Source organism: Sorex araneus, chromosome 2 (genome assembly GCF_027595985.1).
Source record: "Sorex araneus isolate mSorAra2 chromosome 2, mSorAra2.pri, whole genome shotgun sequence".
Taxonomy (NCBI): Eukaryota; Metazoa; Chordata; class Mammalia; order Eulipotyphla; family Soricidae; genus Sorex; species Sorex araneus.
Genome location: NC_073303.1, coordinates 128,955,719 through 129,025,279, shown reverse-complemented (window position 1 = coordinate 129,025,279; position 69,561 = coordinate 128,955,719). Strand labels below are relative to the sequence as shown.

Here is a 69,561-nt window from a genome sequence, read left to right as displayed (position 1 = left end):
TCACACACTCTATTTGCAGCATCGCATAGGCCTGGCTGGGCACCAGAACCACTCACTCTGCTGAGACCAAGGGGGTCCCAAACAGCTGAGCTTCCAAACCATGTTCAGCACATGTGGACAGCAATGGGAATCGAACTCACAACCACATGCTTGCAAGACAGATGCTCTGAGCCACTGAGCCATCCACAGGCCCCCTACTCTTCACTTCCGAATTCATTTCGTTTGGACCGAAGTCTTGATTTTCCATTTACGCACTCTTTTGAGCAGCAGTCATTGGCAGGGGTTGGGCTAATGCGGCTGACAGATCGGAACAGATCTGGCCCAGAAGAGGGGATAAGGCCTGGTGTGACACGGGACCTGCCAGGGTGCACTTTGGACTTAGGAGGGGGTCTTGCAGCAGGACACTCAGGAGCCTGCAAGGTTGGGGTGATTGTAGTGTACCCCAGGATGGGCAAAGGGATGTGATTCAGGTGCAAAGCTTGGAGGGGGAGAAGGCTGACGCCTGGCACAGGGTACAGGCAGTGCAGGGATGGGGTGTGCCAGGGTCCTCCTGACACAGAGACTTGGCATCGGGTCCCCACTTCCAGGCTCCCTCCATTATTCCCTTACGCCCCTGACTCCTGGAGGGGTAGGTCTGACGCAGCCGGCAGAGGCGCAGGACACAGCATAGACCGGGGGTGAGGGGAGCAGAGCCGGGCTTCAATTTCAGTGGCGCATCCAGGCTCCCCAGCACGGACCGTGATGCTTTCCCAGGCATTGGCACTCATCAGGGGAACCACGCAGGGGCCATAGGGGCCGGGATTCTCTTATTAAGTTGCTTAAAGGCACATTTAACAGTGATTTCTGTTAAAACTTTTCACCCACACCTTAAGGTGTGCTTTAATTTTGTTATGATTCCCAGTGTTGAGCATGGCAGGGTTTCATGCATGAATATTCCAGCCCCACACCCCACCGGAGCGCCCACTGCCCTCCACCCCTGTCCCGGGTCTCCCGTCCTAAGACCCCAACGCCCACTGTGACATGCTTCCTACTGAAGGCAGTTCACAGTTTCTGTTGCCTTTGGACACTTGTTATTCCCTTGCTCTGTGTGTGTGTGTGTGTGTGTGTGTGTGTGTGTGTGTTTTAATATTCCGCATACAAGAGAGATCATTCTATGTTTGTCGTCTCTTTCTGGCTAACAGCACTCAGCATGATGCCTTCCAGACCCATCCACATAATATCAATTGCTCGAATTTTATTTCAGTCTATCTTCACAAAGTGGGGTCACATTGCCAGAGAAGAAAGCAAAGTAACCCTGGTTTGCAAATATGTTTCTGTTCTTAAAACAAACAACAACAAATATATATATATATGTAATTTATATATATAATATATATATATATTACTATCACTGTCATCCCGTTGTTCGTCGATATATATAGATATAGATAACTTTTTTTTTTTTTTTTGCTTTTTGGGTCACACCCGGCGATGCACAGGGGTCACTCCTGGCTCTGCACTCAGGAATCTCCCCTGGCGGTGCTCAGGGGACCATATGGGATGTTGGGATTCGAACCAGGGTTGGCCGCGTGCAAGGCAAACGCCCTACCCGCTGTGCTATCGCTCCAGCCCCTAGATAACTTTTAAATCCATTACAATTCAAGCACCTTTTTCAGAGCAGCCCTGAAAAGGCTGTCCAATAGTTCACTGGCTCGGTATCCAGCTTTAGCGGCATTCCGCATCCTTCTCGCATCTACTCCAAAAGCAAGCGGAGCGCTCCCAACTCTGCAGCACAGACGTGAAAGACATTGGGCCTCCGGAGCCCCCGTAGTTCCCTTCCCGCAGAAAAGGCGGGTCCGGAGATGAAGACGGGGCCAATAAGACAAAACTGACGCCGCGATTGGTTCACTGGTTGGCCAGCTTCCGATTGGCCCTGGCTGGTTGCACTTGCGCGCTAGCCAACGGAAGTGCGCTACGGAAACCGGGACGCTTCTTCTCCCTTGGTTCTGATTGGAGGGCGGCGGCGGAAGTGTCCGCCCCGCTCCCGGCCGCAGCCAGCATGGCGGCGTGCTCGGCGCGGGAACGGCGGCTTTTTGGACTTTGGGGTCTCCCGAGCTCTGAGATCAGGCCAGGACCTGGGCTCCGGCCCGGCGTCTCGGCGCGGGGACCTCTCCGGACTCAGGCGGCCCCGGGCACGCCTTCCGCTGTGCCCGCGCTGCCCGGGGACGCTGCGGCCGCGCCCGGGGAGGGGGTGTTTGCAGGTGACCCAGCCGCGCCCGCCGGAGCCGCCGGAACCGCCTCCTGGCACTTGGGGTGCCCGCTGGACACGTTCTGAGATGCTTCTGCAAAGGGCGGCGTTGCCCGGCTTGCAGAATGCAGCGCGAACGCAGCCCCGGCCAGTTGCATTTGCACGGGGCAACTGCGACCTGGGCTTCCTTAGGTCTCGCCTTAGTGGGCGCACACGCCCTTTAGTTTACTTTTCTTCGGTTTTCAAGGAGTTGTTCACAGTAATTGATTGCATTCGCTATTTCAACGCCAGTCCCACCACCATGACACCTTCCCACCACCACTCAAGTCTGCCCCAAAAAAGCAGAAGCTAAGTAATTTATTTTGTATTGCTTGTTATGAATAATTGACTAAACACGATCAAAAAGGTTTCCTGAGGGTGCACACGCACTTTAGTTCTGGATGAAACCCAGACACTTGACCTGCGGGATCAGAGGTTCCTGCTGGGAGGTGAAATTTTTGTTCTTTTATGGGGGGGGCCACACCCTGCCGTGCCCAAAACCGGGTTAGGAGACCACACCGAGCCTCCTGGATGCAAAGCATGCACTCCAGGCCTTTGAACTGTCTCCTGTCTGAATCTTTCCGCTGAACACCTGTCCAGTATTTGCAGAGCCCAGATCCTCTTGTATGTCATTTGTCCTTTAATAAACGTCTCAAATAAACTGAAGCATGTATGGCATCTTCGTGTAGACCCAGTTGCTTTTTCTGTTTGGGGCACTTAACCATTTCCATGGGAGCAGTTAGCCAGCCACTCAGTGGTCTCAGTTAAAAATGCTCTTGCTCCCTTCACAGTGGGGAAGATTTAGTGTTTCCTGGACCCATCAGTGACTAGGCCGCAACTCTTGGGTACTGTGGTTGTCGTGCTCATAGACCCAGCGTGGCGATGACCGGACTCAGACTTTTCAATGTAGAACAAGTAACAGCTCATGTATGTATCTGACATTTGTGTGCATGTACCCAGGTACTTCCTAGGACTGAGAAGGTTAGTATCCCCATCGGTGCTTAAGCCACTTCAGGCTGGACATGCGCAGTGGAGTCCAGGGTTGAATTGTGAAGCTCGAACGCTGGTGCTTGCTGGAAATGCCCCAGCGTGCATTAGGGAAGTTCTGTAGCGTTCCCCGCAGTGTGACTGCTCAGGGGTGCTGTGGCCGCCAGGGGAGCCATACGGGCCGTGGCGGAAGTCAGCAGCTTCCAGGAAACTGAGGACAGCCGCTGTACCCTTGCGTGCTGTGTGCTGAGCCCTTCTTGGGCCAGATTCCTGTTTCTCAGAGATTATCCCACGGTGCCTTGAATTCTCCTAACGCCGCCTCTTGCAGACCTGGAGATGTGATTCCCAGACGTGCAGTCTCAGAAGGCAGGTGGTGGCCTACTGCTTCCATGGCCAGACACACAGGCTCGCCCAACAGGAACTGTGCAGTGGGGGCTGGAGTGACAGCACAGCGGGGAGGGCGTTTGCCTTGCACACAGCTGACCCGGGTTTGATCCTCAGCATCCCATATGGTTCCCTGAGCACTGCCAGGAGTGATTCCTGAGTGCAGAGCCAGGAGTAACTCCTGTGCATCATGTGTGACCCACCGCCCCTCAAAAAAAAAGCCAATCAATCAAATCTTAAAAAAGAAGAAAAGTAAAGAAACTGCAGTGTGATCCCTTTCTGGGGGATTGAAGCCCTGGCCATGGCGGGGAAAAGGGGATACTGGGGATTTTGGTGGTGGATAATGTGCACTGGTGAAAGGATGGGTGTTGGATGACTGTATGATCGAAACTCAAACATGAAAGCTCTGTTACTGTACCTCACGGTGAAACAATTAAAAAATAAATTTAAGGGGCTGGAGCGATAGCACAGCGGGTAGGGCGTTTGCCTTGCACGCGGCACACCCGGGTTCTAATCCCAGCATCCCGTATGGTCCCCTGAGCACCGCCAGGGGTAATTCCTGAGTGAAGAGCCAGGAGTAACCCCTGTGCATCGCCAGGTGTGACCCAAAAAGGAAAAAAAAAAATTAAAAGATTGGGGCGGGGCTGAGCAGGAGACCTTTCCCCCTCGAGAAGTCCAGCACGACATGAGGGGTCCCGAGAAGCGCAGGACAGGACGTGAGGGGGACATAGCCAGTCCCCCAGAATGGCCTGTGATGGTGTCCGTGTGGAAGCACGTGCCCCTCAGGCCATGGTGACAGAAGGGGACACGTGAGATACAGTCCCTTGGGGAAAACATGGCTGGCTGCATCCTGGGCATGGACGCAGAGGAAGGATGGCCAGAAGCTGCCCTGACCCAGTGGCAAGTCCCTGGCCTCGCAGAGTTGCGTCAAGCATGCAGAGGTCCTTACCCAGAGGACACCCTGCGACACGGCCGGCTTACCTGCCTCCACGGGGAGGAACGCCCTCGCCTTCAGAGGATTATGAAACTCGGGCCGCGGGCCAGGGAGCTGGTTCCAGGGCTGGTGTGGAGGCCCAGATTCAGTCCCTGGCACCACACGGTCCCCTGGGTGCTGCCAGGTGGGACAAAAATAATAACCCAGGCCATGGATCAGGACAAACCTTGGCCTATGATTGCAAAACAGATGACCAAGAAGTGGGAGAAAGGGAAGGAAGGAAGAAAGAGGTGGACTGGGGGTGCAGTGAGGACAGAGGCGGCCTGGGGCATGGCACACATAAAAGCTAACATGAGAACAACAGACGGAGAGATGGTCCAGTGGGGAGGGCGTCTGCCTTGCCCGCGGCAGACCAGAGTTCAACCACCAGTCCCCCACATGGCCCCCGACTCCTCCAGGAATGATCCCCGAGCCAAAAGTAATCCCTGAGCACTGCCCAGTGCAGCCCAAAAACAAATACTTGAAGGCAGGCGGGCTCGGCTGGCACAGCTGCCCCCTGTTCCCTGCCCTCCGAGATGGGCCTGGAGGCCAGAGCCGAGCTACTGGGCCAGACATTACCTGAAAGACCGCAGGGCTGGAGAGTCCCCCGGGGAAGGTGCTGCCCGGCTCAAGGCTGACCCTGGTCGTACCACATACGGCCCCCATGTCCTGCCAGGAGTGGCCCCCGAGCAGCGCTGGGCGTGGCACAAAGCCAAGGCTAGAGGCTAGACTGTGAGCGAGTCTACACACGGCGCCTCCTGCCAGTTCTGAAGGGCTGAATGCCCCCCGCCCCCACCAGCCCTCTCCCGACAGGAGAAGGCCACTCTCGGTAAGGCATGGCTCTCGGGGCAGGGGAGGGGGGCCATCTGGTTTAAAGACGTGCACACGGGCGGGAGAGACTTGCCTTGCGTGTGGGTGGCCCCAGGTTTGAGCCCCAGGGCTGGGAAAGGAAACACAGCAAAGAACGGAACTTGACTTCCGCCACCTTCTATGCTGTCTGCCCCGTGCGTGCTGTCAGGCCCACCGCCCGCCTTCCTGGCTTCCGTGGAATCACCTTCCCTTTTTCTTTTTTTTTCTTTTTGGGTCACACCTGGTGATGCTCAGGGATTACTCCTGAATCTATCCTCAGGAATCACTCCTGGCGGTGCTCAGGGGACCATATGGGATGCTGGGGATCGAACCCAGGTCAGCCACGTGCAAGGCAAATGCCCTCCTGTCCAAGGTGCTGCCTCCTGCAAACCTGTTAAGTCGGCCAAGGTAATTTGGGAAATGGGATTCCCCCGCTCCGTCCCAGAGCCCTTAAGAGTTCCTCTGAACTTTCGAGGCACAGAGAACTTTCGAGACAAGTACCCCAAAATGCTGCCATTGTTTCAGGACTCAGCCTGAAACCAGTGGACTCAGTCACTGGTGGTGAGAGCATGACCCAAACATGCTTGTCACAACTTGGATTATTTCTAGATGCTTACAAAGGGCTCATGGCTCCAGCCTTGACAATTCTTTCTGCACCTTGAAAAGGAAAGTCTGACCAGAAAGGCCGGGTGCAACTGAAGGGAATGATGGAGTTGGCCGGAAAGCTTTTTTATTTTCTTTATTTTCATGGTGCCACCAGGGATCACCCAGGGACTCACACAGGCTGGGCGAGTGCTCTGCCACAGACCCACATCACCCTGAAACAGGAAGCTGGCACGCAGTACCCAGCCCTGGGTCTGGGGGGCCCCACATCCTGCTAGGACTTGAGGCCTGGACAGGAGCCAGTGGCGGGTCGGGTCTTGGGGCCTGGGGCCCGTGCCCACAGCACCTGTTAGCAGGCCGAACTGGGGGCCACTAACGGAGACACCCGCTGGCCAAGGCCAGAGCAGGCTCTGTGGCCCAGGGAACAGTCCAGAGGCAGCAAACGTCCCACAATTTCCAAACCTAAGGCCCAGGGCTGTCTCGCAGCGATGCGCTGAGGGGCTGTTTCATCACTTCAGGAGCTGCAGTCGGCCAAAGGTGGTGACGCCAAATTTGGGCACCCTATAGGGTCCCCCGGCCCACCAGGGGTGACCCCTGAGCCTACAGCCAGGAGGAAGCACTGAGCACAGTGCGGCCCCCAATGAACCAAGTGGTGGTCTTGGCAATAATACTTCCCAATGGGGGCTGGAGCAATAGCACAGCGGGGAGGGCATTTGCCTTGCACACGGCCAACCCAGGTTCAATCCCCGGCATCCCATACAGTCCCTCAAGCACCGCCAGGAGTAATTCCTGAGTGCAGAGCCAGGAGTAACCCCTGAGCACTGCTGGGTGTGACCCAAAAGCAAAAAAAAAAAAAAAAAAAAGAGGGGGCTGGAGCAATAGCACAGTGGGTAGGGCCTTTACCTTGCACACAGTCGACCCGGGTTCGATTCCCAGTATCCCATATGGTCCCCTGAACACCACCAGGGGTAATTCCTGAGTGCAGAGCCAGAAGTAACCCCTGTGTATCGCCAGGTGTGACCCAAAAAGAAAAAAAAAAAAAATACTTCCCGACAGAGAGGGGCAGGGCAGGGGCACAGTGACACTGGCCCTGCACGTGGCCGGCCCCCGCCTGGAGGAGGCCCTGAGTGCAGAGCCAGGAGGAAGCCCTGAACACCACAGAAAGGAAAGAGAAAGAGTGGCTGTGCCCAGCCTGGGGCGGGGTGGGGGGTTGGAGGGGAGGGGAGGAAGCTCAGGGGGTGGAGTCTGGTCCCAGCCCTGTGGGAGAGCCTCACCCCTGACCAGCTCAGCTCTGTGACCTGGGGTGGGGGGCGGGAGGAGGAGAAGGAGGAGGAGGAGGGGGGACACGGGGTGCCCGCCCCGTCAGGGCAATTCCTTCCGTTCCTGTCTGTCACACACAGCTGGGGAGCCGCAGCTGGGGGCACAGCCCCAGTGGGACAGGGGCTCCCTGTCGGAGTTCCCAAGGCCCCGAGCACTGCCCATGTGCTTCCAGCACTGCGGTTTGTATGGGAGGCCGGGGAGGGGCACACTGGGGCTCCAGCCTGGCACCACCTGCCCTGTGCGCCCATAAGGAAAGATTGGCCCTCGGCCCAGCTGTGAGAATGTGTTTTCTTTGTTCCCTTGCTGGGGGCGGGGGCGGGAGTCACAGCTGGCGATGCTCAGGGATTCCTCCTGGCGGGGCTCAGGGACAATACAGGGAGTCGCAGTTTCCCTAAGAGGCTCCTGGGCAGGGCCTGGCACGCAGCTGGCGCTTCTGCAGGTGCCTGCGCCCGCTGCTCTCAGCCACCAGGTGGAGCCCTAGCTCCGGGGCTCTGGTCTGTCAACCTGGTTGGTTTTTGTTCTTTGGGGGTCACCCCTAGGGGTACTGTAGGACCCTGTGCGGTGCCGGGAAGCAGACTGGGGTCAGCCAGGCGCTTTCCTTCAGTCCTTTGGCTATGCTGCAGAGGAGCCCCATGCCCCCTGGTGCCCCCTCGTACCCAGTCCTGCAGGCTGAGCAAGGGGGCAGTTCCTGGGGATCTCGTGCCGGTCACCTCAGAGGGCTGTCCACAGAGTGAGGGGCAGTGGGAGGCCAGCTGGGTTTAGGGGTGCTCTGCATCTATTTCAACCCCATCTCTGCAGATCCCACCTCCCAAACACTCACACACACATGCACAGGCACGCACACATGCACATGCATGCATACACACACATGCACACGCACAAACACATGTGCACGCAGACTTCAACAAGCCGGGTTGCTCCATGCCAGCCTTCCAAGGCAGAGAGAAAGACACTCACTTGCCTTGCACACGACCGACCTGGGTTTGATCCCCAGCAACCCCCAGCCCCGCCAAGAGTGACCCTTGGGCCTACCCTGTGGTCTCAGGGTTTACTCCTAATTCTGTGCTCAGGGGCCACACGTGGTACCAGGAATCGAACCCGGGTCAGCCGGGTGCAAAGCGAGCGCCCTCCCCACTGTCTGTCTCTCTGGTCTGGCCACACTGCGAAGAGGACCCAGCAGATGGCCAGCAGGGGGGCGAGGGCACGGCGGGCACCTTCCACCCAGAAGGGGAAGATGCCCTCGGCCACCAGCAGTCTGACGATGGGGATTTCTTTTCTATTTTGTAATTATTTGGGGCTTGGGGCCACCCCCAGTGGTGCTCAGGACTCACCCCTGGCTCGGCACTCAGGGATCACTCCTGGTGGGGCTCAGGGACCCTGGGGAATGCCGGGAATAGAACCCAGGTTGGCCCCTGGCAAGGCAAACGCCCTCCCCGAGTTATTTTCTCTCTGGCCCTGAAAGCAGACGGGTCTTCTGCTGGGAGTGGCTCGGAGGGAACGTGCCCCAGGGTCCAGCCCAGCATCACCTCCAAAAATAAATAAATAAAAGTTATTTTTTATCTTGGTGCTGAAGCGTTCACGAGTTTCCCGGCATTGCCTGTGCCAGGCGTCCACCCTGCCCCCTGTGGGCAGCGGCAGCTCCGTCTGGAGCAACCGCAGGGAGTCCAGCAGAGACGCGGCCACCGCCGGCGGCTGTGCACACATGTGGACAGTCCAGTTGATCAGCTGACTTACCTGCTGGGCTGACCCCGGGCCGGAGGGGGACCGGCCATCCCCGCTGGCTCCCGGGAGCGACTTCACCCGCAGCCTCTGACCACCCGAAGGAGACAGAAGGCGAGGGGGAGAGAGGGCAAAGCGGGGGAAGCGGTTGGGGCTGGGCTGGGGCTGGGTTTCTCGGGCCACACCTGGCACCGCTCAAGGCTGACTCCCGGCGAGCCTGGGGGACTCACTGTGGTGTCGGGGACGGGACCAGGGTCTGCTGGGTGCAAGGCGAGCACCTGCCCTGCACCAACCCTGCCCTGCGCCCGTCAGGGAGGGAGGCCGAGAGCGGCACCCAAGGCAGGGTGGGCGCAGTGCATCCCTCCTCGCTCGGGGTCTGCAGGCGCTGTGCTGTCCCCACACCCTCACCCACCCCCGACTCTGCCCCCCTGACTGTCGCACCCACCAGCCTCAGCCCGAAACCTCTCCCAGAGCCACTGCAGAAGCACCCGTGTTTGTGGGGCTCACAGAGTGCCTGCAGGGGAGAAGGACGGGTACCTCCCAGTGGATACACACACACACACACACACACACACAGAGAAACAGACACACATACACAGAGAGACACACACGGACACACAGAAACACACAGACACACAGGCACACACACATAGACACACACAGAGAGACACACAGAGACTCACCTATACAGGCAGACACATACACAGACACACACACACAGACACACAAAGACATACACAGACACACAGACATACACAGACACACAGAAACATACAGACATACACAGACACACAAACACACAGACACACAGACATACACAGACACAGAGACACACACACACATACACAGACACAGAGACACACACACAGAGCAGTACAGGACCCTAAGACGTGAGGGAGGTTCGTTTTCCCAGAACAGTTTTATGGGCACGTAATTCACACACCATAAAATTCCTCCTTCCCCAGTGTTCAGGCCTGTGGTTCTTTGGCCCATCACAGAGCTGTATAACTGACATCAAAAACAGTTGTCAGGGGCCCGGAGGGCTCAGGGGCCGGGGGTCAGGCGGTGGGTGGACATCAGCGCCGTCCTCATCCCACAGCTCTGGAGCAACCCGGCCACAGAGGTGGGGTAACCCCTGAGCACCCTGAGCGCTGCCCAAGAGCCCCGCAGATTAAAATACATCTGTTTCTTCGGGCCACACCTGGCGATGCTCAGCGCTTACTCCAGGCTCTGTGCTCAGGGGACTGACCCTCTGGGGAGCCGGGTCTGAGCCGGCCAGCCGCATGCAGGGCACTCTGCACCATCTTCCCACCTCAAATGAAACTACGTCTGGGAAGAGAGACAGGACCCGGGGAGGCTGCACGCCTTGCACACGGCCAACCCAGTTTCGATCCCCAGCACCCCAAGTGGTCCCCCGAGCCCTGCCAGGAATGAGCCCTGAGCACCGCAGGGTGTGGCCCCTAAAATAAAAATAACATCTGGCCCACCTGGCCGGGACACGCGTCTCCCGCTGGCCCGCGGCCTGCCTGTTCTCGGCATTTCCTTGTCAGGCCCTTCCGGCATCTTCCCAAGGCTTGCCCCGGCCGCGGCACGGATCAGTCTCTCTCTTTTCCTGTCCACTTTGGGGCCACACTGGGCTCCTTCTGACTCAGTGCTTGGGTCCCTCCGGGGATGCTCGGGGAACCACGTGAGGCGGGGACGGCACCCGTGGCGGCGAGCACAGCTGCGCTCAGCCTGCTCTGAGCCGGACAACAGTCAGCAGGAGAAATGCTTCTTCCATTACGGGTTCACTCCTGTGTGGACTGCAGGTGAGCATGCCTCCCCCCCACCCCCACCCTCACTGCTGTGCCCAGGGCTGGCCGGGGCCCAGTGCCTTTTCTTTTCTTTTTTTTTTTATTTTTTATTTTTGGGTCACACCCAGCGATGCACAGGGGCTACTCCTGGCTCTGCACTCAGGAATTACCCCTGGCAGTGCTCAGGGGACCATATGGGATGCTGAGATAGAACCCAGGTCGACCGCATGCAAGGCAAACACCCTCCCTGCTGTGCTATTGCTCCAGCCCCATGCCTTTTCTTCTCTCTTTTTTTTTTTTTTGCATTAAATCTCCAGGCTTTCTCGGGGTGGAGATAGGCTACCTTCCCCCATCTCCCTGTACTTCCAGAAGTCTCGGCAGTCACATCCACACCTCAAAGCTGCCACCTACTTAAAAAGCTACTCCAGCTTTACTGTCCCGATAAAAATACCAAATGACCTGAACAAACACCATGATCACTTAGTACCTGTATTGCAAACCATAATGCACAAAAGGGAAAGGAGAGAGAGAGAGAGCAAGAAGGAAAGTGCCTCCCAGAGAGGGAGGCTGGGGGTGGAGGCTGAGGGATGGTGGTAGGGAAACAGGAGACATTGGTGGTGCAAAATGTGCACTGGTGGAGGGACAGGTGCTGGATCATTGTATGACTGAATCCCAATTGTGAACATCTTTGTAATGGTCTATCACGGATATCCAATTTAAAATATGTTTTAAAAAATGTAATGTGGGGGCTGAAGTGATAGCACAGCAGGTAGGGCGTTTGTCTTGCACATGGCTAACCTGGGTTCAATTCCCAGCATCCCATATGGTCCCCTGAGCATGGCCAGGAGTAATTCCTGAGTGCAGAGCCAGGAGTAACCCCTGTGCATCACCAGGTGTGACCCAAAAATCAAACTGCCACTGTCACTGTCATCCCATTGCTCATCAATTTGCTCAAGCGGGCACCAGTAACGTCTCCATTGTGAGATTTGTTGTTACTGTGTTTGGCATATCGGATATGCCACAGGCTCTGCCATGTGGGCGAGATACTCTCAGTAGCTTGCCGGGCTCTCTGAGAGGGGCAGAAGAATCGAACCTGGGTCAGCTGCATGCAAGGCAAATGCCCTTCCACTGTGCTATCGCTTCAGCCCCAAAAACCAAAAAAAAAATTTTTTTTAAAGTAATGTGGAGTTCATGCCCAATGCAATCAGCTTAATCAATGGCTGAATAAATAGTATTCCTATATTTAAAAAAATGCAGGCTGTGTATTATTTGGGGGGGAGGGGCCACACCCAGCACTGCTCAGGGGTTACTCCTGGCTCTGCACTCAGGAATCACTCCTGGCAGTGCTTAGGGAACCATATGGGATGCTGGGGATCGAATCTGGGTTGGCCACGTGCAAGGCAAACACTCTTCCCACTGTGCTACTACCTCTCCACCCCCTTCCCTGCATTTTATGGCCAGCAGGGGGAGGGGGGAGGGAGCATAAGCTTCACAGGAGCACAGGAGCAAGGTGCTGGGTTACATTCTTGTTCTGTTTTGTTTGGAGGCCACACCTGACGGTGTTCAGGAGTTACTCCTGGCTCTGCCTTCAGGGATCACTCCTGGCAGTGGTGTTCGGGGGACCATATGGAATGCCGGGGATCAAACCCTAGTCGGCTTGTGTGCAAGGCAAGCGCCCTCCTTGCTCTCCTGTTGCTCTGGCCCTAGGCTTTATTTTTGGCTTTTTGGATCACACCCGGCGATGCACAGGGGTTACTCCTGGCTCTGCACTCAGGAATTACCCCTGGCAGTGCTCAGGGGACCACACAGGATGCTGGGAATCGAACCCAGGTCGGCCATGTGCAAGGCAAACGCCCTCCCCACTGTGCTATTGCTCCAGCCCCTGGACTCCATTCTTGGCAGTAAAACCCATGCCCAGGTGCTGAGGGGACACTAGTTTATTGCCCTGCCATGTCCGGGCGTGTGGGACCGCACTCGGACATCTGTCTATGCTTCGTGATCCGAACCAAAGAGCTGATTTCCACGTGCTTCCATAGGATGTCCCCCTTACCTATTTTGTGTGTGTGCGTTGGGGGGGGGGGGCTGTTTCTAACTCTGCTCTGCTTCCTGCCTGCAAAGCGCCTGTTCTACCCTAAGACTCATCATCCTGAAGCTCTCAAGTTACTTTGTTTTTGTTTTGGAGCCACACCTGGCAGCGCCTGGCTCTGTGTGGAGGAATCACTCTTGGTGGGGCTCAGGGGACACCGTGGAGCGGGGATGGAGCCAGGCCCTGCCTGCTGGACTATCCCGCCTCTCTCAAGCTCCTCTTAAGCTCCACGGAGAGTGACCAGGAGCACTTTTATTTTCTCATTAAGAGGTGCTCTCAAGGGCTGGGGAGGCTTGTGTGGCCCCATCTCCCGGCGGTGGTGGACATCCCGGGCCCATCCACCGCCCACTCACTCCCACCAGCCCCTCCTCAGGTGAGATGAGCACTCACTGACTGTCCGTGTGACCTTCCAAAACAAAAACAAGCCCAGCAGGAGGCCAGAGCCACAGGAAAGGAGCAAGCAGGGCACTTGCCTGCAGGTGGCCAGCCCAGCTTGGACCCACAGCACAGCGTAAGGCCCCCAGCCCTGCCACGGGAGCCCTGAGCTCAGAGCCACGTGGGGCTCCAACCCCCAAAACAATTGAAATAAAAATATCAGCAGGAGGGACTGGAGCGATCGCAGAGCGGGTAGGGCATTTGCCCTGTACGCGGCAGACCCGGGTTCTATCCCCAGCATCCCATATGGTTCCCCCGAGCACCGCCAGGGGTAATTCCTTAGTGCAGAGCCAGGAGTAAACCCTGAGCACTGCTGGGTGTGACCCAAAAAGAAAAAAAAAATCAGCAGGCTCGGACTTGGCTGAAAATCCCGGGCGGCGGCGGGGGCGTGGGGTGGCCCAGACAGGTCAGCTCAGGGACCGGAAGGGGGAGCTGCTGACCCTGTGGGAAGCTGTCTGTCCCTCAGCGCGGAGGGGTGGGGGCTGGCTGGCCGGTGGATGGGTGCCTCTGGCAGAGCCAGTCGGACGGGTTGTCAGAGCAGCTGTCAGGGAACCGAACAAAGGGAACCAGACGAAAGGGCAGGGGTCGCGGGGAGAGAAGGGCAGCCTCGGGCGGGCTGGGGGCCGCAGCACCCGGGAGTGCCTGACTTGCAACAGGAGGCGTCAGGGCTCTGTCCCCACTCAGGTCCCCACTCCGAGGGGATCCCCGGCTGACGGGGCTGAGCCCGGCTAAGGAGGGGGGCAAAAAGAGAAAAAAAAAATCTGGAGAGGTTATGGGGCTTGGGGGTAGGGGGGTTGCCTGGCACTGGGCCGGCCGGCGCAGGTCCCATAGGGTGCCCTGAGCTCACCAGGAGTTACCGCTGAGCACAGAGCCAGGAGTAAGCGCTGAGCACTGCCAGGTGTGGAATAAGAACAAACAAAAGGCATATCCATATACCCAGTTTGTTCAGGCGCCAATCTGAAGCACAGAAGCAGGAAACGAGGGTGAGGTGACTTTTTACAGAAAAATAAAAAGGCTTCAACAGTAGTTGACTTTTTTTTTTTTTTTTTTTTTTTTTTTTGCTTTTTAGGTCACACCTGGCGGAGCTCAGGGGTTAGTCCTGGCTCTGCGCTCAGGAATTACTCCTGGCAGTCCTCAGGGGACCCTAAGGGAATCCAGGGATTGAACCTGGGTTGGCCGAGTGCAAGGCAAATGCCCTCCCCGCTGTACTATCCCTCTGGCCCCAGTGGTTGATCTTTTTTCCCCCTTGGTTTTGGGGCCATACCCAACTGGGCCAAAGCTCCCGGGAACTCTGTTGGGTGCTGGAGGCAGGCTCGGGGTGTCTAGGCAAGTGCCTCCCTGCCGCTGTCCCAGCTCTGGGCCATTCCTTTGCAGAGCCAGGGACCTCGAGTGGCCGCATAGCTCAACACTGCTCTCCAGACACTAGCTAGGACGGGCCATTTCCAAAGGAGAGCCACCAGCAGCTGAGAGAAGGCGGGAAAGGAGCTCAGGGAGGAGCCAGGAGCGGGAAGCAGGGGCAGGGTGGGAGGGAGGTGCGGGAAGCAGGGACAGGGGGGAGGGTGTGCCCTCTTTTATGACAAACCACACAGAACTTTGACCTTGAGGAAGTGTCCCGGAAGAGACCGCTTTCTCTGTATTTTTTTTTTTTTTGGCTTTTTGAACTATACCCAGCGATGCTCAGGGGTTACTCCTGGCACTGAACTCAGGAATCGCTCCTGGAGGTGCTTGGGGGACCATATGGGATGCTGGGGATTGAACCCGGGTTGGCTGGGTGCAAGCAAATGCCCTCCTCGCTGTCCTATAGTTCCGGTTCAACACTGAGACACTTGTGTCTTAACACATACGTGAATTCTGGGAAAATCCACTACCATCTGTTTATGTTTCAAGACAGGATCAAGGCACTGGCCCTACCACAGACTTTTTTCCAAGGTAACAATGGTAATTTAAAATGATCATTTTTTGTTTGGTTGCTTTTGCTTTTTCATGTTTGGTTTTGGGCCACACCCAATAGTGCTTGGTGGTAAGTTACCCCTGGCTCTGCTCAGGGCTCACTCCTGGCGGTGTTTGGGGGACCCTGTGCGATGCCAGATGGAGCCTGGGTCAGGTGGAACCTGGGTCGGTCCTGCGCTAGGCCAGCGCCCTACCCTCTGTACTATCACGCCAGGAATTTTTTTCTTTTTCACTTCTGGCGATGGTGGTGCCCGGGGACTCACACTGCATGTGCTCAGTCTCCAGCCTGTTCCAGTCCCCAACTGGGGCAGGTGTTTGGCTATTTTTTTGTTTCTGAACCACACCCAGCGGTGCTCAGGGGTTACTCCTGGCTCTGCTTAGGGATCCCTCCTGGCCGGGCTCCATGGACCACAGGTGATGCCAGGAATCAGACACAGGTCAGCTGTGTGCCAGGCCAGTGCCCTGCCTGCTGAACCAGCTCTCTGGACCTGGGCCAATTTTGCATGAAGCGAGCTTGAGTGACTAATGGAAAACTGTCCTGGCACCCCCAGAAAATTAATCTTCTTTGGGTGGGGTGGGCCACACTTGGCGGGGCTCAGAGGTTACGCCTGGCTCTACACTCAGGAATCACTCCTGCTGAGCCTCTGGGGTGCTAGGGATTGAACTGGCTGAAGGAAGGCAAAGGCCCTACCCACTCCCCTATCTTTCTGGCCGGCCCCTCCCTCTTTTATTTGAATGGTTGCCTCCACTCCCTTTGTTTTCTCTCTCTCCCTTTCCTTCCCTTCCTACAGCCTTTTCCTTCTTTCTTCCCATGCTGTGAGTTCAAAAAGTGTGGGTGTTGGGGCTGGAGCAATAGCACAGCGGGTAGGGCGTTTGCCTTGCACGCGGCCGACTCAGGTTCGATTTCCAGCATCCCATAGGATCCCCCAGCACTGCCAGGAGTAATTCCTGAGTGCAGAGCCAGGAGTAACCCTGTGCATTGCAGGGTGTGACCCAAAAAAAAATAGTGTGGGTGCACGTGATGCGGGCGCTTGGTGGTGGAGAACCACTTCCCCAGGCCCACAAACAGTGACAGACAATGGATGGACAGAGGACAGCGGAGTGGGGGGTAGAGGAATGGGCCCCAGGGCTGGTTGGTAATCAGGGACCATTTATTTTCCCTTTCTCCCCTCCCCTTAGTCTCTCTTACAGCCTAGTTATTTCTCCTTCCTCCTCTTTTCTCTTAGTTACAGAGATATCCTGAAGGGGGCACACATAGGTGGGGTTGAACATTATCATGACAAACAGATGGAAAGCCCCTCCTCCAGGGGAAGTTCTTCTAGGAGATTCACTCAAGGACAAAAATCTCACCTGGGGGTTCAGCACTCTAGATCATTAGGAGATGTGCTCAAGGGCAAATCCCCTCTAAAGGCACATTGCTTTCTCCTTTCCTCAGCTAGTCATCCATGGAAACACTCGACTGAATACTAGTAATTCTAGTCGTTTTGTATGGACACAGTAAGAGATAAATTAAGCTTAAAGGGTGGCTCTTCCTGGGGACATCTCACTATAGATCCCAGACCACAGTCCTCAGGCCAGGTTAGTCTTTCCCAACTCTAGCTGGGTCCTTATTCGTTACTTTTTTTTTTTTTCTCTTTGGGTCACACCTGGCAATGCACAGGGGTCAATCCTGGCTCTGCACTCAGGAATTATCCCTGGCGGTGCTCAGGGGACCACATGGGATGCTGGGAATCGAACCCGGGTCGGCCACGTGCAAGGCAAACGCCCTATCCGCTGTGCTATTGCTCCAGCCCCCGATATTCGTTACTTCTTTTTGGGTCATGATAGTTTGTTCTACAACTGTACTCTTAACATTATTCTTAGCTTGTCCCTTTTCAATTCCAGGGAAGCTTACAGCTTGCCGTGGGTCCATCCTTGTCCCTCGCTGGACCCTCTTTTGGGGCGTGTTAGGAACTTAGGGTAACGGAGGCTTAAGTCAGGTAAATATGATGGATGCCCAGGAGTAAATATTATTTGGAGTCAACTAACCCCCATGTTACAAAAGCATAGCATCAACTGTCTTCCTGTGTCTATACGTGAAGGACATTGCTAAATCACACAGAGGACGTACAGGAAAGAGAAAAGCGATATGGGGTTGTTAGTGCCTGATGGAACTGGGTGTGCCCAGCTGGACCCCAGAGAAAAGCCAGGAGTGACCCTTGAGTGCAGAGCCAGAAGTAATCCCTGAGCATCACAGGTATGGCCCAAACCAAAAAAGAAACAAAACTTCTGGTTCTGCGCTCAGGGGTCACTCCTGGTGGGGTGGGTACCCACGAAGAAGGTACCCACGTTCTGATCAAACCCAGATCAATGCACGCAAGGCAAGTGTCCTACCCACTCTGTCGTCACTCAGACCCCCCGGTTTACTTTTTTCGGGGGGTCCATAGCAGTGCTTAGGGATCACTGCTGGTGGTGCTTGAAAGACAGGGTTGGCCACGTGCCAGGCAAACCCTTAGGAGCTGCACTGTTCTCTGCCCTACCCCCCCGTCACTCTTTTATCATTTTGTTTTTGGGTCCCACCGAGCGATGCTCAGGGGTTACTCCTGACTCTGCACTCAGGACCCTCTCCTGGTGGTGCTCGGGGAACCCTATGGGATGCTGGGGATTGAACCAGGGTCTGCTACATATATGACAGCTCTGGCCCTAAATCACGTAAAAATTGTGTATGGGGGTGGGGGAAGGGCTGGACAGAAGAGATAGTACAGCGGACAGGGTGTTTGCCTTGCACTCGGCCGACCTGGGTTCAATCCCCAGCATCCCATAGGGTCCCCTGAGCATCACCGGGAGTGATCCCCGAGCACAGAGCCAGGAGGAACCCCTGAGCACAGAGCGAGGAGGAACCGCTGAGCACTGCAAGGTGTTATGCAGCTACTTATTTTTTCACTCATTTGGGCTACGCCTGGCAATGTATCAGAGCTACTCCAAACTCTGTGCTCATTCCTCTCCATGTCAGGGGACCACATTGTTTCAGAAATCGAGCCTAGGCCTTCCGCCTACAACACACATCCACAGGGCCAGTGAGTTGCAGAAGCTGGGGGTATGTTTTGCATATGGGAGGTCTGGGTTCCACTGGGTTCCACCCCACCCCACCCTTTCTGGGTGTGGCCCCCAACCAAATTAAAAACAAATGTATGAAGGCATGTGTCCAGCCCCTGAGCACTCTCCTGTGCTCTCACTCCCGCTTCCAGGTAGACGCAGAGCATATATGTGGGACACACACACAAAATTTTTTACTTTTCCTCGATTGCGAACAAAACCGGGATTTTTGTTTTGTTTGGGTTTTCTGGGCCGTACCTGTCTATGCTCAGGGGTTACTCCTGGCTCTGCATTCAGGATCACTCCTGGTGGTGCTTGGGGAACAACATGGGATGCTGGGGATCCAACCTATGTCAGCTGCGTGCACTCAGCCCCTCAGAAATAAAACTGGAGTCAGTAAAACAAGCTGCTCCTGTAGTTTTGCCTGGAGGTTTGTTTTGGGCCTCACCTGGCTCACTCTTGGCTCACGACTCAGGGCTCACTCCTACTTCTGTGCTCACCACTCCTGGCTGTGCTCAGGGCTCACTCCTAGTTCTGTGCTCACCACTCCTGGCTGTGCTCAGGGCTCACTCCTGGCAGTGCTGCAGGGTCCCTGCGTGGTGCTGGGGAGCAAACCTAGGAGAACCCAAGCGCCTTCCCTGCTGGACTGTCCCTGCTCGCAGCATCTCGGGACCTCAAGGGCGATGATCAGAGCACAGCACACCCGGGGTCAAGACCAGGAGCTGCTCTGGGACAGGGAGAAGAGGTCAGGGAGGGGAATGAAGCAATTAAAGAGCAGAAGAGCAAGAAAGCAAGAGGCAGGCTGGAGGCGCCGGAGGGGCTTGGCCCAGGAGGGTACTTAAGAACCTGCAAGGACAGGAAGGGCTGGTGCTACCCAAGGGCAGCTGGCCCTGCCCTTCCCTCATGGGAACATCCAGGCTGCAGGGAGACACATTAGGTTAGCGCAGGGAAGCCTGAAAGTGCCAAGTGGAGGGCAGAGAAGGGCTCCAAGGGCAAGAGTGCGGGCACTCAGCAGGAGGGCGTGAGACCACGCAGTTCCCGCACTGCCAGATGTTGTCTCCAAACCAAACAAACAAGGATCTGATACTTGTTACTTTAAGCACTTGCAAGTGGCAAATGGGATGATGATGATGATTGGTCTCACTCCATTCCCCCCCCCCCCCCCCCCCCCCCCGCCCAGTGTTTGTTGGCCATACCCTGTGGCGCTCAGGGATCACTCCTGGTGGTGTTCAGGGACCCTGGGCAGTGCCAGGAGCTGAACTCAGGTTTGCCGTGTGCAAGGCAAGTGTCCTGGTCCCGCTGTATTCTCTCTCTGCCTGCGAGGTGCCCTATGCTAACTTTTGACACTTGTTTTCTCACACCTACAGAAGGAAATGTTGTAGGCGGTGTGCTTCTAAAGGATTCTGCCAGTCACACCTGTATGATAGAGCCCTAGGAAATTATCAGTACAATGTTGGATTCAACTGAACTGCGAGGCTCAGCCGGTCTCAAGAACACCCTGTCTCAATAACGTCCTTTCAGCGTGCCTCCTTGTGGGGTGCTGGGCCCTGAACCCAGGGCTTCCCCCAGAAGCATGAAACTGCCTCCAGTCAGGGCATAGCTGCTTCGTTTCTCGGCCACACCCAGCAATGCTCAGGACTGACGACTCCTGCATCATTCCTGGCAGGCTGGGGTGCTGAGGATTCAACCCAAGTTGGCCTCTCTTGCCCCCCTATTTTTGGGGGGAGCTGTGAAGAGGGGGGCAGGCTTGCTGTTGATCAGGGCTTACTTCTGGCTCAGTTCAGGGATCATTCTAGCTGTGCTATGGGATCCTATGTAGTGCTAGTCGAACTGCATCAACCACATACAATTTAAGCACCCTACCCAAAGTACTATGGCCCCAGCACCTCACTCATGCTTCTCAGGTGTGCCCCCCTCTCCAGCCTCCCCCCCAAAGAAAATCCAAAAACCAGATTCTATTTGGTTCACATTATTTTAATTTTTATTAATTAAATTTTTCTATTGACGAATCACCATAAGGTACAGTTACAGACTTACAAATTTTCGTGCTTGCATTCCAGTCATACAGTGGTCGAGTGCCCATCCCTCCACCAGTGCCCATTTTCTACCACCAATGGTGGGGTCCTCACATCCCCCCACCCCACCCCACCCCACCTCTGTGGCAGGGCATTCCCTTTTGCTCTCTCTCTCCTTTTGGGTGATGTCGGTTCACATTATTTTTTTGTTTTGGGGTTACACCCGGTGACGCTCAGGGGTTACCCCTGGATCCACACTCAGGAGTTACTTCTGGTGGTGCTTGTGGGGGCCTAAGGATGGAGCCTCCCCAAGGCAGATACCCTCCCCGCGGTACGATCGCCCAGCCCTCCTGGTTCACATTCTTACTGAGTTCATCAGTGTGGTCTCCAGCGAAAAGCAAGAGGCTCCCCCTCTCCCCGTCCCAGGGTCCTCCTGGCCGCTCCACGCACACATTTGATCCTCGCTACCGCAGAAGGATCTCTAGGCAGCAGCAAGGGCGATGAAACACCTTTGCCACGGGTTGGCCTCTATCAGAGACCCCCTCCCTGTCCCCACACTCCACGGGCAGTTGACTTAACAGCGGGTCCTCTCTCGGCTCACCCCAGCCCCGGCAGGCCACCTGCAGCGGCCCGCGCGGCCCGCGCACCTGAGCCGGGCCCCGCCGAGCGCAGGAGACAAAGGGCCGCCCAAACACAGTCCGCGCGGCGCAGGGTCGAGCTCCGCAAGGCCGGTCAACAAACACGCGCCGAGCTCTGCGCAGGGCCCCAGGGAATCCATTCAGCAAGAATCGGAACAAAATCGCTGCCGCCGTGGTCCCCCAGCCCGACCAATTTAAATTTCAAAGAGGAGAAATCCGGCCCGCGGCACGGGGGACAGGAAGGCGGCGCGTCCGGGGGTGGGGGGCGCGGCCAGCTCTCCCGGGACGGCCCGGCGCTGTGCGGCGGCGGCGGGGACCCTCGCGCACCCCCCAGGCGCTCCTCGTACCGAAGGCCCGAAAGGCCGGGCGGGCCCGGGCCCCCGGGGCCGCGGTCGCCGCCTTCCTGGCGACAGTCGCCGCCTCCCGCGCCGGGCGGAGCCGCGCACCTGGGCCGGGCGCACGGGGCGCCCCGCGGGGCGGAGGCTCGGGGGAACCGGCCGGGCCGGGCCGCGCCCACTGCAATGCAATCTGGGTGGTTTTTCCAGCTCCTTCCCGGCCCCCGCGCCCGCCCGCAGCCCGGAGGGCGGCTCGCAGATCCGGGGCGCAGGGCGGGGCCGCCCTCCGGACCGTGGGGGGGTGTCCCCCGCACCCCAGGTGGTGGCCTACGGGGCGCCGTCGGGGGCACAGCTCGGCTCGCTCTCGGGGAGCGCCCCCAGCGCCTCCCCCCGCCGCGGACGCGCATCCCCAAATGCGACTTAGTCCCCGTCGTGGGGGACGCCGAGGCGACCCGGGCCCGGCCGGAACCGGCCCTCCTGCCGGCGGGACCCCGAGAACTCGAGGAAATTTCAGCCAGCGCGTCTCGACGCGGACCCCGCGCACCGCATCCTCCCCGCCGTTCCCCTTCGGTCCTCGAGAGGCCAAGCGCGCGCCCCGAGCACGGGTCCCATCTCGCGCAGCTGTAGCCCGAGACAAGTGGGGGCGCGGAGTCCCCCCGGCCCCGGGGTGCGGGCGTGCACGTCTGCTGGGGGCCCCCGGGCCGGCAGGGACCGCGCAGGTCCCCACCTGAGGACAAAGGCGGGGTGTCCGGCGTGAAACCCGGAATAAAGGCTGCTTTGGGCTCCCCAGAGGCACGCGGGGCGGATGTCTTGGATTCGGGGTTCAGGGGACATGCCTCGGGTGGCCCCGGGGTCGCGCTGGTAGTCTGGACGCAGACCCAGTAACTGCTGTGAGAAAAGGGAGGCCCACTGCATCCCCGTGTCCTCGCGGGATGTTGGGGGTCCCCCCTCCCGCCCTGTCGTTTCGCCCGTGGCCCCCCGCGTCTCCGCGGCCGCCTGGCTCCGCGCGGCAGGTCGGCGGGCCTGGAGCGGGCTTTGGGGCGCTGGGTCCCTCCTGTTTGCTCTGCGGGGTGTGGGGGACGCGGGAGCCACCTTTCCGGGGCCGGGAGGCGTCCCGCCACCTCCCGCCTGCCGTTGGCCGGTCCCTCCCTCCGCCGCTCGCCCGCCCCGAGCGCCGCGCCCTGGGCCGCTCCAGACCCGTGGCCGCCCCCAGCCTCCCCTCTGGCCTCTTTACGCCAACCCGCCTAGCAGTTAAAAAAACAAAAATGGGGGGGGACCCTGGAGAACCCCAGAGTTGCCCCAAAGTTGCTTTCCAAGCACCCCCTCCTTCCTCCTTAAATGGGGACCCCCTCCCCCGCCCTGCTCGGTCCCAGGGCTCCAGCGCCCCTCAACCTCCCCCCGCCCCTCAGCCCGCGCCCGCTCGCGGCTGGCCTCCACTGCCCTCGGGGTGGCTGCCGCCCCTCCCCGCCCCTCGCGCCCCCCGCCCCCGTCCATTCATCCAGCCATTGTCTCCCGCCCCCTCCTCCCGCCTCCCCCGCCGCCGGGGCCGCCTCCCCCACCGCTGCCACGTCGTGGTTTGAAGGAGCCAATGGGCCGGCGACGCCAGGTGCCTCTTACCTGCACCACGTGGGGGAGGGGGAAGGGGCGGGCAGGTAAGAGCCACATCCCCAAACAGAAACGCTTTCAGCCATTGCGCGCGCCTCCCGGGGGTGCAGCGCGGCGCCCGGCTCCCGGCCCCGACGCCCCGGCGCCCCCAGACCCCGAGCGCGCCCGGCCGCGCGCGCCGCTGCCCACCCCGCGTGCGCCCGCGCCCAGTCGGCGGCTGAGCGCCGGGTGAGCGCCCTCGGCAGCCGGCGCGGCGCGGACCCGGGTCCCCGCCGCCCCCACCCCACCTGCCGGCATGACGGCGTCCCCGGACTACCTGGTGGTCCTCTTCGGCGTCACGGCGGGGGCCGGCGGCGCCAAGCTGGGCTCGGACGAGAAGGAGCTGGTCCTGCTGCTGTGGAAAGTGGTGGACCTGGCCAACCAGAAGGTGAGCCCGCGCCCCCCGACGCGCGCGCCCCCCGCCGCGGGGCCTCGGCGCTCGGCCCGGCCCGGGGGTCCCGAGCCCGGCCCCCCGCCCCCGCCCCCGCCCCCAGTCCCAGCGCCTCCGGAAATCGGGCCCAGGTGCGCGGCACCCCGGCTAGGGGAGGCCCGGGCACCCGTCGGGGTGGGGGTGGCGCCCGCGGCTACGCCCGCGACCCCCCGGGACCGACCCGCCGCCGCCTTTGCCCCGAGGTGGGGCCGCTGCACGAGGTGCTGGTTCGGCCAGACCAGCTGGAGCTGACGGACGAGTGCAAGGCGGAGAGCCAGATCGACGCGGAAGGCCTGTCCACGGCGCCGCAGCTGGACCAGGCGCTCCGACAGGTGAGCGCGGGGAGGCGGGCCCGGGGCGGTGGCGCGACCCCCGCGCGTCGGGGAGAACCTTCGAGGGACGGTGCCGCGCGCGCGGGGCCCGGGGCTGGGGTCCCCGCAGCCGGGGGCGCGCGGGGGTGTCGCTAGGCGCCCGAGGACGGCCGGGGCTCGGGCGTTGAATCCCCTCTTTCGGAACCGGGGTGACCTAGAAACCGGGGTGCGGAGGCCGGGCGGGGTCAGGGCGGGGCGCCGAGCCCGGGACCCCCGCCAGCGCGGCCCGCGCCCGCCGCGAGGCTGGGGTGAAAGTGGCCCCTCCCGGGCGGCGTTCCAGAAACCGTCTTCCCGAGATCGATACGCCCGTCGCCCACGTTTGTTTATCAGAATCGGGCATCTTTTCTCCAACCCGGGGAGGCCAGATACCTAAATAAAAAAATACGGGAGGGGGGATGATGTAACACAAAGGCAACGGCTGACGAAACGGGGCCCACGCTCAACTGCCGGGTGGATGGATGGAGGGGCAGGAGCACGGGGGGCCCTGGGGGCCCGGGCCAGTTGTCCTGCGTGGACGCCCTGGCCGCGCCCAGGTCCTCCATCAATTGCCGCCGCGTGTGTGTGTCTTGGCCTTTTCAGTTTAACCAGTCCGTGAGCAATGAGCTCAATATTGCGGTGGGTACTTCCTTCTGTCTGTGCACGGACGGGCAGCTGCACATACGGCAAATCCTGCATCCGGAGGCGTCTAAGAAGGTAAGAGATGGTCTGGGGGGAGGGGAAGTGGAAAAAAAAATGGGGCTTTTCCAAGTGTCTTGGTTTTTTGTTGTTTTTTTTTTTAAACAATCAAGGTGCATCTGGAGAGTTACTGGCGGTGATTGGTGCGCAGCAGCATGGATGTCCTGGGTACCAGGACGCTGTACACTTAAAGTCCTTCGTGTGTTGTTTCATAGCAGCGTCAAAACTTGTGCTTTTTATGGTGATAGTTGTTTGCTGTTGCAGTTAACTTGTGGATTTTTGGGTTTTTTTTCCCTGGGGGGGTGGTCTTAATACAGTGCTTTGTGTTCAGCCTCAGAGGCATAGCCTCTCAACTTCGGACATTTAAAGGAACTTCAAAGAGTCCCATTCCTGTGGAAATGGCTTTATCCTAAAAAGGAAGGAACAAAGAAAAATGCAACTGCACCTTAAGTGTGATTCTGGTTCATCAAAGAGCTTTGAATTGCAGAGAGTTGAGGAGAATCAGTGAGAGTGCGCTGGGATTTGCTTGACTTAAATGTTCAAAGCTGAAGTTTGCATCAAAACCAGAGCATTGGTACCTGTTTTTTTTTTTTTTTTCTGACCAACGCGTTTGGGGCAAGCCAATCATGTCTCCATCTGGTTTGCCCCCTGATTTTGTGGCCGAGAGCAAGGCAGGTGGTCCATGGTATAGGTGTGGCCAATCGGCCCTAATACAGTTGCTCTCATAAACTTAATTAGAGCTCTCACTTTTTATTGCAGTGGGTAGGGATCAGGCTGGAAGAGATGGGTGTAAGCATTTTGTGTGTGGGGGTGGTGGGTGGCACACCCAGGGGTGCTCAGAGCTTATTCCTGACTCAGTGCTCAGGGGCACTCCTGGCCAGGCTCTGGGCACCATGTGTGGTACCGGAGTGGAACCTGGCCTGCACCTCAAGCGCCCTCCCTGTCTCGGGGAATTTTTTTTTTTTCTTTTTGGGTCACACCCGGCAATGCTCAGGGGTTACTCCTGACTCTGCACTCAGGAATTTCTCCTGGTGATGCACAAGGGACCGTATGGGATGCTGGGAATCGAACCCAGGTCAGCCGTGTGCCAGGCAAACGCCCTCCCTGCTGTGCTATTGCTGCTGTCCTGGAATAAGCTATTTTTGCTTTTGTTTTTTGCTTTTTGGGTCACACCCGGCAATGCACAGGGGTTACTCCTGGCTCTGCACTCAGGAATCACTCCTGGCGGTGCTCAGGGGACCATATGGGATGCTGGGATTCGAACCTGGGTTGGCCACGTGCAAGGCAAAAGTCCTACCCGCTGTGCTATTGCTCCAGCCCCGGAATAAGCTATTTTTAAAGAAACTGTGCACACGTCTTGCAGAGGAGAGTTAGACAGATGGTGGATGCCGCCAATAAGTGGGAGATCAGCAGATAGCCTGTTTCGGTGCTAGAATGGACAAGTGATGGACTGGCCTCCTTAGTGGAACAGCAGTTTTTGAAAAGCTCAGAGGTGGAATCTTGTTCCTTGTGGTTGAGGAAATCACTCCTTTCATGTAACTTCGAGTGTCTGCTTCCACGGGGAGGTAGCAGGGCCTCGCCCAGTGCCCAGCTGAAGGCTGTGTCCTTGATTGGGAACTTGATGAGCATTTGGGAATCCCCAGTGGGATGTCTGAGCACTGTCCTGTGCTTTGGAGGGCAGCGGCTAGTTCTGTTCCCTTGCAGGTGTGAACCCCTCCAGTGAGCTTTTGAGGGTACCTCCCCGAGCCACTTCTTAGCATCTTTTTTTTTTTTTTTTTGGTTTTTGGGTCACACCTGGCGATGCACAGGGGTTACTCCTGGCTCTGCACTCAGGAATTACTCCTGGCGGTGCTCAGGGGACCATATGGGATGCTGGGAATCGAACCCGGGTCGGCAGTGTTCAAGGCAAACGCCCTACCTGCTATGCTATCACTCCAGCACCCTCTTTTTTTTTTCTTTACGGGTGACACACGGCGATGCTCAGAGCTTCCTCCTGACTCTGTGCTCGGAAATTATTCCTGGCGGTGCTTGGGGGACCATATGGGGTGCCAGGGATTGAACCCGGGTTGGCCATGTGTAAGGCAAACGCCCTACCCACTGTACTATTCCTCTAGCCTTTCTCAGCATCTTGATAAACATCCCAGAAGTGGTAAGGGTTTAGTGTCCTAAGAAAAGTAGCCCTGTTCAGGAGGGAAGATTTGGGGAAATGGGAGAGATGGGAAGAAGCCTGTTACTCAAAAATACACTGGTGATAGTTAATGCCTCGTATCAGATACAGTGAAAGTAGCTGCTCACGGAGCATGATGTTTTTCTTTGATGGAACACTTGGATTGACATTTGTTTCCTACTGTGTTGGCCTGGGCGATAGCACAGTAGGGTCTTAATCTTGCGTGGCCAACATAGCTCCAATCCCTGGCTTCCCATAGGGTCCGCCGGGAGTAATTCCTGGGTGCTGAGCCTGGATTAATGAGCACTGGTGGGTGTTGCCCCCGGAAAAAAAAAGTGTTGTGTTTTATGTTAGGATGGGCACGGTCAGCAGTGCTCGGGGAGGACCCCGGGGTCCCTGCATATGCTCCCCAGCCCTTTGACCCAGTTCCTAAGAGTCTGTAATTTGTTTTTTTTTGCATGAAATATTTACATTATGCAAAACTTCTAGCCTACTTTATAATTTATAATGGCTTCAGTGTCTTTCTGCTTGGGGTGGTCACACCCTCCGATACCCGGGCTCTGTACTCAGGATGACCCTGGCAGTTTTTGGGTACTTGGTGCCAATCCCAGCTCACGATCACAGGTACATGTAAGGCAAGTACCTTCCCTCCTGTACCATCTCTGGTCCAACGCTTCTATCTTTCACTTTTGTTTTGGTTGGGGAGACATACCTGGTGGTGCTCCTAACTCTGTGCTTGGGGCTCAGTGCCGACTCTGTTGCGGGTCAGACCAGTCTCAGGCACCTACGGGTAAATGCCTTAAGCCCTATTCTGCTTCAGTCCGCAGTCTCTTGTCTGCTTCTTTGGGGTCTGCACCGACTGCCCAGGGGTCGGTCCCGGTGATGCTCAGGGAAACATATGTGGCACTGTGGTTGGCCACGTGCCGGGCAACCCCCCGACTAGCTGTACTGTCTGTTTTTTCTGTTTTTTGGTGTTTTGATTGGGGCCACTCCTGGTTCTGCACTCAGTCTTGAGCCAGGCAGGCTCTGGGGACCAGATGGGATACTGGGGGTTGAACGGTTTGTTTTGGCTTTTGGGTCACACAGTGATGCTCAGGGGTTATTCCTGGGTCTGCACTCAGGAATTACTCCTGGTGGTGCTCGGGGGACCACACAGGGTGCCGGGATCAAACTTGGGTCAGCTGCATATGCAACGCAAATGCCCTCCCTGTTCTGCTATTGCTTTGGCCCCTAGGAGTCGAACTTGGGTCAGCCACGGGCAAGGCCAGTGCTGTAGCTGCTGTCCTGTGGCTCTAGCCTGCCGCTGTTTAAATATCTAAAATCCCAGCTCTCAGGTCCTGGCAGGAGACTGGGCCCGCAGTGACCGCTTCCCTCTCCCTCCCTCCTGCAGAACGTTCTGCTGCCCGAATGCTTCTACTCCTTTTTCGACCTTCGGAAAGAGTTCAAGAAGTGCTGTCCCGGCTCCCCGGATCTGGACAAGCTGGACGTGGCCGCCATGACAGACTGTATCCTTCCCACGATCCCCTGGGCGCCCCGGCATTCCCAAGACCTGGAACCTTCCGGAGGCTCTTGGCACCAGACAAGGGTGTCTGCTGTGCTCAGGGAGGGCGTGGTGGGCAGGACTGGGGTCGTGGGGTCTATTCGGCGGACTTCTGGAAGTTGAACACACTTTGGGGTGGGGGTGTCATTTGGGAGTTGGACGGGAAGGTCACTTGGTGCTTCTAGATTTTAGGTTCTAGGGTTCATTGTGGCTGCTTCTGATGAGTAAGAATTTTTTCCCCCCAGTGGTATGCTTTTGTTTGGTGGGTGGCTCCTAGCTCTGTGCTCTGCTCGATGCTGGCAGTGTGGTGCCAGGACTCAAACCCAGGTCAGCTGTGTGCAAGGCAAGCGCCTTAGTCCTCGGCCTACTCTGCAGTCCCGGGCTAGGTGGTTGGTTGGCAGTGGGGGAGGGGTTCCCTGCAGACGCTCAGGGGTTATTCCTGGCTCTGTACTGTGCAGTTGCTTTTGGTGGCGCTTGGGGGACCATCTGGGATTCCGGGACTGAACAGTCGCAGACACTCTACCCACTGTACCATCTCTCCAGGCCCCTCCCCACATATATGCTTTTTTGCAATATTCTATTCATTGGTCCCCTTTTAATCTTCTCAAAACTACACGGGACGATCGCCTTTCTGCGAAGCCACCTCTGGAGGTGATGAAGTGAGATGGCTTTAGCCCTGAACTCTTTCATTACCCAGCAGTACATTTATACGTGATGCATTGTGTATTGTAAAATTTTTAATCATATCTTATAGCCATGAGTGGGCCATTATCTCTCATCCGGTAAGTCTTTAAAGTGCTAATGAGTAGTCATGCGTCGGCCTGCCGGCTCTGGAGCCCAGTAATTGGGGGTTAGGTGACCAGGGGTCAGTTGCCCCACCGGACGTGAGTGAGCACTCCACGAGGAGTGATGCTTTCTTCAGGCCACGAAGGGGCATCTGCAGGCTCCAGGCCTGAGGTATTTAACAGTTTCTTTCTCACACTCAGAGATGGTGTTTGGCTCACTGCTCCAGCCCCTTGAAAGCAGTTTCGACTTAACTGTTTTGTCTCCTTTGTGTCCTGGATTTCAGGGGTTTCTGTTACAGTTGCTTTTTTTGTTTTTAATTTTTGGGCCACACCTGGTGGTGCCCAGGGGTTACTCCTGGCTGTCACTCAGGAATCCCACCTGGTGAGGCTCAGGGGACTCTTAAGGTGTGGTGCAAGGCACGGCCAGTGCCCCCTGGACTGTCACTCCGGCCCCTCCCGTTGTTTGCTTGCTGGTTAATTCCGGGTCCCAGTCCGTCCATCCCCCACAGGAAGCGGATGCCGCCAGCCCATTTGGGGCTGTGAATGGCCCGATTTCACCTGTCTCCTATGCAGCAGTTTCCTCTGGGCCTTGATGGGTAAAGTGCCGTGGGTCCATGCAGATGGTGCTGCACAGACTTCATACTCAGCCTCGGCCCGGTGGGGTCAGCGGCTCGCAGGGCCCACCACCAGCCCCCGCGTACGTTTCCTCATTTAAGTGCATCCTAAATACTCCGATTCCATAGTCACTGGTGGGAGTTAGCCGTTCAGTGTGAGAATTTGGGCGGGGCACCAGAGTGCCAGCACAGCGGGGTGGAGGGTGGGCGCTGGCCTTGCCCAGGGCTGACCTGGGCTCTGTCCACAGCATCCTGTCTGGGTCCCCTGAGCATGGCTGGATGTGAACCAGATGCAGAAAAGAAAAAAAAAATTGGGAGGGTTGGTTGGGTGATTCTCTCTAGGCCCAGGTGCAGAATGGATCAGAAACTCTGAAAGTGTAAAGAAAGTCTGATTTATCTTTTAGAGGAAGATAGCCTTATTGAGAATTTTTTAGTTTATTGAGAATCGTTCGTCGGGGAGCTGCTCCGTGGGCTATGTGCATGTTTCCGTGTGATGCCTGGGTGGGCCCGGCAGGGTCCGGGTGCCCCCAGCTGTTCATTGCGGTTGGGGGTGTGATTGGGCGCTGGAGCATTTCAGCTTGCACAGGTGAGGCCCGGAGTCATGGTGGCGCATTGGAGGAGCGGCCACTGGCTGTCCGTGATGTGGGTGACGGCCATGCTGGTTGCTGGTTGCTGCTGCTGTCTGGGGCCGCACCCAGGGGTGTTCAGGTCTGATGGGCTCCTGGCTCTGTGCTCAGGGGTCACTTCTCTCTGTGCTGGGGGGACCATATGCAGTGCCAGGAATAGAATTGGGTTGGGATGCGTGCAAGGCAAGTGCTCTATCCCTTATGCTCAGCCCATCATTTTTTCAATAATTGGTAGTTTGGGGATGTTTTTCGAGTTCCCTGGAGGTAAAAGTCAGGAGGAGCAGGTGAGCCGGGCCCGGAGCCGGGGTCTCTCGGCTGAGCATGCTGAAGGCTGTCGAAGGGCCAAGGAGAGTCCCACATCTCTCTGTCCTGCTGGACGAGTCATCTGATGATCTCTTCAGCTCTTGGACTCAGGGGACGCATCTTAGATTTTTTAAAAAGACTATAAAAATGTAATAGGTTCAAGGGAAGATGAACACCGGAAGTGCTTTTTAATTAGTCTCTTTACTTGCGTGTTCCGTTTATCAGGTAAGACAAAGGAGCGCTCCTGGTGGTGTTTGTTTGCTCATCCCCCCATTGCTGTTGACACAAGTGATTGCTCTGACCCAGAGGTGTTGGGTCCCAGACCCAGTGTTGATGCCAAGTTCAGCTGACGAGCGCACCAGTCTGCACAGACTTTCCTCCGAGGCCGGACTTCCAGCTGTTCTTTCATTCACACTGCTCAACGTTTTAGGTTCCTTTGGGTGGTGGGTGCGATGCTCGGCAGCTTTCGGGGACACAGGTGGAGCCAGAGATCAAACCCAGGACTCTCACCTACACAGTTTCAGGCCCTTTGCCACCTCACCTCCTCCCCTGCCAATGGGTTTTAGTACGGAAACGGCCATTTCAGAAGCTCATCCTGGGGACTGGAGCGATAGCACCAAGGGGAGGGCCCTTGCCTTGCGCACAGCTGACCCGGATTTGATCCCCTGCATCCCATATGGTCCTCTGAGCACCGCCAGGAGTGATCCTTAAGTGCAGAGTCAGGAGTAAGCCCTGAGTATCACCAAGTATGGCCCAAAAAACCAGCAAAAAAAAAAAAGTCATCATTTCCTCTAGTTCCATTTTGCCAAGAGCGAGTCAGTTGTTTCGTTTCTTTGTTTTTGTTTTTGTTTTTTTTTTGGTTGCTTTGTTTTTTGTTCTGTGTGGGGCCCACACCTGGCAGTGCTCTGGTCAGGTCAGTCTCCTAGATGATCTTGGCCCATCTGAGGGAAGGTCTATCTGGGACTGAGCTGGTGCCAAGCGAGCCGCACTTGGCCAGAGGAAAGGGAGCAGCCCCCGTCCGTGCTCGGCGCCGTCTCTCCTTGCTGGTGTCCTGGCTTGGACCACAGCCCCTCCCCGCCCCTCGCCCCCTGCAGAGGTGCACGATGCCCACCTGGGATTTGCCGTTTCGGTTATTCAGGGGCTCCTCTGCTTCAGTTCCTCTCATCCACCGAGACCACTATCATTATATGCTTCTTTTAGGCTTTTAGTAATTGCTTATTTTGAATAAAACCAGACTTCGGACTGGAGCGACAGCACAGCAGGTCAGGAAGGCGGCTGACCCGGGTTCGATCCTCAGCATCCCATCTGGTCCCCCAAGCACCTCCAGGAGTGAGCACACATCACCGGCTGTCGCCTCGGTGCAGAGCCCCTGGGCCTCAGGAGGGCGGGTGAGGAGAGAGAGGGCTGTGTCCGGTCTCCGGTCCCTCTGGGGCTCTCCAGAAGCTGCAGTGCCATCCAGCTTGGCTGGACCCCCGATTCAGCTGGGCAGCTGCAGGCCGCTTCAGTCCTTCCCGTGAATGGCGTTGGGGTCTGATGCAAGAACCCTCGTGAAGTGGGGGAGGGGGCGGGTCTAGAGGGTCTGCATTCCCTCCGAGGTTGGTGACGAGAACCGTCTTCTTGCACTTGGGCCCCCCTGTTAGCTCCCCGCAGGAAAGGCCAGTGGTCGTCCCCCTCCTTGCCACTTAAACAGGGTATTGGCTCAGACCTTCTTAGCAAACGCCGTTTCCTATGTGTGCGAGAGTGACCGAGTGCCCTGCCGGCCTGTCTTGTGCTGAGTAGGGTCGCGGGTTCCGTCACTGCTGTTGTGATGTGGCAAGGTACAGGCTCAGCTCTCGGCTGCTGTGGCTCAGCCTGTTCTTGGCTCTACCTTGGTGGTGCTGGGAGTCACGTATGAGCTCAGAGATCAAATCCAGGTCAGCTGCACACAAGCCCCCAGACACTCTCTGGCCCCCTCACCCCATTTTTTTTGTTGTAGTGTGGGAGGAGCCACACCTGGTGGTGCTCAGAGCTTACTCCTGACTGTGCTCAGGAATCACTCTGGGGTGGGGCTTGGGGGTCGTTGCAGGGTGCTGGAGATAAAGGTTGTGCGCCGACCTCCCCCGATTGTCCTATTATCCCTGGGCACCATCCCTAGATCCTTTCTGAAATGTGTTCTCTCCTCTACCGTCCTCTCATTGTCATTGCCAGGCTGGTGGCTCGGCTGCTCACACACAGTGCTCGGCGCTACCATAGCATGAGGCATGCAAGTTCTGGTGCGTTGGCCTGTGTGCCTCTCAGGTCTGTGTTTGCGGGGCAGGCCACACCTTTTGCGCAGCTCACTCAGACCTTGTGACAGTGAGGCTGGAGGTTGCTGGGGGTTGAACCCAGGTCTGCTGCGTGCAGGGCAAGCGCACTACCTGTTACACGGTCACCAGACCCCTGGGCCACACGTGGGGGTTGGAATGCTAGTCCAGCGGGCAGGTGCCTGCCTTGCACGTGGCCCACCGGCTTCCGTGCCTGGCTGGATGTGGCCCATGAACTTAAAAAAAAAAAAGTATGTGGGGAAGGGTGCAGAGCAATAGTACAGCTGGTGGAGCATTTGCCTTGCACACGGCTGACCCGGGTTCGATCCCCAGCATCCCATGCATAGGGCCCCGAGCACCGCCGGGTGTAACCTAGAAAGGAAAAATGTATATGGCGCCAGAGAGTACAGTGGGGTAAGGACTCCTGTAAGGCCCCCAAACCCGCCGGGAATGGGCCCTGAGCACAGCCAGTGTTGCCGGGGCCTGTCCCCGTGGGTATACTTAGAATGCAGAAGCCTCGGGTTCCATCCCGGGTGGTGTGTGCTCCCCTGGCATTTGGAAGGAGTGGCCGCCAAACTGCATCTCCGTCCACACGTGTAGGCCCTGGTTGGCCCGTAGTGGCGGTGGATGCAACGGTGAGACCACACCCGTGGGGAGAGTGGGCTGGAGCCTGCTCTACTCCGGGCCTCAGTTTCCGCGTGCCCCCTAGGCTCGGCGAGCATCTGTGCAGCCTCGTGGCAGGTACCATGGGCCTGCTGGGAGGAACCCCTCCAGGTTCCCTGGTCCCTCCCCTCAGGCCCCACCCCAGGGACTTCTGATCCCTCTCCATCAGTGCCTTGATGAAAACGTTGCCTCTGGCCCTGTGCTTGCACCAGGGGACAGTCCCATGTGCGTCACTGGCGCACACGGGCACCTCGACGATAAGCTGTTGCACCCCGCTTTTGGATTCTTTTCTGAGATCCGAATTGGTGGGGGGGGCGCAGCGTGGTATTCCCTGTGTCCAGGCCATCTGGCGTGCTCAAGGGCTGCTCTTGTTCTGCTCAGTCGTGTCCCTGGGGGTGCTCGAGGGACCGTCCATGCGGGGGCAGCAGGGAAGGCGCTGGCCCGGCACACAGCTGGGCCCGGTTAGATCCTTGATACTCCACCTTGTCCCTGCACACAGCCAGGTGTGACCCAGCCTGCTCCAAACCCTCCTCTGATCCCATGTGGTGCTGGGACTGGGGAGAGGGGCACACCTGGTGATGCTCACGCGTCACTCTTGGCGGTGCCCAGGCGTTGGCTATATGGAATTCTGGGAATTGGATCCACATCGCCCACATTCAAGTCCAGCGTCCTGCGCTGTCCTGCCAGCTGTGCTGTGGTTCCGTCCACCCCCCCCCCCGCCCATGACTCTAGGAGTTCCGCTGCCGTCACAGTGGAGAGCAGGCCCTAGCGAAGCTCCCTGCGGTGGACAGGGAATGACCTGAGCAGCCCTGGGTGTGCAGTGACCCTGCTGGCTGGAAGGAGGAAGGAATTATCTTTGGCATCACGTTGGTGCCCGGTGAGCCGAGTCGGCAGAGACTCGGGTTTGTGGCCTGCCGTGTTGGCCTCCTTGCCAGGCTGGCAGTTCCCCTCCTGGTCTCCCGGTGGGCTTTGAGCAGATGACCCCTGCCGTTCAGGGGGCGAGCTTTGGGGAACTGCAGGCCGATTGAGGGCTAGCCCGTGTTGGCGTCCTTCTGGATTGGCTTCTGTCCGAGGCCCCTGGAAATACGGTGGCTCTGTGTGCGTGCTGAGCCGTGCCGGGGATCCCGGCGGGGGCCTCGCAGGGGCGTCACCCGCCCCCACCCAGCTGCATCTCCAGCCCTACATAAAGTCGTTCTCAAAAGTGATACGGCCCCTCGGGGAAGCTTGTCACTTTTCTCCTGTTTCCACACGGCTGCAGCAGTTGATGCGGGAAGCGAGCTGACTTTCCGTGCCTTTGTTTCCCTTTGTGTCCCTCGTAGATATGTCCCCACTGAGGTCTGGTGGCACAGATGGGTGGCAGGCGGCACGGGGTTGATGGCTCGGCAGGAACGTTGACCCGCCCGTCAGGAAGGAGAGTCGTGCCTCGGTGCCCGCTGTCTGGGCGGACGGGTGGCTCTCAGGTATGGAGGAAGGACTTGTGTCGCAGGGCGGATGCAGTGTGGTGGATGGAGCGCTCGCCTCACACGGGGACAGGCTGGGATCGACATCAGGCACCACACATGGTCTCTGGAATGCCACCAGGTGTGACTCCGGAGCCCAGAGCCAGGAGAAAGTCCTGAGCACCACCGGGTGTGGCGGTGTTCAGGAGACACCCTGTGGATGCCAGGGTCCAAACCCCAGCCAGTGCAAGGTGAGCACCCAACGCGCTCACTGTCCTCTCTCCAGCCCACAAAGAAAATTTTTTTAAAAAACTGGAGATGAAGTGGGCTGGAGCAATAGCACAGCGGGTAGGGCGTTTGCCTTGCACGCGGTCGACCCAGGTTCGATTCCCAGCATCCCATATGGTCCCCTGAGCACTGCCAGGGGTAATTCCTGAGTGCATGAGCCAGGAGTGACTCCTGTGCATCGCCGGGTGTGACCCAAAAAGAAAAACAAACAAACAAAAAAAGGAGATGAAGCTCAGGGGTATGGAAATAGAGTGGGTCTGACGTCACAGGGCAGGAGGTGTTTGAACTTGGCACTTGGCAAGGGCTCTCTCTCCCGTCGTGCTGTGGGGCCACGGTTGGTGTGCTTGGGCCTAAGGGATCCGGGCCGAACCGCTGCCGGCCCCACCCGCCACGCTACGTCTCTGGTCCCGGACTGGCTCATTGTGATGAGTTTTTGCAAAATGTGGCCCGAGTCCCCCCACTCGATGCGCTTGCTGAGATGGGCCTTGGGGAGACGCCCCTCTGCCCAGGTGGCACCACCGAGTCTGGGGCTCCGAGCCCTGGGGAGGGCAGCCTGAAATGCTGGTTCTGCTCGGCCCGGCCCTTCCTTGCTTCCGCCTGGCGCTGTGCTCATCTGAGCCAGGCTCAGAGCTGGTCGGGCCTGTTTGCGCGCAGGAAGCCGCCTCCGTGGCGGGGTGGGGAGCCCCCGAGCAGCCGTGAGTCGGGGCGCCGGGAAGGTTCCCTCAAGATGAGACAGGCCCGAGAGGCACGGGCTGGAGACGATGGGAGCACGGTGGGCACACCTGCACGCACAGGTGAAGCCCAGATGACGTCAGGGCTGGAGAACTGTCCCAGACGTGTGTGTGCATGCGTGTGGTGGCCCCGCACACGTGTCGGGGTGTATGCGTGCACATCCTCGTGCCCTGCTCACGTGTCGGGGGTGCGTGCTCGCGCACCCCACTCTCAGCTGGGTGGGGGTGGAGGGAAGTCTGGGCTCGCCGGGCTCGAGGTGACTTCTCAAAGTTACGAGGAGCTTTGGAGCCGCTGGTCTTAGGGTGTGATGGCTGCAGGGAGGCGTGTCGGGGCACGCTGCAGGGAAGCTCGTCGGCCCGGTGTGCGGCAACAGCCTCCACCAGAAGAATCCAGTTCAGTGCCAGGATCCATCGCTGTGTGGCCGAGGGTCCACACGCACACGCGTGCTCCAGCCCTTCCCACCCGGCATTTCCTGTCCTTTCCTAGCTCTTCCGCTCGGCTTTCCTCCGTTGAAGGGTTTTTATGCAGGCGTCCCATCCAGGGTTGCTGTAAATGAGGTGCAGGGAGCAGAGCGGTGGGTGCTGAAGAGATCGTGCTCGCCGGGCGCGGAGGGCGGCTGCTTCCTGGGCTCGCCCGGCCCGGGTTGCCTTGTCTGTTTGCTCGGTTTTGGTTCTTTTAGTCCACACTCAGCAGGGCTCAGGGTTCACTCCTGGTGGGGCTTGGGGGGCTTTATGGGGTGCCAGGGATCCAGTCCAGGTCAGCCACGCTCAGGGCAGGTGCCCTGCCCACAGGGCTCTCTCCAGCGGCCCTCCTCTCTGTCTGCCTGGCTTCACTGCACCTGCCTCGCGGGGCGTTGTAGAAAGAGGAAGAGGCTGGTCGCCAGTGAGCAAGCTCAGATTCTTAGGAGTGTTGGAAGGCCGGAGTGATCGGACAGTGGGGAGGGCACCAGCCTTGCACATGGCCAGGGGGTCCCATCCCTGGCATCCCATGTGGTCCTCCAGGCACTCCAGGGGCGATGATCCCCGCGTGCAGAGCCAGGAGTGACCTCTGAGCATCGCTGGCTGTGGCCCAAGTGGTGAGCGCTCGTAACGGGGATTACGGCCTTTCGCTTACCCAAGGCTGACCCCAGTTTGATTTCCGCAATTGCACAGAGTCCCCCAAGCACTGCCGGAGTGATCACGGAGCACAGGGCCAGGAGTTATCCCTGAGTGTGGCCCAGACTTGCCCTCCTCACCATTCCTGGCGAGGAAATCCAGGGCAGAGGTCAGCTGCCGAGAAGGGCAGACCCGAGTTCTGCTTCCACGTGACGGCAGAGCCTTCGTCAGACCGTTCTGGTGCCGAGGGAGTGCGCGTGGGGAATAAGCCCCCTGCTCCGGGGTTGCTGTGCAGAGATGCAGGCCCCGTCCCCCTCCGCCCCGGCCTTTCCCGGGAGAAGTGTGGTTCGAGGCGAGCACCCTCACTCCCGCCCGCCCTGGGCTCTGCCTCACGAGGTTGCGCACAGCTGTCCAGCCGCAGCCTTGCGTGGGGGAGGCCCTGGGTCCAGTCCGAGACATCGCTAAAAAAAATGATTTGGTGGCCACAGAGACGGTGGGGGCTCAGGCCTTGCCCGCGTCCAACCCCACCTGTTCCCCAGCTCCATCTCAGGTCCTTATGGGCCCAGAGGCCATGTGGCATACCAGGGAGCCAAGGCGTGGCCGTGGCTCAGGAGTCGGTGCCTTCTCTGCCTCCTGTTCTCTCTGGGCTGTTCCAGGCTCGAACCCCCGTGCCGGGCATTCGCCTCCTCCCTGGGCCCGCTCTCCTGGCTTGCTGGAGGGCTTTTGGCCCAGCATCAGGCAGACCTGTGGGCAGGTGAACGTGTTCCGAGTCTGCAACAATGGTTTCTTCCTTAAAGGCGATTTCTTGAGGGCTTGATGGGCAGCAGGGCGTCCACCAGTTGAAGCTCCAGGGAACAGTGGACAGTGGGTCATTCACCATTTGAGACTTGGGGCACGGTGGACACTGGGGTGTTCTCCATTTGGCACCCGAGCCCCCTGGGAATTGTGATTTCTGTCCTACCTTGGCTCCTCTCACCTGCAGCCAGGCACGACCCAGAAACCAGACGAGCTGTGGTCACTGCAAGTGGGCAGTGCCTGTGGGCCCCCCACACGCAGGAAAGCTCCTCCCCGAAGATTCCCCTGACCACGGTGCTGAGAGGGCCACAGTGGGTGGACTGGCCCGTGCTGTGGGACGGGCCCCCGTCTCTTGGGTCCTTTCTGTTGATGCCATCCCAGCTCTGCCTTTTTTCTTCTTTTTTTGGTCTTCGGCCACACCCTGCAGTGCTTCAGGGCGTACTCCTGAGTCTGTGCTCTAGCCCTGAGACCCTGTGAAGTGCCGGGGATGGAACCTGGGTCACCCGCATGCAGGCCAGCGTCCTACCCCTGTACCTCCAGCCTCTCGAAGGCCCTGGACCTAAGGCCGGCTCCCATCCTAAACTGACTTCACCCTTTGCCCTTCTCTTTCTGTCTTATCAAGGGCTTTGAACCTGCCACTGGCTGTGTCACTACCCTCGCAGTGGGTGGGTGATCATTTGCAGCCCCGAGGAGCCCTGGGCCCCTGTGCTAATCTGAGCTCGTGGGAAGCAGGTGGCGTCCCAGAGGAAGTGCCGAAAGCTCTGCCCGGTGCCTGATGTTATCTCGGGTGCCCTCGGAGGGCACCTGGGCGTGGCGTGTTCAGTCTTCGGGGTGTCCCTTCGGGTCTGATTAAGGGTTATGAAAGTTGCCTCCCCGCCCCCAAAGTGTTTGAGAAGCGGGGGAGGACATCCTGGGCTAAATGCCTGCTTTGTGCTCCAGGCTCATTTAATCTTCACCAAAACCCAGGGAGGTCAAGATTAGTGCAGCTTTGGCTGTGCAGATAAGGTGGAGTTCAGCGGGGTTAAGTGATTTATACTTAACGTGGCTGCTTGTGTGCACGGAGGGGTATGGCGAGCTGGTGGAGCCTGGTGAGAACACGTGAGGGCTGGAGGGCAGCGCGGGGTATACATACGGCGCTTCTGACCCATCAGGGCTTACCAGCACCACGTTCCTGTCTGAGTATTGCAGAGGACTTACCCCCCGCCACACACACACACACACACACACACACACACACACACACACACACACACACACACACACACACACACACACACACACACACACACACACACACACACACACACAGAGCGCCGAATTATCCTCCTCCACCTCATGGGGGGGAAAAGATCACAAAAGGCCAGTCCTGGTGAGGAGACGGGAACGGAGATGAGAAAGGACTTGACTGAGTATTCCCAGGGGCACTAGGCAGGTAGCTGTCGGGGTTGGCTTGGCATCAACCCTTTGCTGGCCGTGACGGAGTGTACATGGGCCTTTTTCTTTCTTTTTTATTTTTTTTTAAGAATCACAGTGAGGTAGTTACAGACTTAAAACTTTCGTGATTACATTTCAATCAGTGTTCAAGCACCCATCCCTCCACCCTGTCCCCAGTGTCCTCCCGCCACCCCCCTCTCTGTGGCAGGTGCCTTCCCTCTTACTCTCTCCTTTGGGTGTTACGGTTTGCAGTACAGGCACTGTGGGGCCATCATGTTTGGTCCATATGATCACACATCTCCCATCCTGAGGCACGGGCTTTTTTTTTTTTTTTAACGGGCTTTTTTCTTGATGCGCCTTTGCCTTCGAATAAGGGAGCAGTCTCGAAATTAGAAAATCGGGTAAAGACTAGTCCCAGCAGCCAGACGGAGTCTGCTGGGGCCGCCTCAGCAGTGCTTAGGGCCCTGGGGGCCACCGTTATGCTTCTGGGCCACCTGGCAGGATCAGACTCGGGCTTCGTGCGCATGTGGTGCTCCCTTCACGGCATTTCTCGAGCGCGTGTGTGGTGTGGGTGTGCCGTGCGCTGGGGGGGTCCCAGAGCAGAGTTTGACAGGACGGTGTTTGCGCCATGTGGTCCCAGGAAACTGAAGTCCTTGCCCGGCTTTCAAAAGTCAATGAGGCGACCCCGGTGGGCTGCCCGGAGGAGCCAGTGTTGGTCTCCACTATATGTGAGACTAGAGTGGACGGACGGGAGGGAGATGCTCCACGTGGCTCCTGACATGGCCTCACTGAGCGCGGCTGCCGTGCGCATTCCCTTGGGGGTTCTGCATCGTGCACTGCAAGGTCTGTGCAAACTGGCACGGATTAATGGCCAAGTGTAATTCTAGCACTGGGGACCTTAGTGGTAGCACAGCGGGGAAGGTGTCTGCCTTGCACGCGGCTGACCCGGGTTCAATCCCCAGCATCCCATATTGTCCCCCGAGAACCGCCAGGAGTAATTCCTGAGGGTAGAGCCAGGAGTGACCCCTCAGCATCGCAGGGTGTCACCCACAAAAGCTAAATAAAAAATAAAGCAGATGCATTAAAAAAAAAAAGATTCTCCATAAAAAAAGAAAAATTCTAACATTGGAATTGTAAAGAAGGAAAGGGCTCTATATTAAGAAGTGAAGGGACTTTTCTGTTTTTTTGTTTTGTTTTGGGGGGCCCAGTAGTGCTCAGGGCTGACTCCTGGCTCAGCACTCAAGGGTTACTCCTGGCAGTGCTTGGGGGCCAATATGGGATGCCAGGGGTTGGGCCTAGGTCCGCTGCGTGCAAGGCATGTGCCCTTCCCCACTGTGCTGTCGCCCCAGCTCTCAGGCCTCCTGAATCGATGGCCTGGTTTGGTCCTACCCTGCCTGGCAGAGGTTTTCTTCAGGCAGGTCTTGCTTAGGGGGCCGCCCGCAGCTGTTCCATGTGCTTGGACGTGCTTCTACGAAGACAAAGATGGTGCCATTGGTGGGGCTAGAGCCATAGGACAGCGGGGAGGCCACTTGCCTGGCATGTCGCTGGTGCGGGTTCAGTCCCAGAACCCAATAGGGGTCTCGGAGCCCCCCCCAGGCATGCCTCCTGGGCGCAGAGCCAGGAGCTGGCCCTGAGCAGTAACCAAAAAAAAGAAAAGATGTTTTCAGACTTCGTTTTAGCGTCGCACAGAGTGGATAGGGCATTTTCCTTGCACATAGCAGGTTTGATCCCCGGCATCCTATATGAGCCTCGCCAGGAGTGACCTTCGAGTGCAGAGCCAGGGGTAAGCCCTGAACATCACTGGGTGTGGCCCAATTCCCCCCCACCCCGGTGAAAAGATAGTGATGCTGGGATTCTTAGGATGTCCAGAGTTCTGCATGAAAACAGTACCCTCAAATCCATGTTCTCGGTGGTAGAGTGAAACAGTCTCTGGGGGTCATAGATCACATGACTGCATGCCAGGGCCTGAACTTGACCCCCAGCCCCTCCCCCACTGGTCCTCTGCTCACTGTTCACATGTGAGAGTGTCACCACTCCTCTGCTCTGTTGTTTGCGTGTGGCCCGGAGGGGGTGGGTTCTGCGTGCCTTGTCCTGCGTGATGGGAAGCTGGACACATGTGCTCAGCGTCCATGCGGGGCTGCAGGCGGGAGAGATTTGGCCTTTCCATCCAGTGGCACTTGGTGAGCCGGGCAGCTTGGCTCCCTGTGTGCTGGCCCCGCCTACCTCTGCCTGCTGCTTCTCTGGCTTCCCGCCGCCGCCTCCTCTCCCCATTGAGAGCCTCATCCTTAACCGGCCCGCCCAGGCCTGAACTTGGAGAAGAATCCGTCCGTCTCCCGCTATGGCGCGGCCCAGGTGGAGGACATGGGCCGTATCATCCTAGCCATGATCTCGGAGCCCTACAGTGAGTGCCGTGGGGTCGGGCCCTCCCTCTGCATGCGTGTACATGCGTGTGTGTGATTCCGCACCGTCTCTGCATTCAACTTCCCAGCGGCCAACACCGTGACATGTGTGTTCTTGTTTGCAGATCACAGGTTCTCAGATCCGGAGAGAGTAAATTACAAATTTGAAAGTGGCACTTGGTAAGCTTTCGGAAATCTCTGCCTCCATTGTTTTGGGGCTTTACCTGGCAGGGGCGTGTGGGGAAGGGTTTGTGTTGGGGTTTGAGTTTTACTCACGGGGGTGCTCAGGTCTCACTCCTGGCTCTGTGATGGTGTCCACTCCTGTGGGGCCAGGGGACCTGAGGGGGGTGCCAGCATTCGGACACCAGGCAGCATGCACGGCCAGTGCCTTTAACCCTGTATTATTTCTTCGCCCCCTCTCCACTGCATTTTATTATTTAATTTCTCATTTAATAAGTGCATTAAACCTTTTGGACCCGCATGTTCCAATATCACTAGGTTGCTTGTAGAAGACGGTGGTTGTTGTAAAGGTGTACTTTTGATTAAAATTAAGGTGCCTGCTGCACTCACACCCCTCCCTCGTCCTGTGAACTATGGGGACATTATCTGTTCGAGTCTGTGGTTCTGTTCACCTCTAAACCGGGCATGCTTTCCCTGGAAAACTTCCAAACGAAAAATCCCAGGCTTGGACAGATGATCACGGAGATAATCTGAAGGATATCCTATCAGCTTCACTTGAAAGCAAAGGAAATGACCGGGGTGGAGTGTTTCCGAGCTATCTCTGTTGACGATCACATAAACCTGTGTTTAGTTTGTAAATCTCAATAGTGAGTTACAGGAGATTTACCAGATGCCTGAAATAAGCAGCCCCGCTCCCATCTGTGCCCACGGTGAGACTCTGGGTCCAGTCAGTTGGGGAAGGGGTGTGAGTCAGGGACAGGTCGTAAGGGACCAGTCCCGGGAATAGAAAACTAGATGGGGCAGAGGGGATCATCGGGGGCTGCCCGAGCCTAACAGTTGGGGGCTGCAAATGACTCCCCGGCTGTGAGGCTGAGTTGTGCCCTGAACACACCCACTTTCCTGCACATCTTCGCTTGAGCTGCCAAACTGGATTGAACGCCCCCCCCACACACACACACACAGACACTTGTCAGACTTCACGGTGGCCCTCGCGACCCAGGGCCCTCTGGGAATCTTGGTCCCTGTGAATTGATGCCGTGTCCTTTGGGTTCTGCACGCCAGGGCGGTAGAGGGGGGTTGCGGGGTCGCCTACCTGACTGGCCTGCAGAGGACCTCGCTTCCTCCTTTCCGACTGTGGCTGTGGGCTGTCCGGTCCCTGCCCGCAGCCCCATAAACTTAAGTTTGTAAATCTCAATAGTAAGTTACATGAGATTTACCAGAGCTGAAACAGGGTGCTGGGGTGCAGCTGGGCCTCCTGGGGCCTGAGAGGAAGGACAGCGGATAGTGCAGCTGGCCCGGGTTTGATCCCCGACGCCCCATATGGTGCTCCTGGCCCCACCAGGAGTGATTCTGAACAGTCAGGAATTAACCCCTGAGGGAACTGGCACCATAGCACAGTGGGTAGGGCGTTTTCCCTGCATGCAGTCGACCGGGTTCGATTCCCAGCATCCCATATAATCCCCAAAGCACCACCAGAGTAATTCCTCAACACCCCTGTGCATCACTGGGTGTGACTCAAAGAGCAAAAAAAAAAAAAAAAACTTAACCCCTGAGTATAGCCAGATGTGGCCCAAAAAAATTTATATTTAAAAACGAGTCCTGCATGCATAGCCCGCACTGCCTGGGCCACAGCTGCTTCTCTGCCTCTCCCGAGGCCGACTGCATTATTGACTGACTTTGGGCTTGGGGTCAGCACTCAGGAATTCTTCTGGCAGTGCTCACGGGATCAGAGGACGCCAGGGATCCAACCCGGGTCGGCTGCACCCAAGGAGCTGCTTGGTCCTGCCCGCTGTACTGTCTCTCCAGCCCACCTAAAACTGACTTTCGACTGCCCAGCTCGGGTTCCTTGTTTCTTACTTGATCGTTACTGTTTTGATGTGGTCCGCATCCAGCCTTGCTCAGGGCTTACTCCTGGAGCACCTGGGACCACATGGGGTGCCAGGGACTAAACCCAGGCCAGCCGTGCACAGAGCCTGTGCCCTGCCCATGGGACGGTCATTCTGACCCCCGGGTTCCGGAGGGTTTTAGTAATGTTGGTCTGGAGATCACACCTGGCAGTGCTCAGGGGGACTGTCGAGTCGCCAGCATCGGGCCGGGTCACAGCCTGCAGACAGCAGGCAGTTGCTCTTCCTGTACCAGCTTCCACCCACTGCCACCCCTGCTGCTTTTGTGAGGCTGCAGTCACAAGGGTGGGTGGGCAGGGGCTGCCTCCAGGCACCCGTCCAACCCCGGTTTCGCTTGCAGCAGCAAGATGGAGCTCATCGACGACAACACGGTGGTCAGGGCCCGCGGGCTGCCCTGGCAGTCTTCCGACCAGGACATCGCCCGGTTCTTCAAAGGACTGAACATTGCCAAGTGGGTTCCCCTTTCCGCCCTTCCCAAATCATCCCCCCAAAGCTGCGGGGCAGGGCGGGAGCCATCCATAGTCCAGTGGGGAGGGCCTTTGCCTTGCACTCAGCCACTCGGGTTTAATCCCCGGCATTCCATCTGGTCCCCCGAGCACCGCCAGGACTAACTCCTGAGTGCAGAGCCAGGAGTAACCCCTGAGCATCTCCGGCTGTGACCCAAAAAGCAAAAACACCAAATCTGTGGGCCTCTGGCTGGGGTCCCCTGTCCCCCGGTCACGCTCTGTCCCGGGCCTCCCAGGGGCGGGGCCGCGCTGTGTCTGAACGCTCAGGGCCGCAGGAACGGGGAGGCGCTGGTTCGCTTCGTGAGTGAGGAGCACCGGGACCTGGCCCTGCAGAGGCACAAGCACCACATGGGGACGCGGTACATCGAGGTAGGTGCCCCTCGCCCCCGCGGTCCATCGAGCTAGGCGCCCCTCGCCCCCGTGGGCACTGCCCAGGCACCGAGACGCAGGAGAGTAACCCACTTCCCTTTCTCGCGCTAGGTGTACAAGGCCACCGGGGAAGACTTCCTGAAGATAGCTGGCGGTGAGTGCCCGGGACGTCTGCAGCCTCTCGCGGACTGTCCGGAGCTCGAGGGGTCCCCCGGGGTCCCGAACTGTGTTTTATTTGCTTTTCTTTTATTTCTGCTGTGCGACGGAGGAATTGATGCAGAGTCCGACTGTCTGGTACTTTGCGTGTGGGGAATGTAAAACCTGTACACTGTTGATCAGGACCAGTGGGCCTCAGTACTGGGGGCTGGGGGGAGGCCAGGAGGACTGGACCCCGGCCCTGCATGCAAACCTCAGCCCCCACCCCTCCTCCTGAGGCCCACCAGGAGTGGGGGCGGGGGGCACTGCTGGGTGTGGCCCAAAGGCAAAGAAAGGAGACTTTGAGGACAGCGGGGGGAGGTGCTTGCCCTTCCTGCCGGCAGCCAGGTTCCATCCCCAGCATGGCCAGGCCAGGAGCGATCCCTGAGCACTGCGGGTGTGGCACCTACGCAGTGTGGTTACAGTACAGGTTCCTGTCCTGCTGCAGCAGAGAACAGCTTGCGCCTTGCAGGGAAGGCCCCACCCAGCGGTGCTTGTGCCCTGTGCTGCTGGGGTTCCTCCCAGTTCACACCTGAACACCTGGTTTCTGGTTTCTCTGAATTTTTCGAATTTTTCTAGTTTTTTATTTTATTTATTTTTTTGCTTTTTGGGTCACACCTGGGGATGCACAGGGGTTAACTCCTGGCTCTTTACTAAGGAATTATCCCCTGGCAGTGTTCAGGGGACCATATGGGATACTGGGATTCGAACCCGGGTTGGGTGCGTGCAAGGCAAACGCCCTACCCACTATGCTATCGCTTCAGCCCCCTAGTTTTTTTAATTTTTATAGTTTTCCTAGCATGTCTGGTTTCTAGTTTTTCTTTCAATCAAGTGCTTTAATGGGCAGGCATTTTCCTGGGTTTTTTTTTTGGGGGGGGGGGTCACACCCAGCAGTGCTCAGGGGTTACTCCTGGCTCTGCCCTCAGGAATTGCTCCTGGCGGTGCTCAGGGGACCACATGGGATGCTGGGAATCAAACCCGGTTGCCTGCGTGCAAGGCAAACGCCCTCCTCCCCATTGTGCTATCGCTCCAGCCCCACCTATTTCTTTTCTTCAAGGACTGGGTCTTGGGCCACACTCAAGGTGCTGTTGGGGACAAAACAGGCTGGGCTGCATTGCCAGGCAATCCCATATACACTCAGGTCTCTCTCCCTCTCTCCCCCTCCCTCTCCCTCTCCCTCCCCTACCCCCCCCAAAAAAAAAACCCCTGGGGAGGTTGTTTGTTTGTTTGAGATTTAATGTTTGTAGTAACAGTGAAGTAGAAACTGGTTATTTTTTTTGCTGTTAGACCACACCCAGAGGTGCTTAGGCTTACTTCTGACAGACAGAATCCCAGAAAACTTCCCCTCCAGCCCCAGTTCTCTCTTTGGGGTGGATCTTTGGACACGCCTAGTGCCTCAGGGCTGTTCCTGGCTCTGTGCTCTTGAGTGACCCCTGGTGGTTTCTGAGCCCCAGGACCTTGGGACCCGACCTCCATCAGGCTGGGGAGGGCATTTGTATGCTTGCACCGCCAACCCGGGTTCGCTCTCCGGCATCCCGTAGGGTCGCTGAGCACCACCAGGAGTGATACGTGAGTGCAGAGCCAGGAGAAACCCATGAGCACTGTCTGTTTTGCCCCCTGATCCCCCGCAAAAAGTCCATGAAAACAGGGTCAGCCGCGTGCCTTACCTTCGTGCTCTCTCTGACCCCATTCACCGCATCGATTCAGAACTATGAAACCTTAAAGTAGCAGTTGCATATAAAGTATTAATTGTGATTTGTTACACATAGGGGTTTTGGGGGCGGAGGGGAGTTGGTTTTGGGGTCACACCTAGTGATGCTCAGGGGTTACTCCTGGCTCTGCACTCAGAAATCACTCCTGCTGGTACTCAGGGGACCCTATGGGATGCCGGGGATCAACCCAGGTCCACTGAGTACAAGGTGAGTGCCTTACCTGTTGTACAATCTCTCCAGTCCCCATAGGTTTGTTTTTTTTTTTCCTTTTTGGGTCACCCCAGCAATGGTCAAGGGTTAACTCCCAGCTTAGCACTCAGAGATTACTCCTGGCGGTGCTCGGGGTACCATATGGAATGCCGGGGATCAAACCCAGACCAGCAGATGCCCTACCAGCTCTGGTCCCCCATAGGTCTTTTTAGAAATAATGAGCTTGTGAATTTCTGTTACACTTTTTTTTTTTTTTTGGAGGGGGAGCCTTTGTGATTTGCAGGGGAAGGTTGTGGCTCTGACTCAGGAATTACTCCGGGCAGTACAAGGGAGCCTGTGTGGGATGCCTGGGATGGAACCCGTTTGGCCCTGTGCGAAGCCAGCACCCTCGCCACTATCCTATGAGTGCGAGCCCTGCTCTTTTCACCTTTATAAGTTCCCTTCTCCTGCTTTAGCTCTCTTCCTGTAACTTAGATTTTCTGGAATGTTCCCCATGTGTTGCTCTTTTGCATCCTGACAACTTTACAGACCTGTGAGAGGCATTTACAGCTTATTTCTGATACTTGGCTGTGTATTCTGCAGCGAAGATTTGTCTCTGTGTATGCCACAGAGCAGGATAAATAAATCAGAAAGGAGAGGAGCTGAAGGGAAGGGTGTGAGAGGATCTTTATAAGAAGCTTTTGATACCGATTGCCAAAATACACCAACCTGCAGGAAGCACTGTGCCTTGTGGCCGGCCCGCCCTGGCGCACGGAGCCCGTGTGCAGGCAGCACCTAGTTTGACACTTGTGTGTGTTTGACTTGCTGGTGTGTTTGTGGCCCAGAACTTCAGCTAATCTTTAGATCAGCCGCCACTTCCAGATTGCTTTTTTTTTTTTTCTTTTTGTGTCACACCCAGTATGCTCAGGGATTACTCCTGGCTCTGCACTCAAGAATTACTCCTGGCGGTGGTCGGGGGACCATATGGGATTCTGGGAATCGAACTTAGGTCAGCCGCATGCAAGGCAAACGCCCTACCCTCTGTGCTGTCGCTCCAGCACCCCCAGATTGCAGACACTAGGATTAGTAAGGATTTGCTCTCGGCCGGAGAGACTCCAGTAGGGAGGGTGCTTGCCTTGTACGCAGCTAACCTGGATTCTATCCCCAGCAACCAGTAATGGCCCTGAGCCCTGCCAGGAGTGATTCCTTAGCACAGAGTTGGGTAAGTCCTGAGCACCGTGGGTGTGGCCCAAGAATAACTCCAACGCCCCCCAAAAAAATTGGTCTTAAGGAAATGCTGGAGTGACCTGGGGGTCAGGTGCTTGCCTTGTACGCTGCTGACCCGGATTTGATTCCTGCACCACGTGTCTCCCCGGCCACCAAACAAGATTGGAGTCTAATGTCCAGCTCCCACACTGAGTGCCTCATCCCGGCAGGGGGGTCTGAGGGAGAGCTGCAGCTGGCTCCAGACTTGCTGGCCCTCCCTGAGTCCAGGGCACCTGCCTTTGCTTCTTTCTTTTGGCAGGGGGTGGGGTAGGATCTTTGGGCCACACCTGTCCGAGCTCAGGGCTTACTCTCTGCTCTGCACTCAGGGATCACCTGGGATGCCAGGGATTGAACCTGGGTCGGCCGTGTGTCAGGAGAGCATCCTCCCCGCTGGACTATCACCCAACCCAGGAGGGATATGTTTGTGGGTGTGAGGGTGTGTCCCAGGCACGGGAGAGCCCTGCTTCCGGGAAGGCCTTCTGAATCCCGAGTGAGCTGTTAGAGCATCTCGGTCAGTAAGCGGGGTGAGGTGGACATCCTGACTGCTTCTCGATGCCCACACAGGCACGTCAAACGAGGTGGCACAGTTCCTGTCCAAGGAGAACCAGGTCATCGTGCGCATGCGAGGGCTGCCCTTCACGGCCACGGCGGAGGAGGTGGTGACCTTCTTTGGACAGCACTGCCCTATCACGGGGGGCAAGGAGGGCATCCTCTTCGTCACCTATCCGGACGGGAGGCCCACGGGGGACGCCTTCGTCCTCTTCGCCTGCGAGGAACACGCGCAGAACGCGCTGAGGAAGCACAAGGACCTGCTGGGGAAGAGGTACATCGAGCTCTTCCGGAGCACGGCGGCGGAGGTACAGCAGGTGGGTCCTCGGGCGCGGGGGGCAGCGGGGGCTGCTGTGGGGAGGGCTCTGGGCTGAGAAGACGAAGTGCACGCACTCCACATTTCACGTGCAGCTTTTTAAAATTTAATTTTATTTGTGTTTGTTTTGTGGGTCACACCTGGTGATGCACAGGGGCTACTCCTGACTCTGCACTCAGGCATCACTCCTGGCTGTGCTCAGGGGACCCTGTGGGATGCCGGGAATCAAACCCGGTTGGCCTCGGTGCAAGGCAAATGCGCCTTACCCGCTGTGCTATCGCTCCAGCCCTTTACATGCGATTTTAAGGGATTCACAGAATCTGTATAATTTATTCATGGGTCTCGAGATTATCTCAAGGAAAATTGCTAATAACCTCCTGTGATCTCAGTGCCAAATTCCAGGTGTTTCTTTTCGAGATCAGATCACCTGCAGCCAGTGAGGGCGAGCACATGTAAACGCATGGTTGAAACTTTCTGAGAGTGTCAGGCTGGAACTCCAGGCAGGGCATGCGGAAACCAACGGAACATTTATCAAATTTTAAAAATAAAACAATGGGGAAAAAAACCCAGAAAGAACCCAATTTTTTTTTTTTTTTTTTTTTTTTGCTTTTTTGGGTCACATCCGGTGATGCACAAGGGTTGCTCCAGGCTCAGGAATTACCGCTGGCGGTGCTCAGGGGACCATATGGGATGCTGGGATTCGAACCTGGGTTGGCCGCGTGCAAGGCAAACGCCCTACCCGCTGTGCTATCGCTCCAGCCCCAGGATTTTTTTTTTTAAATGGGCTGAGTTTCTCGCCGGCTGCCGGGCTGCCCCGTCGGGGCTGTGACCTCCTCCCTCTGCCTCCGAGCACAGGTGCTGAATCGTTTCTCCTCGGCCCCCCTCATTCCGCTCCCAACGCCTCCCATCATCCCGGTACTACCTCAGCAGTTTGTGCCCCCGACCAGCGTGCGGGACTGTGTCCGCCTGCGCGGGCTTCCCTACGCAGCCACCATCGAGGACATCCTGGACTTCCTCGGGGAGTTCTCCACGGACATCCGAACCCACGGGGTCCACATGGTGTTGAATCACCAGGTAAGGTGTGGCGGGGGGCCAGGCTCTAAGGTGGGGCCAAGAGGGTCTTGGGGAGGCTCCAGGAGCAAACGCAGGGCGGTCCCACACACAGGGGCATGGGGCCCAGGGCGGTGCGGCCGTCCAGGGCACCTGATGGGTTCCCGAGATGTCTAACCACATTCCTGCCGCGCGCAAGTACTATTGCAGACGTGTTAAATGTATGACTCTGGGTCGGACAATTTGCCAGTATTTTATTACAGCACCGACAGAACAGAAATTTGAAAATCCATACGTTGATTCATTTTGATAGAGTTTTTAGAAACATTGGGTTTTTTGTTTGTTTCTTGGTCTTTGGTCGGTTGGTTTGGGGGTTTTGTGTGTGGACTGGAGCGAGTAGGGCGTTTGCCTTGCAAGTGGCCGACCCGGGTTCGATTCCTCTGTCCCTCTTGGAGAGCCCGGCAAACTACCCGTAGCGTATTCCCAAACAGTATGCCCCAAACAGTAACAAGTCTCTTAATGGAGACAAGCACCCGCCCCAACTCGCTCTGCCCCAGAGCAGTTTTTGGTTTTTGTGGTGCTGGCAGTCGAGCCTAAGTCAGCCTCAGGCGTTCAAGCTGAGCCCAGAAAACGCCACGTTAAGATGGCCGGGGCTGGGGGCCAGGAGAGATCAGCTCTGTGTCCTGAGCGCAGCCTTGCCTGCAGAATGCTCGGGTGTGTTGTGTGTGTGTGTTGGGGGCCTGGCACAGCCAGCAGCACCCCCAAGTGCCTCCCGCAGCAGCCACTGGGCCGGGAAGTCCCCCATCCACCCCCTCATCATCACTGGGTGTAGCCCCCAAAGAAACCTCCAGCCAGAGTTGTATGAATGTTTGTGTTTGTGGGTTTGGGTTTTTTTTTTTTTTTTGCCCCAAGAAAGGAGAATGGAGGTTTGGGTTAGAAATGCCAACTTGAAAATAAAGCCACTCTCCTGGGTTGTATCTTTCCTCTGCAGTCTGAGTGTATGATCCCCTCGCCCTGAAAAGGGTCTGTCCCTGGAGACCAGCTCAGACGTGGTCCCAGGCAGCTGCTGCTGGATTTGCCGCATGGCCCGGGCCTGGGCCAGCAGCCCCTGGCCACACTGCACCCTTAGCCCCAGGCCAGGCCACTGGCAGGCGTTTGGTGTCAAACTCAGCAGGGCTGGTGGTCTCTTTCTCCAGGCCACCAGGTCTGAATGGCTTGGGGGGTGTTATGGGCTGTTCCTTGAGGCCTGTGTCCTGGGCAATGACCCTGGGAGGTGCTCTGAGGGTGGACACGGGTTTCCCTCCATGACTGGGCTTGTCACTCATTTTTCGGGCATTGGTGACTTACGGTAACTTGCATGGTAATAATTGGCATGGAATGGCCAAGGCTTTTTCAAGAAAGCAGCCCAATAAGAATTGATGCCTTCTGAATTTGGTTGTGTGTTTTCTCCCTCACAAATGGCCCTGATGGAAGCAAACAGGGATGTCGTGTTCTGTGGGGCAGGAATTCACTGGCTTGGTTTGAGACGGGGCGTGAGGGGGTTTAGCAAGCTCCTCTCTGAAGCGTTAGCTCCACCCCAGTTGCGGCCTGGGAAAGGGCGTGTCGGCCCTCAGTACCCTCCGCTGCTCTTAACCTCTAGTTCTTCGCCCCCCGTTTCTAGTCAGGATCTCCTGACAGTGCAGGAGGGGCTGGGCGATAGCGCAGCAGGTAGGGCGCTGGCCTTAACGTGCCACAGATCCCGCTTCGATTCCTGGCCCCCTGTGTGGTTTGCTGGGCCCTGCAGGAGAGGAGTGAGCTTGGCGCTGCCAGGTGTGGCCACGAAACAGAACAGAACAGCCGAGGCCGGAGGGACGCTCACGTAGCCAGGCCCGGAGGCCCCACGGAACACCCGTTGGTTCAGTTTTCTGACAAAGATGCCAGACCGAGGGCCTGGTTCCGTTTCGAGCTTCTCTCAGCCAGGGGAGGAGATTTAATCACGTGTGTCAGGAAGGGTCAAGCCCGGTCTTCAGACCGATGATTTGAAACCACGGGCACGAGGACCCTTTCCACAGTGCACTCCCTCGCGTGTGTCGGGCCCGTGGGCCCTGCTGGAGCGTGCCCGCCGTGCCCGGCGCCCGGCTCTGCACGGGATACTCATGTCGCACTGTTAGCTGCAGCCACTTCATTGTGGAAGGAGAAGGTCTCCTTTGTTTTTATTTTTTTATTATTACTATTTTTTTTTTCCATTCTCCCCCTCCCCCCCAGGGCCGCCCCTCGGGAGATGCTTTTATCCAGATGAAGTCTGCCGACCGCGCCTTCCTCGCTGCCCAGAAGTGTCATAAAAAGACCATGAGGGACAGATATGTGGAAGTCTTTCAGTGTTCAGCTGAGGAGATGAACTTTGTGTTAATGGGGGGCACTTTAAACCGAAATGGCTTATCCCCGCCACCATGTAAGTTACCATGTAAGTCTCCCGGGGTCTCGCTGCTCTTCCTCGCTGTGTGCTGGTAGGTGCTTCCGCCGCTTCCCCAAAGCTGCTGGGCCCTGGGTCCTTCCGAGGCAGGGGCGGTGGTCCCGGAGGCTTTTCCTGGCCCCCAATCGGTTGTTTCTGATGATCACCTGAGACCTGGGTTGTGGACAGCCGTCCTTAGCGGCACGGCAGGGTCCCTCCTTTGAAATCACGGTCTTGCTTTCCCAGTGATGAGCTGCTGGTCCCCGAGGCTTGGCGTGTCCATATAAGCACTGACCTGGGGGCCACCCGCCCACCCGCCCCCTCCCCGACGCGCTGAAATGTGTCCAGAGCTGGCCAGACCTTTTTCTTCTCTCATTTTCTTACTCACTGTAACACGTAAAATCGTGTTTCTTTTATTTTTCTTCCCCCTCCCCCCAAAGAAGCATGACTGGACATCACGTGTCACGGCTCATGATTTGAGCTCGGTGTTGCCCTTTTGGAAAGGCCGGTCTTAACGCTCTTGCTCTCCGGGATGCCTGGACCGAGCTAAGAAGCTAAAGACTAAAACGTCGCCGCCAAAATTTCACTATGTCACAGGATCAGTGCTTAATTGCCAGCCATGCTCTTGCTCGATGCCAGCTGGGGGCGAGGGCTAAGCCCTGGGGGGTCTCCAGAAAAGCCCCGGGTAAGGCCTAAGCACCCGTGGGCTTCTGAGGCCCACCCTGGCGGCACCTGCTGCCCTGGTCCTGGGAGGAGGCTGCTGGGTGCCCCGGGTCCCATCCAGACTCAGGTTACGGGCTTTGTGGGTGCCATCCCGCCTCAGAAGACAGCTCCGCCCCCTCGGGGACAGCTGTCGAGGGTCATGGGAGTGGGGCTTATCCTTCTCCCCTTGGAGACCTTCAACGCTCACCCTCCACTTACCTGCCGCTTGCTCTGGTGAATGTCTCAGACTGGTGGGTCATGCGCCCCAGGTTTCTGAAACTGGGCTTAAGTGGGTATCGTCAAAGGACCGGTCCTTAAACCCTTGAGGAAAGGCTACTAGGTGACCACCGGTCTAGATGCCTTCCCCGTTCCCGACTTCCCAAAAAATGTAAACGGAAGTGTTAGTGGAAGACTCGGTTTCTTTTTTAAAAACAGCACTGCAAGTTATCCTAGGTAGTTGGTATCTATTCTGCGGGACTTTTTCTCTCCCAACTCAGTTGTGGCAATCACCTGTTTCTGTAGCAACCAGAAGCTTAAAGGTATCCCTGTATGTTTTTTTTTTTTGAGGGATGCTCAGGAATCAGTCCTGACTCTGATTAGAAATTACTCTGGTGGTGCTCAGGGACCGTACGGGATGCCGAGATCAGCTGCGTGCAAACACCGTACCCACTGCTGTACTATCTCTCCAGCCCCGAAATCCATCTACTTCTTAAAATCGGATTTCAAGAAGGAAAGGACAAAACTGTAGTGGGGGCTGTTCCCCCCCCCACCTAGGAGTTTGTTCTTGGGAACTGGACAGAGGCAAGCTGCTGACCGTCACGTCGACAGCTCAGGCTGGGCACCGTACAGGATGGCGCGTTTCTAGTGAGCACAGGTGCCGGTGCCGTGGCTCGCCCTCCTGCTGGCCAGGGATTCTTCAAGGCCAGGAATCTCCGTGGAGTGTGAAGGGGCCAGAGCAGTAGTACAGCTGGACGGGCATTTGCCTTGCATACGGCTAGCCCAGTTTCCGTCCCGGCACCTTCTCTGGTCTCCTGAGCACAGAGCCAGGAGTAAATCCTGAGCCAGTACTGAGTGTGGTGCAGAAAGAAAAAAAAAGAGCGCTAGAAAAGACAGCATTTCGTTTGAAGTTACACGGACCTATAGCCACATCTTTTTCTCTTCAAAGACTTAGAGCCAGTCTTCCAGGAGTGGATTTGAAAAAATAAATAAAAATTCCCTGTTGGCAGGTGGGCTGTGAGGCCTCGGGGGTCTCATTCGATGCTGGAGTGAAACCGCTTCCTGAACTTGGGGGCAGGGGGCTTCGGCAAGCACGTGGGTGGGGGGGTGTCTCCCGGGGAGGGGAGGGACCCGGTCTGCAGGATGAGCCTGTGCAGGAAGGGTGGGCTGGCCCCTCCAGCATGTTCTCTGTCTGTCCCTGTAGGCCTGTCTCCTCCGTCCTACACGTTCCCAGCCCCCGCGGCCGTCATCCCCACGGAGGCCACTCTCTACCAGCCGTCCGTGCTGCTGAACCCACGGGCACTGCAGCCTGCCTACTACCCCGCGGGCGCCCAGCTGTTCATGAACTACACCGCCTACTACCCCAGGTGAGAGCCAAGGCCCCCGCTTCCCCTCCCGTCCTGTCCTGGGAAACGAGTGTCTTCAGTACTTTTGTTTCCCCCTCAGCCGTCTGCTCGTGGCCTGGTCGCCCCAGCGTGCCGGGAGCAGACGCTTCCTTCTTCCCTTCTCTGGTCTGGGGCTGCCACCTGGCCCGAGAGGGCAGGGCTGTGAGGGCCTCCGCCTCCGGCGTCCCTGCAGGGAAGAGCACTTTGCCGGGCGTGGGCCTGATGGGGAGCAGCCCAGCTGTGCCACAGGGGCGAGCCCAGGCCCTGGCATGCCAGGCCTGCACTTACGCCCCTTGGCACTTAAGCTCCTTGCCCCCTCTGGCTCTTTTGTGTTACGTTTTGTGGCCATTCCTGGCAGTGCTCAGGGCTGACTCCTGGCTCTGTGCTTCCCACATGATTTTACTTCACCAGAGAAAAAAAATTAGGGGTAAAAGAATAGTGCCCGAGGGGCTGGAGCGACAGCACCAGCAGGAGTGGTCCCCGCGTGCAGAGCCAGGAGTCAGCGCTGGGCACTGCTGCGTGTGGCCCTGACAGACGGAGGAGAAGAGCGCCAGGGAGGGAGTACAGCAGGGGAAGCACCCGTGCCTCTGCCCCTCTGATCTGGGCTCCACCCCGCACATCTGGTCCAACCCACACGCCCTGCCAGGAGTGCCCCCTGAGCACAGAGCCAGGAGTGCCCCTGAGCACTGCCGGGTTGGCTGCATGCAAGGCAGGTGCCCCCTGCTGTGCTGTCTCCAGTCCCAGTTACCTTTGTTTTCGTTGTCTGTGTAACTGTTCATCTTCTCTCTGTCCGATTCTTTTTTTTTTTTTTCTCTCTTTAGCTTTTTGGGTCACACCCGGTGATGCTCAGGGGTTACTCCTGGCTTTGCACTTAGGAATTACCCCTGGCGGTGCTCAGGGAGCCATATGGGATGCTGGGAATCGAACCTGGGTTGGTCGCATGCAAGGCAAATGCCCTACTCGCTGTGCTATCTCTCCAGCCCCTGTCCTATTCATTTTTTATTTATAAATTCTTTTGCTGTTTGTTTTTATACTACCTGTGAAATCCTAAATCTTGGAATTAAGATGGATAAGGAAATTTTTTTTTCCCCTTTTTTTTGGTGGTGGTTGTCTTGGGGCCATACCTGGCCGTGTTCCAGGATCACCCCTGGTTCTGAGCTCAGGAATTATTCCTGGTGGTGTTCAGTGGGGACCATATGAGATGCCGGAGATCAAACCTGGGTCGGCTGTGTACAAGGCAAGCACCCTTCCTGCTGTACTGTCACACCAGTCTAGGAACATTTTTATTTATTTGACTTTTTGGGTCACACCCAGAAATGCTCAGGGGTTACTCCCATCTCTGCACTCAGGAGTTACTCCTGGCAGTGCTCGGAGGATCCAGTGGGATGCCGGGGATCGAACCCGGTTTGGCCACGTGCAAGGCAAGCTCCTTACCTGCTCTACTATATATAAAATGTTTCCTGAATAGTATAGTTTCACTTAATTTCACTTAAGAGAAATATGCGGGGAGGGGAGATGTTCAGAGAGGCTACGGGCTTCTTGGGGGGAGAGCCAAGTAGGACATTCTGGGCCTCGTGCCCCGTTAGGTGGATACACAGAATATCTGCCGTCTGTCCCTCTGGGGTGAGCAGCCTCCTGATGGCAGAAAGGGAAGGTGGGCTTGTAGGTCTGTGGAGCGATGCATGACTGTGTGCTCACCTGAAGTCCCAGGCAGCTTTCACCTGGCACCTTGCCTTGGTTGGGCTTTGGAGGTTACCAGACAGATTCATTTCCTGAAGATGTTTTGGCCGAGGGCAGCGGCCCCAGGACGGGCCCACGGAGCCAGCTTTCACCCCGTGTGCAAAGCCTGGGAAAGCGATAGAAACGTGCCACGGTCCTCACTCAGCGCCTGGCCGGAGTTTGCCGGGAGCTGGCGTGGTCTTGGTGTGGCCGGCGGAGAGCCCTGAGCCAGACGGCCGGACGGGTCGGGGCAGTTCTGCAGGTTTGGAGACGCGCCGGCTGGTGGCGCGTGAGCCTAGGGGAGTCAGTTCCTGGGTGTCTGTGATCAGGAGGGCGTGTGGCCGGACGCTCTGTCCGGGTTCCACGTCCCCCTGCACGTTCAGTCTCCAGACGAACGTGTATCTCTGTGCTGACAGGCGTCTCCAGGTGGGGCTCACGTGCCAGCAGCGCTGAAGGGCACAGCTTTAAAAATTAGTCAAGGATGACTCCCCAGCTCCCGGGGGCCGTGTGTGTGTCTGTGTCTGTGTGTCCTGGTGGTGCTCAGAGCTTACTCCTGGCTCTCCGCCCAGGGCTGGGGGACTGGATGGGGTGCGGGGAAGTGAACCTGGGCCGCCTGCGTGCAAGGCCGGCAGGCTCCCCGCCATGCTTGCAGCGCCCTGTTTACAGATGACGTGCTGGGGCTCGCAGTGCATGCGCTGGGCGGGCGGGTGTGAATTTGCCTGGTCTCTGGTATGTGACGCTGTGTGGTGTGTGGGACCGTGGCAGGGGAAGGCTCTGTCCCTCCAACTTAGCTCCCAGGGATCTCGGGAGAAAGCCCCCTGCCATTGTGGGTCTCCTTGTTCTTCTGGTGTCAGATTACAGTATGTTTGCCTTGCACACCGCCTACTCGATTCAATCCACAGTCCACGTACTCCTTTCGATCCAAACCCCACCCCCCACCCCGGGCAATCACAGAGCACAGAGCCAGGAGTGAGTCCTGAGCACAGCTGCACAGCAAGGAACACCCCGGGTGTGGTCCAAAAACAAAAGCCAAAAGAGAGGGAGGGGAGGAGCTTGGGGGGGAGGGGGACGAGGGCGAGAGCTGAAATCCGCAGGTATGGGGTGTGGTCATTCAGCCACATCAGATGTGAGTCACAGGTGCGGCCAGCTCGGTGTGCTGGGGTAAAGGATGCTTCCCCGCCGTCTCGACACCACTCCTGGCTCCGAAGGAAGGGGGAAACTAGTTCTCTGGGCAGGTGGAGGTCGCGGCGTGTGCTCCATCCACACCCCGGCCTGGGCACCGTTTCCCCCTCCCTGCGCTGGTGACGGTTTGTAGTTCCTGTCTCCTGCCCTCGTCCGACTGGAGTCACGCTCCGCCATCCATGACTCTGCTCCACACTGGCTTCAGTGCTCTGCTGGACCCGTCAATTCCTCATGTGGCCGCGGGTCCCTTGGGTGTCGGTGGCTCTGGGTCCATGCTCCTGCTGCCAGGCATCCCTCATGCGACACCTTATCCCTGCTGGGCTGGGCGAGCGGCGCTTGGTGGCCGGGGTGTGTCCAGGCTGGCTTTTCTGCCCTCCATCCTCCTGCACGAGCCTCAGAGACTGTCGGGTCTGCTTGGGGGGCATCGGGAGGGGAGTGGCTGTGTTTGCCATGGCCGGCACCCTGCGCTCCCGCGCCCTCTCGTTCCGCAGGGCCACGGGGCCTTTCCTGTCCAGGGACGCTGGCCGCGCGAGGGACCTCACCGTTTTCCACTGTTTTTCCCGTTTTTCACTGTGCTTTCTCTCCCTGCAGCCCCCCAGGCTCGCCCACTAGTCTTGGCTACTTCCCTGCAGCTGCCCTGAGCGGCGCCCCCCCGCCGCCTGGCGCCCTGCTCAGGATGCAGGGCCTGGCCTGCAGTACTGGAGTTAAGGAAATTCTTAACTTCTTCCAAGGTTACCAGGTCAGTAGCTCCCAGGAGAAAACGCCCGGCGCTCTGGGGTGGCCCCAGCGGACTGTCCTGAAGCATGCGGCGGGGCGTCCTTCCCTTTGTGCTGTGGGCCTGGGCGCTGGCGGCAGGGCCAGCTTGGACCGCATCCCTGAACCGGACTCGGGCTTCTTCTGCATTGCTGTGGCGCAGTGTCGGCTGTTGGTGCTTTTGGCAGGAGGGGTGGTTCTTGCGGGTTGGGTCACCTGAGCTTCTTAGTAGCACACGCTCACAGGGGCTTCTGAGCTGGAGTGGCGCGGGGTCTGAAGCCTTTCCCCCGAGCCAGACGCTCCTGTCATTTGCGTTAGTATCTGTGTGATTGTTCGGGCAACACAGCCATAGTCCATCGACTCCTGGTTTGGGCGTTCAGAGTTCTTGTACCATTATTTTCTCTACCTGGCTCTGCTCAGAGGTCACGCCTGGCAGTGCTTGGGGTCGTTTGTAGTGCCAGGATTGAACTGTTGTTGCTGCCCAGGTCAGAGTCTTGAAAGGAAAGTGGGGTGAGATGGGGTTAAATGTCCTTTAAAAAAAATTGGAAGAGGGGCTGGTGTCATACGGCACGGTGAGTCGACTGCCCAAGGCTGACGGGGTTCGATGCCTGGCATCCCAGATGTCCCCTGAGCACAGCCAGGAATGATTCCTGAGTTCAGAGCCAGGAGTAACCCCTGAGCATCACCGAGTGGGTGACCCAAAAATTAAAAGAAATTCAGGGCCCAAGAGAGTGAAGGAAGGGCAGGCGCTTGCCTTGCATGTGGCCACCAGGGGTCACTCCTGAGCACAGAGCCAGGAACAGCCCCTGACTCTGAGGGCGTGGTCCAGGCAGCCCTACCTACAGACAGGGGTTCGAGGCCTCTGCCCAACATGCAGACCCCAAGGGTGCCTCAGTGAGATTTCAGATGGTCACTCCCTAAAATTGGGGGCCCCACTGAGTCCGTGGAGAAACGGCTGTGAATCCCGGCTGTCTTGTCCGTCTTTCCTGCCCTTCCCTGTGTATGTTTGGGTTTCTGACTCGGCTCAAGAACGAGATGCCCTTGGCTGGGGACGGGGCACAGCACGACGTCCCTGTCTCTGAGCCCCGGTGGGTTGTTGGGGATCAAACCCAGGTCAGCCCCGTGCACAGCAAGTGTCCTCCCTGCCGTGTAGTCACTCCGTGCCCCTAAGTGGAGTTCCCCCTCCCCTCCCAGACTCGCCCCAGTTGTTCACTGCTTGGGAGCCCAGACCACCAGTAGCCCCAGAAAGAAGGGGCTGCAGGGAGAGGGAAGTATGGTGGGTGAGATGCTTGCCTTGCACACAGCCAGCCTGCTGTGGCCCCAAGAACCCAGAGCCATCCCTGAGTACTGGGCACCACTGGGAGAGGCTCCAAACAGAGGGAGAGTACAGTATGTCCAGTGCTGGCCTGGGTTTCATCCCTGGCACCCCACACCGCCTCCTAAGCCCCACCAGGAGCTTAAGCCCTGAGCGTTGCTGTGTGTGACCCCCAAATCACACACACACAAAAAGAAACGAAAGAAACCACCTTGCGCCTGCCGCCTTTGCTGGGTGCCAGCGTTAGGCTGCACTGCCTTTCCTGGGGCTGAGCTTTGCTGGAGCTGGGGGCAGCAGGTGGAGGCTCCGTGGCCATCTCAGGGGACCAGGTCACTGCCCCTGGGGCCTCTGCAGGGCCCGTGGAGAAGTGAGAGCGAGCGCTAGTCTAGTGTGCTCCAGTGTGTGTCACATCGGGGCTTGGAAGGCTTCGTGGCCAATTATTTTGTTAAAAATATAATGACACTTGGGGCTGGAGTGATAGCATAGCGAGTAGGGCGTTTGCCTTGCACGCGGCCGACCCGGGTTCAAATCACAACGTCCCATGTGGTCCCCTGAGAACCACCAGGATTAATTCCTGAGTGCAGAGCCAGGAGTAACCCCTGTGCATCGCCAGGTGTGACCCAAAAACCAAAATTATATATATATAATTTTAGAGTGCAGAGCCAGGAGTAACCCCTGAGCATCTCTGGCTATAGCACACCCCCCAAAAATTTTTTTTAAATAAAACTATTTTTTGTGCTTTTTTGATTCATTAGGAGAAAATCTTTTTGAGTATTGTGGGTTTTTTCTTCGCTGGTTTATCGACTCTAGAAAGGACCAGTAGAGCGTCAGGTTTTAGCAGGCAGCAAAATTCATTTCTCTTTTGATAAGTCCACTTCGGTGTTTCCCCGGGGGAATGAAGTTGCTGGGGGCCGAGCCATGGTACAGCAGGGAGGGCACTTGCCTTGCACACGGTCACTCCAGCATGTGGTCATCCAAACCCGTCAGGAGTGATCCCTGAGCACAGAGCCAGGAACATGCCCTGAGCATTGATTGGTGGAGCCAAAAAAATCTGAGATTAAGGAAAATAGTTTTGTTGTGAAGGCTCTGGCGGGCTTTCATTACTGTTGATTCTCCCTCAAGCACTGCCTTGTATTGGAGGTCGCTGGTAGGTTTATGGCTACATTGACATCAACTTAACATTTGTCTCTAGTAGCTTGACTTCCGTGTAGCTTCTCAGGAATTTCAAGATTGGAAGAGTTGGCCGGAGCAATAGCACAGCGGGGAAGGTATTTACTTTGCACGCAGCCAGCCTGGGTTTGATCCCCGGCATCCCATATGGCCTTCTGAGTACTGCCAGGACTGATTCCAGAGTGCAGAGCCAGGAGTAACCCTGAGCACTGGGGTGGCCCAAAAACCAGAAAAAAAGAAACGGACATTATGCAAAACAAGTTTTCTTGTTTTATCTGCAAGTGTCAGGCCTGTATTGATTGGGACTGTGAATTCCGCTTACAAAGGAGGCGCAGTTATACAATTCAAAGTTCAGGTTTCGGGCGACCACCATTCAGAACATTCCAGAGCTAACCTCATGTTCTATCACTTTTATGTAAGACACTTGTCTGTCTTACTGTCTTAAAGAATTCATGCCTTGTATTTTTTTTTTTTTTTTTTTTTTTGCTTTTTGGGTCACACCCAGCGATGCACAGGGGTCACTCCTGGCTCATGCACTCAAGAATCACCCCTGGCGGTGCTCAGGGGACCATATGGGATGCTGGGATTCGAACCCGTGTCGGCCGCGTGCAAGGCAAACGCCCTACCCACTGTGCTATCGCTCCAGCCCCCGATGCCTTATATTTTTGTTGCTGTTGTTCTTGTTAGGTTTGGGTCATTTCTCTCCTTCATCCCCCAGTTTCGGGGCCATCACCAGTGGTGTTCAGGGCTTACTCTTGACAGTGCTTTGGAGACCATGTGGGATGTCGGGAGTTGAACCCGGGTTGGCAATATGCAAGGCAATCGCCCCACCCACTGTGCTGTCGCTCAGAGACCGGGAGACAGTGCCCAGGGCTCGTGTGCATGCAGAGTTCTGGTGGGGTTCACGGCACCCTGTGCTCCCCTGAGTAGCTGGGGCGTAACCCCGAGTAATCTCCAAACACCATCGGGAATGGCCCAGACACGCACACGCACAACACACACAAACCTCCCCTGGGTGTGATCCTGAGTTCAGGAGAGTCTCTCATTGATTTCTGGCTGTGTCTGGTTTATGATTACTTTGACACGACAATAGAAGCCAGCCTGTGGCAGTCGCCGAGGAAATGCAGTCTCCCTGGGGCTTCCAGCAGTACTTTGAAAGTTTATCTGGAGAGCACTGGGAAGGTGGTACAGCCTCGAGGTGGCAGTTGCCTTGCACACAGCCAGCCTGGGTTCGAGGCCAGGGGTGCCTGCCGTCCCATAGGTAGACATCTAGGTGCCATCTGTTGCTCATCGTGGGGTTGCTCATTGTGTAGTCCGCTGTTCTCTTGGCGCCGGTCCCTCTCCGCGGCAGCTCTGGCTTCATTTCCCCGGACTTTTATTTCGGGGGAGGTATGCAAAGCCGGGACCAGCAGTGGGCGGCTTGAGAAGCTAGCACCTTCAGGGTACCCACGTGTGGCCATTCTGCCCTATGAGAAGTACAGGAGAGCGTGCTTTCAGGAACCGAGCGTTCGGGCGCTCTCTGGAAATGCTCTGGCGGGTGGACTGCATGAATGTGGGCCTGGTCGCCGGGCTCTGGGTCACCTGGACCCCGTGAAGCGGTTGTCCTTGCTCTGCCTACTGTGAGACCCTCTCTCGCATTAGGAACACTCTTGAGGCTGCTTTAGGTCCAAGGTATGTGAGTGTGGTGGCTCGCAGCAGTGGCCATGCTCAGATGGCTGCTGTCCAGTCGCACTGGGCTTCTCAGGGAAACTGCAGGCAGCAAAACCTGATGGGCTTGGTGGTGGCCACTGCGGTCTGGGACACCTTCGCGCTTTCCGCCCACGGGCAGAATTTCTGTGGTCTTCAAGTAAAGTGCCCAGCACCGGGCTCTGTCCCCTTGTCCTGACTGTCCATAGTGGGCCTTGTCCGTCTTTTGACCCTGTTTATTTTTTTTATTTTTTTTTTTTTTGCTTTTTGGGTCACACCTGGCGATGCACAGGGGTTACTCCTGGCTCTGCACTCAGGAATCACCCCTGGCCGTGCTCAGGGGACCATATGGGATGCTGGGATTCGAACCCGGGTCGGCCGCGTGCAAGGCAAACGCCCTACCCGCTGTGCTATCGCTCCAGCCCCTGACCCTGTTTATTTTAACTTGCATTTTAGTATGCAACCGAGGATGGACTTGTTCACGCAAATGACCAGGCCAGGACTGTCCCCAAAGAATGGGTTTGTATTTAAGGGCCCCAGCAGTTAGAGCAGCTCCACAGCAGAAGGTAAGGCTCTCCGCGTGCTCTGAGAACCAGCATCCGGGACTGAGTGTGGGTTGAAAGGCCATGTGGGGGGTTCCTTCGCCGCTTCCGGGTGACTTCCGCAGGTCCGAGTCCTGGAAGGGACAGGCCCCAGGATGTCACCCTTGGATTCTGTCTGGGCAGCTATCCAGGGCCCTGGGATGCTCTCGGGGGAGGGAAGGCCTTTACAGCGGAGGCACAAACCCAGAAGCCCACCGGTTCTTAGCGTCATCGTCACAGCTCAGTGTGATGCTTTACCTTCCCTGTGGGAAGACCCCAGCCCCACTACGCATAGTTCCCTGAGGCTCTGTCCACCAGTTGCGTCTGTCCCGGCCCTTAAACGCGCCTGGAGTCTGGTGTGTGGATCTGGCTTCGTGCACTCACCTGATTTGGTTCTTTTCTTTGGAGGCCACACCCAGCAATGCTCCGATACCCGTGGCTTTGTGCTCAGGAATCACTCCTGATGGTGCTCAGGGGACTATATGGGATGTTGCGGATAGAACCCAGGTCAGCTGCGTGCAAGGCTAACGCGCTGCCCGCTCTCCTGTCACTCTGGCCCAGATTTTGAAGCTTCCCTTATCGCCGCTGCCTCCCTCTTCCTGGCTGCGGCATGTTCCACTGAGCGCATCAGCCATGTTGGCTCTTTCCTCTGCCCCTGGACATCAGGTGGTTCCTGCCGCCTTCTTGGCCCGCAAGCAGGGCTGATGTAAATAGTCTCTGATGCAGGTGTTCGAGAGTCTGTCACTCTCCAATGTGGGTGTAACACTGCTGATACTTGGGGGGTGTTTCTAGTTGGGGATTTTTTTTTGTTGTTGTTGTTTCATGGCAGTGTGAGGTGGTACTGGGTTTGAACCTTAAGCCTCCTACATGCAGGACACTGGGCCACGTTCCGGGCCCCCATCAGCTCCGTCCTGTGGGCTCTGTCTGCGTGACACATAGTTGGGGGAGTGCAGGGCTGACCAGCGCCGCCTGCACTGCTGGACATGGCTCTGCCGCCTTGGCCAAGACCCGGCACCTAGGCTCGGACCCTGAGTGGCAGTAGGCGTCTTCCCACCCACTGCTTAGGCGCAAGCACGTGCTGTCGGCCTGATCCACTGCTTGGTCTTCTGCCGACCTCGGCCCACCCTGCAGGCAGCCTGTCCCCACAGCAGTGGCCTTTCTTAGGAAGCAAGTGCCATGGGCCAAAGGTGGCGCCAAGGGTCTGAGCAATGCTCTGTGAGCGCACGCCCAGGTCTGGTCAGTAGCATGACGAGCACTGAGCCAGCAGTAAAGCCCTCGGCACTGCTGAATGCAGAAACCAAGATGGGGGTGGCCAGAGAGAGGGTGCAGCAGGTAGAGCATTTCACTTACACACAGTAAGCCCAGGGCCCCGAGTACCACCAGGAGTAAGCCCTGAGCACAGTTGCTGTGGCCTGAGAGCACAAAAACACCAGCAGAGAGTAACGTAGTCGTGGCCTGGAGCGATAGCACAGCGGGGAGGGCCTTTGCCTGGCACGTGGCTGCTGTCCCCGGCATCCCATATGGTCCCCTGAGCACCTCCAGGAGTGATTCCTGAGTGCAGAGCCAGGAGTAATCCTGAGCATCGCCGGGTGTCACCCAAAAAGCAAAAGTGACATAGGCCGAGGACAGGCAGTGCCCATGGGGACTCGGTTCATTGCCCACCCCGCCTGGTCCCCAAGCCCTGAGGAATGACCAGTGGCACCTGAGCACATCCCAGTGCGCTGCATCCTCAGGTGACATCCCCAGGAGTGGCCTCCGAGCTGCTGAGAAGTCGCCTTGGAACAAGTGTAATCTCCAAGAAGGGTCATCCGGGGCTCCTAGGCACTTGGCTGCCACTTGGTTGACCCACTTCCCATCTCTGCTATGATTACGCAGAGCCCTCGGCCCCCATGAGGGCGACCCCTGAGCACTGCCTGCTGTGGCTGAAAAGCGCAGCATCGTGTTCCTGGAGATGAGAGGACCTCGTGGGGGCGCGAGGGGCCCTCCGCTCTCCTGAAGGCCACTGCGGACACTGCTCCTGTGCAGTCAGGCCCAGTGTGTGGTTCTTGTGTTTTGAGGGGTGTTGGGGCCTCCCCCAGGGTGCCCAGGGCTTTCTGCTCAGCGGTGAGCCCTGGAGTGCTCCAGGCCCTGGAACCTTTGTTCTCGCATCCAGAGGAAGTCGGATTGAGTCTTCGGATTCTGGCCGGGCAGCAGAATGGAGAGATGCTTACGCGGCGTGGCCAGAGCTTGGCTAGAGTTGTTTGGTTCCGTTTTTCTTTGCTTTGGGGGCTGTGCCCGGTGGTGGCCAGCCAGGGCCAGGGCTCCTGGTGCACCTCTCTTCCTGGTTCTTGTAGCTGTTGGCTTCTGTTTTGTTTTTGTTTTGAGTCCTGACAGGCTTGGCAGACCATATGGGATTCCAGGGATTGAACCCAGGTCTGCCATCGTATGGTCACTCCAGCCCCTCTCGTCCGTATTTTGTTTGAATGCAACCTTTGACGCTGCACACAGTTACGGCCACATCATCACACACAAGTCACATTTTAAAAATAAAATCCTGGGCTGGAGCTGTAGTGCAGCGGGCAATGCTTACCTTGCCACCCGGTTGACCCGGGTTCGGTCCCCAGGTGAACAGAGCCAGGAGTAAGCCCCGAACACAGCTGACCTAAAACCAAAGAAGAAAGAAATTGGGGGGCTGGAGAGAAAGTGCCAGAAGTAAGGTGTGTGCGCGGCCTGCGGCCCCAGGTTTGAACCCCCAGCTGGCCGATGAGCCTCCGCGCCTTCCAGCAAGGAGATCTGCACTGAGCCTTGTGCTGGGTCCAGTTCCATCTACTGAAGCACCGTCCCCTCCCTGGCCCTCTTTCATGCAGACCACCAGGGTAGCACCAACTCCGACCCCACAACACCTGCTCTTGCCCATGCTCTGCGAACCACAGGCCTGGGTTCCAGAGCCAGCACTGCCTGTTCTGCCGAGCATTGAGCACTGTGGCGCGTGGCCTGGAAACCTGAGAGACAGTCATTTCACCTGGGTCTCGGGAACGGAAGTCTGAACCGTTCGTGTTTCTCCTCCGCATGTGTCATTGGCATAGAGCCTGTGTGAAGCCTGGCCCCTTGCCTGCGTTGAGTTTTAATTCAGTTCCTCCATGGGGCGACCTCGGGGGCGAGACGCGGTGGAGGAGCCCTCTGACCAGATGGTGCTCAGCCGGCCCCGCCTCCGTGAGGCACTGCTGTGTGTCAGCCTCGGGGCTGGTGCGCAGGAGCGGGCAAACACCCGAGTCTCTGGACTCATTTATGCCCACCTCAGAGCTCTCGGTGCCAGGGTCTTTTGTTGGAAATGATTTTGACTTGTTTTTAGTTCTAGAATTCAATTCGAGATCAAGGTGTTGAAACTGATCAGAAGGATGCTGGGTTCATTGTACGGGGTGGATCTTGACTAGGAAGCGACTAGAATAGCAGAGTCCCGTAGGAGGTGAGGCCAAGCACTGGTCCCACGGGAGGCATGTGGCGGTGCCACTACACAGACCTTTCGCCTGCAGCCAGTAAATGCCTTTCAATCCTGTGAAGTTCTGATTTGAACATCCTGAAGGCTGTGGTACTTGCTTATTTATTTGGTTTTGGGGCCACACCTACTCCTGGCTCTGCTAAGGCATTACACCTGGCGGACTTAGAAGACCACGTGGGGTGCTGGGGATCGAACCCGGGTCAGCTGCATGCAAAGCCAGCACCCTTCCTGCTGTCCTTTCTCCGGGCCCTCTTGCAGTTCATCGGTGTGTGCCGTGTGTAGGTACGTGCATGTGGCAGATGTCAGCTCTTGATTGTTCTTTCTTGGTTTTGTTTTGTTTCAGTGTTTGAAAGAAGCTTGGTGGTCCTGAAGCCCGGCAGACGAAATACCCCTTCTAGCAAGTTGGGGTGGGGGGGTGTGTTACACTCAGGCTGCAGTATTTTCCGCAATCATGATTGGACACTGGGCCCGTGCCCTCTCCTAGGGTGGAGTGAAAATTTTGAGCCAGCGAAGCCAAATCTTGAGCACCAGCCGCGTGCCCGGCCCCTGGCACGGGCCTTTAGAATGTGAATTTGATGGGCATGCCTCCACTACTCCATTACTTCCGGGGATGACCCTGGCCTCCCTGGTGTCCCCTCTAAGTTGTAAGTCTCAGGAAAAAAAAAAACAAAACCAAAAAACACCAGCCCTGCATTCGCGCCTGCCGCTCCCACCAGGAACTCTGCTCACCACGGCTTCCTCCTTGCCACCCTCCTCTCCCGTCTGCCCGTCTTGATTGCACAGTCGTGCCTGCTTGCTGCCAGCCCAGGAATTCGAGAAAGAAGCCTCATTTAGAAGCTCACGACGGCTGAACCTCCACAGGGAAAAAAGCAAACACGACCCCAATCTCATCATCGTCATATCGTCGTCCTGGTGACTTAGCATCCAGGACCACTGCCTTACGGAATGTGGGGTACAGCGGGGGTGCGGTTACCAGGCAGACGCACCCCCCGGCAGATTCCCGTTATACAAAAAGAAAAAGAAACCAGGGGCCAAAACCAGAGTGATTTCCCATTTGAGTCGTGACAGAAGATTGGGACTTCGGAGGTATTGTTTTGCGTTGTATTTCCTCCATGAACGACGATTTTTTGACATGAGGAATCCCTTCGATGTGGACCTTCACCAATTCGAGACTCCAGTGTATTCAGCAAGCAATATGCTAACAGAAATGAACATTTGTATATATTCAGGTAGCCTTAATCCCTTTCTCTGATGCCTTACCCATCCATCACACAGAGACACTTGTGAAGGTGTAAGTGGTCGTTGGGCAGGATGCGCTGACGTGGCCCGTTGCCCGCGTTCATGCTCAGAAGTGCAATATTAGACACCAGCTCGTCCCGCTGCCCCGTGTCACGCCATAGAGGGGAGGGTGTCAGTGCACACGTTTCTTTACGTTCCGCATCGCCCGGGGCCTGGCTGTGGTGCCGTGCATGTCGCTGTGGCTCGTTTTACTCCTCCCTTTGCCTTGCTTTGCTTCACAGCCTGGACGGAGAGGCAAACGCTCCCTCCGCCGCCACACCAGGGGCCCTTCATCTGCAGCGGGAAAAGAACCATTCTCTGTAAAAAAATTAGTGAAAATTGGCACTTAAGATCTGAGACCAAGTTGTTGATACTTGATGCCTTAAGGTACTGCCTGCCAAGCTCTCGAGACTTGAAGCTAGGCAGCAATGCTACAATACTGCCGAGTTTTTGTAGAATTGTTACATTTGATAATAAAACTCGCTGTTTAATCTCAAAGGTTGTGTCCTTTTGTGTTACTAGAATCATGGGAATGGTAGGGGTGTGGATAAGCCCTCTGAACAGTGGGGTTTTTTTTTTTTTTTTTTTTTTTTAATGTTTCCTGGACATCCCACAGTGGTGCTCAGGAATCACTCCTGACACACTCAGGGGACCATATGTGATGCTGGAGAGTGAACACAGGTTGGCTGCGTGCCAGGCAAACGCCCTTTCTGCTGTACTATAGCACTGGCTCCAGTTTTGTTTTTTAAGTTTTTACAAAAGCAACACCTGATAAATGCACTCTAGATACACTCCCTGAATACAAATCCTTGACTGTTTGATCTCCTTTCTGGGTGGTTTGAAACTTGCTTTGGTGACACAGAACTACGATGTCAAATTTTAGTATTTCTCAGTCCTATGTACTTGACGCAAGTTATTTTCATCTGGGCTGGCGCTGGGTTCTCCAACATTGGTTCTATTCCAAGGTGGAACGATTCCTAAGGAGCCAGGACCCTGCTCTGCCCTGTAGGCTGGCGTGAGTGCTGGTGTGGGGATCTGGTGCCAGCCTCCACCTGTCTTGCTGCTATCCAGTACATTTCTGTTGGAGCAGCTCTTCAACTGCGGCCAGCCACCAGGATGGACCTTGGGAAGGCCCGGTGTAGGCCCACAGGGTGTTACAATCAGCATCCCAAAGAGTGGACCAGGCCCAAACAGTGGGAAGCAAAACTGGGTTTTCCCCTGACTTTAAGCTGGTTTTTGTTGCTGCTTTTTGCCTTATCTGGCAGTACTCAAGGGTTTTTTTTTTCTCCCCAGTTTGGGGCTGGAGCAATGGTGCAGCAGGTAGGGCTTTTGCCTTACATGCAGCAAACCCAGGTTCCATCCCTGGCACTCCGTGTGCTCCCCCTGAGCCTGCCAGGAGTATGATTCCTGAACACAGAATTAAACTCGGGTGCTACCAAGTGTGACCCAAAAACAAAATGGTTTTTTTTTCCTTTTTTTATTTTGGTCTACTTGGGGTCACAGTCACCATTACCCTGAGATTACTCCTGGCTCTGTATCAGGAATGACCCAGTGGGTGCTTGGGGGATCATATGGGATGCCGGGGATCAAAGCCGGGTCAGCCACATGCAAGGCAAATGCCCATTGTGTTAGACCTCCAGCACACACATTTTTAAAATACAAACACTATGGCTTACCAGATTCTCAGTGTAGTGGCTTCAGGCGTTCAATGTGCCAACAC

General features: G+C 57.0%; 1 protein-coding gene across 1 annotated transcript; it reads left to right on the top strand.

Moving 5' to 3' along the window:
- Window positions 1-23,328: 23,328 nt before the first annotated feature.
- On the top strand, window positions 23,329-68,277 carry ESRP1 (epithelial splicing regulatory protein 1). Its single transcript, XM_055127867.1, has 16 exons — window positions 23,329-23,460; window positions 23,706-23,834; window positions 24,453-24,566; window positions 28,106-28,220; window positions 41,613-41,711; window positions 41,835-41,889; window positions 44,134-44,244; window positions 44,536-44,668; window positions 44,780-44,822; window positions 48,595-48,896; window positions 49,751-49,969; window positions 52,190-52,376; window positions 54,499-54,661; window positions 58,172-58,319; window positions 62,961-63,070; window positions 66,907-68,277. The coding sequence occupies exons 1-15, from the start codon at window positions 23,329-23,331 to the stop codon at window positions 63,033-63,035; spliced, it is 2,025 nt and encodes a 674-aa protein (XP_054983842.1). The 3' UTR covers window positions 63,036-63,070; window positions 66,907-68,277.
- The last annotated feature ends 1,284 nt before the right edge of the window (window positions 68,278-69,561 follow it).

Excerpts from the sequence above, each read along its gene's own strand:
- ESRP1 (XM_055127867.1), top strand. The coding sequence starts at position 23,329 with ATGACGGCGTCCCCGGACTACCTGGTGGTCCTCTTCGGCGTCACGGCG. Across the intron at positions 44,245-44,535 it reads AAAGGACTGAACATTGCCAA|GGGCGGGGCCGCGCTGTGTC; the intron begins GTGGGTTCCCCT and ends CGGGCCTCCCAG. Across the intron at positions 52,377-54,498 it reads TGGCTTATCCCCGCCACCAT|GCCTGTCTCCTCCGTCCTAC; the intron begins GTAAGTTACCAT and ends CTGTCCCTGTAG.